General features: G+C 39.2%; 2 protein-coding genes across 5 annotated transcripts; one reads left to right on the top strand and one right to left on the bottom strand.

The window, feature by feature from the left end:
* Positions 1-13,669: 13,669 nt before the first annotated feature.
* On the bottom strand, positions 13,670-23,137 carry TIMM21 (translocase of inner mitochondrial membrane 21). The gene is made up of 6 exons (XM_054060182.1): positions 22,757-23,137; positions 19,587-19,649; positions 19,383-19,480; positions 17,945-18,018; positions 15,847-15,952; positions 13,670-15,753 (listed from the first exon to the last, which is right to left on the bottom strand). The coding sequence occupies exons 1-6, from the start codon at positions 22,995-22,997 to the stop codon at positions 15,661-15,663; spliced, it is 675 nt and encodes a 224-aa protein (XP_053916157.1). The 5' UTR covers positions 22,998-23,137; the 3' UTR covers positions 13,670-15,660.
* A 188-nt stretch (positions 23,138-23,325) lies between these two features.
* FBXO15 (F-box protein 15) lies at positions 23,326-50,513 on the top strand. 4 transcript variants are annotated; one of them, XM_054060356.1, is made up of 10 exons: positions 23,326-23,346; positions 26,970-27,089; positions 28,945-29,049; positions 33,093-33,335; positions 33,618-33,827; positions 35,710-35,839; positions 38,213-38,295; positions 40,314-40,459; positions 46,906-47,030; positions 49,265-50,512. In XM_054060356.1, the coding sequence occupies exons 2-10, from the start codon at positions 27,058-27,060 to the stop codon at positions 49,532-49,534; spliced, it is 1,344 nt and encodes a 447-aa protein (XP_053916331.1). In that variant the 5' UTR covers positions 23,326-23,346; positions 26,970-27,057; the 3' UTR covers positions 49,535-50,512. The 4 variants fall into 4 exon arrangements, with proteins under 4 accessions (XP_053916331.1, XP_053916328.1, XP_053916329.1 ...); XM_054060353.1 differs by lacking the exon at positions 23,326-23,346 and adding an exon at positions 24,531-24,633; XM_054060354.1 differs by lacking the exon at positions 23,326-23,346 and adding an exon at positions 25,015-25,155.
* Positions 50,514-72,089: the final 21,576 nt, after the last annotated feature.

Here is a 72,089-nt window from a genome sequence, read left to right as displayed (position 1 = left end):
GACCGAGGAGAAGTAGAAACGTTTTCTGTTCAGCCTTGATCCCGAAAACAGGCAAAGTATCTTGGCTGAAGCTGATGGTGGAGTGTAGGGGAAAATCAGCTGGTAACAGATGCTCATTGTGTAAAATTTAGTTTTAAGTTGTTGAACAACAGTATGCAGGACTTTTCTGGCTTTCATAGTTGGTGCTATCATTTTGTATTCATCAAACAGCAATTGCTAATATTGTGTGCCCTCTGTTCTCTCTGTATGCCCTTCATTCTGTTCAAATTTCTACCACCACCACAATGCAGTCAGATTTGAGATGCCTAGCTGGACGACAAAGAGAGCATCCTTAATGGCATGATTTTCATGCAAATACCATGCTCAAGGAGCTACTTGTGAAGTTCACTTACTTGAAAGACTGAAAACTGCTTGGCAAACATACATCTTCACCAGGCCAGTATATTTGAGGTAGAAATCTCTTACTGCCCACGGTACTTCAACTTACTTATCAGTCGTTCATAAGGGAAGATGGATTACACTGAAGAAAAGCATTAAATCAAAGTGATTGAATCCATAACTCCTGCTCACCCACAGACCCTTCTCCAGCCCCCAGTTTCACACGGCTCAAAAGTCCCTTGGTGCCACTGTCCCAGTTGTGTGGACAGCCAGACAGTGGCCTCTGCCAGCAATGCCAAGGCTGGTGGAAAGGAAGACAGAGAATTACTGCCAGCCCAGGGCAGGTGCCTCTTCTGCAGGCTGCATTTTCCAGGGCCAAGGCTTTTGATGGACTAGAGCCGAAAAGGGCTTACTAGGCAGTATTGAGTTCTCTGACATACCTGCTGGCTCAACTACAGTGCTAATGTTTTACAAAGAGAAGTCAGAACCCTCCCATGTCAACTTAATGAACTGGGGATATTAACATTATAACTGGAAAATGCCATAGTGCTTGAATCTTCCCTGTGGCTTTCCTGACTGAGGTACCTGGAATACACTGTGGCTGGTCTAGATCTAATGCTGAGAAATCTGAGAGGGGTTTTAGAGATAATGATTGGTGTCTGAGAAGGTCTGGAGCTCCAAGGGAAGCACAGACATCTAAAAATAGCTTTCTTGCTAAGTAGGGGTTAATCTGTTTACACTGGGCATGTCTGTCTGAAAAACAGTCATTTCTACAAGTGTAAATGTCATATACAGTTGAAAGAACTCTCTGATATAATACTTTTTCTGTGCAAAATCCAAGTGCAGTTAAAGTGAAATTTAAATTTTAACGTAAGCCTCAAAAATATGTGCCATTTCAGCATGCAGATCTGTTTATGCAGTTCCCTCTATTGAATAACGGTGACTATGAAAATATTTATGTGCTCCATTACCTGGGACAAGAAAATAATATATATCTGTTTAGCACTGCACACTATCATGACGTTCTTTAAACAGTAATGCATTTGGTGTTTGCCTTCTCAGGGCCACACTGGAAATGCAGTCCAAACAAACTAAAGGTGTAAACTGAAATGGCAAGAATTAGACTGCGTTACACAGTATTATGAGACACTGCTAGCTAGAATTATCATGTCCTTAATTCAGCCTCCTTTAGTTTTCCTTGGAAATTAAGTAAATGAATTTAAGGCCACTTCAGATTTTTTTTTTTTTTTTTATTTCTGAATGAGAATATCCACACAAAAGTGTAAAGAAATTAAACTAAATCTCCTTCAAAGACTTATTCACATGCATTTCCTTGAGGCTGTCTCCAGAAACCATACCTGATTCACATGCGGGGTTTGGGGAAGATTTTAAAGGCTGACACCTACTGCTCCTCTCCTCTAATTTATCATCTTCTTTCTATGTTGTTGCCCAGAGCCAGCAGACATAAATATGAGACGGTTCCTTAGCTCACTGCTATAACTAAAACCACTGCTGGTTGCCCTGGGGGTCTGATTTTGGGAAACGAATGTACGTGATAGAAGGTTGGATACCTGGCTAGGAAAGTGCAATTATGCTTTATATACAGTATCAGTATTTTTTTCTTTCCTAAAAGAGACAAAAATGAGCATTCACTTTATATTCTCAGGCAGATTAAGCTTGAATAATTACATGGGCAAAGAAACTAAGACACAAAATGCCTAAGAGGTTTTCCCCACATTAAAAGTGTTTTCTAGGTGAAGAATAATTTTACAAGCAGTGAGGGAAGCAAAGGCTTAAGAGGGGCTGCAGCTTCAGCATCCAACATGGCAGTGAGCGGCTTAGCCATCCGACTGTCCTGAGAAGCACAGGCAGGACAGCCACAACATGTCACAGAGAATTTTGTGACCACATCGTGGGGAGCACCTTCTGTGAATCTCTTGATAGAGTCCTGAAGTGAAACACCGAGCCAAGCAAAAGTACACAGAGTTCTGTAGTTTTTTGAACTACCAACATGAGAGACTTGTATAAAACAAGTCATGTCGGGTAGATGCAGCTCTGGGTCACAAGATAAAGAGATCAGCCTTGGAGAGGGTTTTGCAGAGAGTGACTGTAAGGCAATTTTGTGATTAAGCTTATTCTTGGTTAGCTGATCCCCATGCAAGTCAGGACATGCCGGGGAACATGAAAGAGGAAAAAACTGAAAAGTCTGTTAAAAAAAATAATCTAGATGCTTGGCTTGAACTTTCTTTGAGGTATGGGCTTGTCTTTGATGCTAATAAAGGTCAGTTACCTTTACGTCTGTCAACTTTACTTTTTTTCTTATTATCTCCTTGGATGGAAGAAAATACTTATACAGAGGACTGTGAGGTTGCCAATGAAATACATTTTTTAATTCTGCTTGTTTTTCAAGGAATAACTGAAACACTTCTTCAATATTTGTTTATGACGAAATGTAGAAAATAGGTTGAAACTTATTGCCTGGAATGTTGAGCAAATACACCGTGTTCAGATCAAGCGTTCGCATTCTTCTTTTTAATATTCAAATGCGCCATATTCAGCATAAACTACAGTTTTCATCAGAAACTTCAGCTTTCATGACAAGAAATCATAAGCTGCAGAACCTGAAATGATGGCAGCACAGAACAACAGCTATCAATAACCTATCATATCTGAAGCACTACAGGAAGCAGTAGTCTGTGGGACAGTTTCTGAAAACTACTGAAGACTAAAAATTGCTGAGGATGGCGAACTCATCTCGTTATTAAAATCATCCAATAATTAAAACAGATGAGAAAATAACCACCCTTCTTTGTACTTTCCTTTTTCTTTGCTTTTTTTACAAAGGCTTCAAGGCAAAAGATCTGGAAGTGCAAAGCTGTCATTCTTTCATGTCTAGGAAGGTGGTGCTAAAGTACAAATTATGGCAAATGCCGAGGGAGTGTGCATTCTTTGCAAATAAAGAAGGACTTAGTGACGGTAGTTACTGTTTCTTGAAATCCAGAAAAATTGTAGGAATGCTGTAGGGAGTCAGAAAAAAAGGTGAATGGGCTAAGGGTCATGTTACCTTCTCCTAATAAAGTTCCAAGTTCAGGAAAGCTCAGTCTTTTCTGCAACATCTGTTACTTTTATCAGGTGAGAAGAATCAATCTCAGAATTGAGAGCTGCTCTCAACTTCAGGGCTTTTTTCCATGATCAGTGAGAATCTATTATGAAAACTCCTAGAAAGCTTAATTAATGTGCATGGGTATGAATTAATGTAAAACTTTCAAGAGCTGACTAACAAATTATCTGAAGTCGTAAGTATTCCCACTTACTTTCACCAAATTTTAAGCAAATATTCAATGAGAGCCATGTATGATGCAGCTGGATCTGCTATTTACAGTGAAGAGAGATTAATAAAGTATTGCTGTCCTTTTTGCTTGTGAACTACAGATGGGCAGATAATTGCTTTTCTGTTCCCATATATTTGTTCACTCTTACAAATAATTTGCTCATTGCCAATACACTTGAGTGTGTGGTTTTTCCCTGGCTGCTTGCTGTGATGTGCTGGTTAGTTTGGAGGCACAGGATGTCAGGAGACACAGGAGCTCCTGAACAGGGATCATCTGCATAATCCTGGAGCCGAAATGGCTGTAGATTAAGGTCTATGAAATGCATGTCCGAGACAAAAACCTGCAAATTTCTCTTTGCAAACATTTCACAATATCCACTAAAAGTCATCTGAGGAAGCTAAATCTTGACTGTCTACCTGTTAGACCACTTGCAGTATAAGATAATATACCTATGTTTAGCTGGATCTTGTTTCCAGATCTGCTTTTGCTTCCTTCCTCTCCCATAGGGCAGCTGTGCTTGTAATGGACTCGTGCTCACCGGCTCAGCACCGTGTCCCTGGAGATGAGGAGCTGTGCTCCAGCCTCACCTGCTCCTCCCCAGCCACATCCATGTGCTTAATGGAAGAAAACCTTCTCATGGGTTAAGCTTCAAAGAGGCAAAAAGAAAACCCTGCAGTACCACGTGATGGTTAGGCTTATAATGATCTTCCAGATCACATTTTATAAATTACAGCATTGTCATTTACAGTAGGTGGCAGTTTAATGGCTTTTAATTGCTATTAGTCATGCAGCCCATTATATTGTGGAGCGATGTGTATGCTCCCACTCACGGCGTGAATGCTATGGCTCCTGTTTGCGTGACAAGAAAGCCACATCCAGCTCAGAGAAATGTATTTTATTCTTTATAAGGATACATATTGTCCTCTGGTGATGGGTTTAGTTCTGTTATGCATGAAACTCTTCAGTTTGCTCTGTTTCTTAATCTGAGTTTAAAAGTGTGCTTAATCTTATTGCATTCTTTTTCAAATCTGAACAGCTTTCCACTAAAAACAGGTGAATCACAGCACAGGAAGGTAGGATGTCCAGGAATACCAGGCTTGGGCAACTGGACACTTTGGCCCTTCATTATCAACACTAATATTATCAGTTTCCTATGAAACTTCCTGCATAATCACAGAATTTCTTCAGGTATGGCCTGAGAGCAAGGTTGATATTGTGTTTTTTTTTCCCTATGTCATGACATATTGCGTAATGATGTTTCTACTCATCTCTTTAGTAGACAGAAATGATAAGATCTTCCTCCTGGAAAAAATGCTTTTGAGTACCTGACTTGAAATGAGTATAAGAAATGTGCTCAAGAGTTTCTGTAAATCTGTCCCTCTGGGTTTCTCAGGAAACTCATGGTTTTGTTCTCAGGATTCCTGCCTACCTGCCCAGGCTTTCTGCAGCTTAGTTTGTTAGCTGATTCTCACAACACTCATTTGGGACAGGTGATTATTATAGCAGGCGGAAACACAAAAATACTTATTCCAGGCCCACAGAAGGGATGAATGACAGAATTTAGTTTAGAATCAGTATTTCCCAAGTCCCAGCTCTGTTCTCATTACTGGTTCATGCGAGGCAGAAAAAACAGTATCATTACTGACAAGTCCCTAGTTCTACTAAGTAAATTATTTCTGTGTGCTTCTCATATAACCCCATTCATTGCAGCAGTGATACACAAGCATTTCCAAAAATATCCACATTATTTCTGGTCTTTAAAATCCCAGTGAGATCTGCATGGAGTCACACAGTGCAAGGCTGTAGAAAGCATGGCCTGAAGAATGTGCATGGTATGCAAAGGTCTGAAAGACTGGCCTGCAGCTGGCTTCCAGCAAACCACCTCTGATTCCCAGAGAAGACATGAATTATCCATGAATTAGAGACAGGAAACTACATTGTGTCTCCAAGACTCAATAAAATACGTTTTTTAGAAAGCTATCAAATGTCTGCGGCTTGAAAGGTGGTGACTCTCGGAAGTGTTACACTGGAGGGCACAACAGCAAAACTCTTTCTAAGTTATCACAATGACCTCAAAAGCAATAGTTGTGTGCTGGTTGCTCCTGACCTCTATCACAAGATTCATAAATGTAACCACATCATATTTGATTTACAGCAAAAGTAGCTAATGCTCTCACACAGCAAGATTCCTCACTGATTGTAGTGTTCATAGAAGTGTCTTAAATCTAGAAACATAGATGTCACTCTGTGGAATATATACTAATTTTCTTGATATTATGGTATTTTCATTTTTGAGTATATTAGCCTTTCTTTGATCTTGTGTGTGCATGTGTTGATATTTATGCTGCGGCTGATGATTATTTTGGAGATGTCACGTAGGAACACTTCAGAGCCAGTTCTTCATTAAAAAGGGAGTCGCTACGTCACATCCTTCTTGTGGATCGTACAGCACGATGGCTAGCCTGCATGTTAACACGGCTGACTGTGACATCATGAGACGGTTTAGAATTAATACTTTCAACATGAAAAATACGTGTTTTTACAAAATGACAAAATCCAAATCTGTATAGTTTCCTTTTGGTATTCCATCCCAAAGGCCAATGGACATGAGCTAATGCAACATTATTTTTCTGTCCTTTACCATTACAATGCAGGATGGGGTGAGGGATTATCAAGGAAAAATTGCCATCATGATTCACTCATTGCAGGAGAGATGATTACAGTTGACTTGCTTTAATCTTAGCACATGTCACATCCTTGTGCTTATCTGTTTTCTTCTTTTTAATTCTTCTTGAAGTATTTGCCACTGAGAAAATGTATGGAGCTTTTGTAGATGTCAGTCATCAAAGTTTTCAATGGGGCGCTGGACATCAGTTGAAAAATGAAGGGCTTGATCTGACCCACCACTTGGCTTACGTGAATCACAGTGATCTCATGAACATCCCTGGAGACCTGCTCTCCAATATGACTTGGTCAGTAAGTGCCTGCTTTTCAGTGGCCTCAGAAGCTGGTTTACTTTGATGTTACACAGAAAGCTTATCAAGGTGATATCAAGAATATATATGTATGTAGGTAGGTATTTCTATTATATACAGATAATAAACATTATAGAACATATACACCCTACATTATACACTTACATGTTTATATGTATATGCATATGTATATATTTATGTAGAGACGTGCCACATTAAAACTCAAATAGTTGCAGAATGTAGCAGAGGGCTGGTTTGGCTGACATTGTTTTTTTGTGATTAATTGTTCAATTTTTGGTGAGGCAGGGATTAATTCCTTGACTTTTATTTTGAATATAAACCATCATGTGTCATATGGTACACTGATATAATCATACCTCCATATTTTCATAGGCAAATCATTGAATGTTATACTGCCACTGTTTCGTGTAGAAATCAGACATTCAGTACAATGAAAATTGTTTCCCTGAAACAATTCCACTTTATTTACCTTAACATATGGTAAAATACTTGATAGCTGTAAGATTACTTATCAACCAGATGACACTGAATTACAGGCTGTAGACACTGATTACCTACCCCCTTTTAAGTGAGTCAGCATGATGGAAAAGTTGGAGAAAGCCAGAGGAGAAAAGCCACCAGCTCTAGAAACCTTGGAAACTGAAGATGTAATATCTCTTCCTCAGCTTTCATTCTGCCAAATTAAATATAGGTAAAGAATAGAAATGTAGACATGGAAGTTAGGCATAACATTTTGAATGAAAAGAGAAATATATGTGGAGGCTGGCAGGACTCTCCCAAAAAGTGTTAAAAGAGAAATTCAGGGAAAATAAGTGGGAAAAATACAAAAGAATAGTTAAGTAGGATAGCTTTCACAAATGCTTTCAGGAAAAAAACAGTTGTAGCTTATTCTGAGGCTTTTATGACCAAGAGTGTTGATAGAAAGCTATTTGCTGTTTTAAATCTTAAGATGTCTCAGCTATCTTTCTTTTCTACTTTTATCCTTATCAGTGCCCCCTACTTGAATATGGTTGCTTTGCAGAAACATTGAGGAGGAGAGAGGACCTGGATCTTGCCAGGTATCGCACTGAAAAGCAACTAGTGCCATTCTGCAAATCTGAGCTTTGTCACTGCAATTTGGCTTAATGTTATTAAACATAGGGTAATGCATGGCCCCAACAGAATGCCAAAGAGCAATTCACTTCCAGCTCCTCTATGCGTGTTGTCATGCTTAAAGAAGCAAATCGGATCTCAGGGAATATAGCCATGTATTTAGTACATGTATAAAACAGCTATAATAGGACATTGTCACAGCTGAGATTGTCGTATCTTTAGTGGACAAAAAGAATTAGGAGTGAAATTGCAAAACAACTCCATTCCTATAAAAAGTGAAAACACATTTGGATAAATGAAGGTTAATAGAGTTAATTGTGGAGACTAATACAAGAAATCAACTCATGCTAGAGAACATACCTGTGATTCAGATAAAGGGGAATTGTAATTAAATGGAGGTTGGATAAACGGGATTATCTTGGAAAGGTTTCCCAGCACAGTACTAGGAGGTTTTAAGACAGAGGCAGATGCACGTGTGTGATCTGGAAGTAGAGATGCCACTGCTGTCAGCCCTTCTGTGTGCTCCACCGCTGCAGCAGTTTGCCTATGCTGCCGTGGCATGCAGCAGCCACGGCAATAACCAGCAATAAATGGAGTTAATCTTGAAGTCTATTTTGCCTGTGACTGCAATTGGCAAGTGATCTCCCTGTCTTCACCCCAAACCCCAAGATTCCTCTTTCCTGCTGTTCCCTGTTTTCACCCCCATCCCACCACAGGGGTAGGGGAGGGAGGAGGCAGCCAGATGGGATTCTGGGTGCTGGCCAAGGCTTAACCTGCTGCAGGATGGCTCTGGGTTGGAGAAGCTGTGGGCATCCCGCCTCAAGGAGGATGTGTGCTCTCCCCGCACTGCCACCTCAGGTAAAAGCCTGTGCTGAAGTATAATATATACAGCAAATGTTTAGAGAGACGGGTAAATATTAGTACTTCCTATATATGACAACTAAAACTGATATTTTCTATTAGTTTAAAATCCTGTATACATTCTTTTAGATGTACTGTGTCATCTCGTTTACGTAGATAATTATAAGCTTACTTACTACGTTTTTTTCCCATAACTGGTGTTATTTTATATGTGGACATTTAAAATGAAATCAATAGTTGCATACTGAACACTGACAGTCAAAGAGAGGCTTTCCAAACTGAACTGTTTTACTGAAACAGAGACTTGTGCTCATTTATTTGTACAAATTACAAATATTCCATGATAACCCATATGAGATTAAGGGAATCGCCGATATTCCTCTTAGGACAACCACAAGACTTCCAAACAAACTTTTAAATTTTTTTTCCCTTTTATTTCCTCTTACTTGAAAATACCTTTGCTATGTTTTCACTTTTAACTATACATAATTATTAAGAAAATCTAAATATACTGAATTGGAATACAGCATGGTATTAATTCACATTCTTATACAATTCCAATAGATCATTTTACATAACATATATAATAAAAAATCCCTGAGAACTTACTAAGAAAAACTATCAAATTCTTCTGCTGTTCAATTATTTACAGCACAGTTCGGAATCACTCTTTCAGTCCTTGGTATATTATATCATAATGGTATATATTCCCAGCTACCTAAAGAGAAAGTGCACTGCAGTTTTCTTATTCTGCAGTATTCGGAGCAAGTCAACATCTATCTAGGGGGTAGGCCTTTTTCACCCCCCATAAATAGAGGGGGACATGTTTTTGCTTTCAAATTTCTCTGTTTTTCCAGTGCCAACTGTATTGTAGATTTTCAAGCACGGTTCAAAATTCTACACACAGAGGGCAGTTATGAGCCATTACTATCATCTTTAAGCCTACTCCCTGAATTTTTTTATCCTTTAATATATATATATTTAAAAAATCTTTCCTTATGTATTTCCATGAGTTTACAGGCTGAAATGAATCCTAAAAGTGGGCACTGACTCAAAATGTTCTTCCAACATTTTTGGGGTCTGATCTTTAACATGTTAGGCTGCTGATGATTTATGGATTGGACTAGTCCCATATGTATTAGGATGGGTGGCACCTCTTGTGATTGTAAGATGAAGCTGAGAACAAAGCAAATTGAAATGAATTGTGAAACCCCCCATCATATGTTCTTTGTCTTTCTATTTCTGCAACTGGCATGTGATACAATAATCGTCTTATTCACATTCCTGTCTTCTCAGCTTCTTAAGTGAGTCTGTTGAAATGTCGTGTATCAGACCTGTATTTATTTGCAACCATTCCCAAGATAATGACTCCACTGACTAAATCAGTTGTTCAAACTAAATTTCCACGTTGGAATTACTTATGTATCATCAAGGTTATTTTTAAACTCAACCTGTCACACACAACATTTTTGTTTTCTGGTCTAAAATCCCATTTTCTTTGCATGACCTTCTGTTTACTGAAGCTTAGTAAAAGAGCAGTCAGTTTTTGATATTTTAAAGTTTTCACAAAATTAATTTCCTGAAGGTATATTTCTTTTTGTCACAATACAGCAAGTATACACAGGACCTAGACTCAAATACAGGTCACGCAGGTTAAAATTATTATCCCCACAAACCAGCTCTAAAGATGTTAGCTGCTTATATGATATACATGAGTTTTGGTGTCCAAAAAAAAAGAAGGTAGAGATGGGAAAGTTAAGACCACGTTGCAGACCTACCTAAAATACATTTTGACCAGTCTGTCATACAATGCTCCTGGAAAAACAGCGTTTCACTGATGAGTGACATATTTTCAATTCCTAAAGGACAACGGGGTTTTGAGTATGTAGATATTCATATTTATTAATTCTGCAATGAACAAAATTTAATTCTGGAAATTTGTATAATTTCCATGAAATACCATTGTTTTGGCTCCGACTTCCTGGTGGTTACTTCTTTCCACAGCTTTAGTAACGCTAACATGACAGTTTTACATCACAAATTTACCAGCATATGCTACAGTTTTAAGCCTTCCCAGAGAAAAAGAAAAAGCACAAAGTGAAAACCAAACCTTCCAGTTACTTTGCTTTCTCCCCAGCCAAGCACCATCCAGCACGATGATGGAGCACGCTGAGCTGTTTGCCATGCAGAAGGAGCTCTGCACGATTTACTGGTAGTCAGTGAAGGGGGGATGACTTTTTAAGGGATGATCTAGGCTAGCAGTGTTCAAAATTACACCTGGGCACTCTAAAACATTGTGTTTAAACTCAGAGAATGCACTGTTCTCCTCCAGTGCAAAACTACACCATGTAAAGTACTACTGCATAAGTGACCAATGCTCTCTAAACCACACACCTTGCTAGACTAATCTTCTTGATCTAATTTTGATATGCTTGCATTAAACAGGATTTGAGAAAACATTTTTTTAAATATGGGTCCTAGCTTGATCCATAAGGATCAACAGAACTTCAGCCTCACAAGGAATACGGAAAGAGGTAACTAGTTCCCACAAGACTTCCATGCTAGCAAGAGCTGTTTAACTTATTTTTCTGCAACCGAATTATATACATATAAACCTTTAATACCCTTGAAATCGCACGAGGCTCAAATAATCTCCCTGGTGATAGCTATCTAGCGAGGAGGGGGAAGATAAATCAAACTATGAAGTTTCTTTTTTTTTTCTTCACTGGAGAGATTTTACTATAAAAAATATTCCCAAAAGCTTTCCTCCACTGAGATTTCAAAGCATTTGAGCCTTGTATTTATCATTTTTGTCCAATTTAAGAACACTAATATATGTAAGCTCAGGTAAAGGTGGATTTTTTCCATTATTTCTTTTATTTTGACTTCATTTTATCAAGTACATTGCCAGCTTTTTCCTCTAGAGTTGTGCCTGTCTATTCAAGAAATATAAAGAAAAATACTCTTGTATATCCATTTAGCTAGTGAGGCAATGCAGGCAGTAAAACAAAAATAAAGACAAGCACTTTATGGACTGAGCAAACATCCTGACACTTCTAGACACAGACAAGATGGGAAGAAGTTTAAATGGAATATTGCATTTTTCAGAACATTTTGAAGGTAATGATATGTAAGGCTGGATAGTTTTCTTAGAGACACCAGTGCCTCTTTAATTTTCCAGAACATTTTGTATAAGCCCATGGCTCTTACTGTTGCATTTAGCTAGCGCTTTGGTAATAGGGCTTGAAAGCAAAGTTTACTGATGGAGTACACTGCTTACTTGGCAATTCAGCTACTCTACAGCAAAGGCAGCTTTAAAGGAAATAACCAAATGTTCTCCTGAAATTACAGGAAAATGTTTCAAGAGCTAAAATCCCCTCCATTTATGTGACCTTTTGCTACATAAATGCCTTTACCATGGAGTGCATGGTAAAAAGACCACCTGTGATACACAGTTCATCTGGTGGCAAAGGCCGCGTCCCCCATTGTAAACATGCTAATGTCAGAAGCTAATTAGAGATACTGAAGTCTTTATCCCTTTTGCGTCTGTGGGTGATGATGCCAAGGGAGATGGCCAAGAGGAAAGGCGGTGTCAGATATAGGGCTACAAGTATCATAGCTCCCCTAGTCTGTGAACAACTTTTAGACCTAACTATGATAGGCTGTGCAATGCAACTTCAGCAAAAATGATGACTGAAAACATAGCTGAAAGGACCCTGTACCCCTTCTCACAAGAGCAGAGATGTCTGACTTGCTACGTTTCTTGAATTCCAACAAAATGTAATCAGGTTAAGCTTCATTTCGGAAAGAGCAATTAGCAGTTTCCAAAGATTATTATAATTTTATAACGGCAAGTTTATTTTTTCACTTTTTAGAAGAAAAGTATTCTCCTGCCTCTCTAGTATTCTGCTATTTACAAAACAGGAAGATATGCAAAGATGATTTATAGATGATATAATCTTGCACTGCAGCTTCTTTCCAGCCTGTGAGACGTTTTGTTTGTTATGAAGTGTACGGAGGGTGCCACTACGGCTGTGTATCCTGCTACTTTGGGTACGTGTACTCACACACCTGCTTTCTTGCAACTCCACAGGAGAAAGATGAGTTGTGAAAATTACAACAGTGCACTCTATGTAAGTACAGAATGAGAAACATTTTATTTATAACCCTGTCATACTGTGGCTACCCTAACCAAAAATAAGCTTGAAAGTAATCCCCTCTTTTCTCTAGGTTCTTCAGTTTCTTGCAATGTAGTGCATAAACCAGAGGTTTGTACTTTGCTTTAAGACGCCCATAGCAGTATGGCGAGATCGTGAAGGTCAGTTACACTGTGGTCCACTCCACATCCATTCGTGTCTTTTAAATTATACTCCTGTCTCTTCCTTATTGCCACTTATGGTCTGTCTCCATTTTTCTCATACAAGTCTGGACTGGTTACCAAAGGGCCAGACAGAATTATTGTGTTGACTTTGCTAAGACTTTTTCTGACACTTGGAATTATAGCATTTATTCACAGCTAGGGAGCATATTGAGGCCTGACACAAATGCCAAAATATGACAAGGGTGTTTAGAACTATGGTACTGACAGCTTTACAGACAACTTTAAAAACTTCCGTTCTGTTATCTCAAAGGGACCAAAAAAACAGGGATCTCATTTCCAAACAGACAGTTCTTTCATAGAACCCTGAAGTACATTCTATTTCTGTATATATTAGGAAGTCCATGCAACTGGGAAAAACCCTGTAAATAAATCTGGTTGCAAGTAAACAAAATCTTAGTCTGCTTTCTCAAGCTGAAGCCAAACATGCACATTAATCTCAATGGCCAGTTCTTGTTGTTTCACTTGTTGAATTTCATGTACCTGCACTGTTGCAGAAACATCATTATATGAGGCTTCTACTTTAAACAGGTGAGATTCTGAGAGGTGACTAAAGAGACCTTTCCATCAAGACACGAGGTTCAAAATGGACCCCTTTGTTTTCTAAGCATCCCCTCAGAGAGGAAGACTCTCTTTGCCACGCGGGGAGCTCAGTATGTCATTTCAAGGGTGTTTTTGCTCTTAATTGAAGCAACACCAGGCTATGAGGCTTCCGTCTCACCCCAAGTGTCACTTAGCTGATACAAGTGTTTGACAGCCACCTAATCTACCTGTTTCAACAGATGCAGCTGCACGTTGCCAGTTGCTCCCTTGCCAACCACTCTCTTTCGCAAATACAAGTTGTTTGCCATCCACAGGGCCTAGCAAGTCTATTATACCACAGACGTCAGCATCATTACTTAAAGACGCCTTTCCAATGAGCATGAACTATGTCAACAACTGTAGGTAAAAATAAATTTATCAAACTTGCTTCATGGCTATGTATCAAATATCACAATTATTTGTCATACTTACAATAGGGAGCCACCGATACACTTTTCATAGCTTTTAAAGATGTGTAAAATTATGGGCTCACTAGTCTTGACAAGCATCCACTGAAGGATGTAAGAAAGCAGACAAATCTATAACTCTGCTGAAACAAATGGCTATGAAATCACCTCAGTCAGTTTCAACTACAATTCAAGTTTCGTAAAAACTCCTTTGGCTTGCACAGCAGAAATCAGTTATGCAGTGTAGAAATTCCAAAATGCCTACCAGTCTAATATGGATCAGCATCTGCCACTGCTCTGCTGTCATGTGTGGTTACTCTGCTCTGCTCACAAACTGGATGAATGCATGATAGCTCTTCATTGAATACTTTCAAACAACATGAAGATCTGGCTGAAGTCAAGGTTGTAGTGATTAATACAAAGCAAAATTACCCAGGTCTATCAAGGTATTATGTTTAGTTGTTATTATGTGAATGAGATTACTGGGAGACATGAACATGATGGCTACAGTCCAGTAAAGTATTACTAAAGATCTAGGTACGATATTTGTGGCATTTTATGAGAGAATATTGTGTGAATTTTAGAACAGTCCAAATGTACCATTAAATGAACTTGCAATAAGGGTTGATAACTGAATATCCCTGTATGCTCAATGTAGGGATAATTCATTACGTATGATAGCTAAGAACAGAAAAATGCATTAGTTGGTGTTCAAGAAAGCTGTCAAAAGTAAATAGTTAAAGCTTGAAATTTTTTGGTTGGTGATGCTTGACAGACGGGCATGACTTGAGTCTGATTACTAACAGAGCTCTGCTTGCTATCTGCAATACTGCACTAAGGAGGAAACCCAGCTGAGAAATTTGGTCATAAGCTGAGCTTTTCAGTTTGGCTAAACCTGTATGAATCAGATTCCCAGAAAATTTAAATTAGTTCAGTTAAGGGAAAAAACTGTGGGCAGTGCTGAGCAGCTACAACACTGTCATGAGGTAGCAGAGCGGCATGGCAAACATTGGAAAGAGCAGACAGTACCGCTGTTCTGTGTGCTGCCAATCTATTTAGAAGATACCAATACTTAAGTCTTTTATCTCCAGACATTTGCCAAGGATGTGTGCCTCTACAATCCACATTCTTACATGTCTTTGGGCTAGACTGCTTTTGCATCACTAACATATATTCTTATTTCACCTTCTTACCTATACAACGGCATCCAGAACGAAAACAGTGAGTTCTCCTACATTTAAAAAAACACTTTGTTTATTGCAGTGCTAGTAGGAAATCCAAGCAAAGGAAGACAAAAGAAGTTCCCCATCCAAACCCAAAATCTTAGAAGACTTAGTTTTTGGCTGTGCGAAAGTATGATTCAGCATTAAACTGTTTATTATGAGCCATTATTTTTCTATGTCAAAAGTATTTGCCATAAGTGATGGCTCTATTATTTTTTCTTATTGGCTTCACTTCAAATTCTGTACCTGTTATTATGAAAGACCTTAACGGAAGCCCTGAGAAGGTACGTCCTGTTACACAATCCCAAAGCTGCAAGATACAATTGAGAACACCAAACAATTCACGTGTAGACTGGTTACACCCACATCACTCAATACTCAATGAGAAGAGGTGGCAATTTTGATCATTTGCTATCTGTTGTCTTCTATGACAATGGTTCTTCTAGGATAGGTGTCAATGTCCACAAAGATGTAGCGGACCTCAAATCTTCCTTTCTCAGGATTCTGTAAGGAAAACAATTTCAGTCACTGTTTTCTCTCTTCAGTACTTCACATTCAAGATTAAGCTTGCTAGCTCTATCAAGCAACTGTACGTACCTCTTTAACTTCCACATGAACTGTTCCTCGCTTCCCCGATTCAGAGCCTTCAATATAGAACTTCAAACGCATATGCTTCAGTCCCTCCTTTACAAACTCAATGTGACTAAATCCAGCAAAACAAGAAAAAAAATTATCCACTCAGCAAAGATATAGATTACATGCTAGTTGAACTTTAACTTTAAACTTCTTATTTAGAAGAGCTGCTTAACTGTTTTGTGAGGAGAAAGCGTATTCTGATGCAGTCTTTATGCTACCATGGGTTCCTTCTCTACTGCTCTTCCTAAGCTTTACTGTGAGGGTATAAGGAGTAGCAGCATTAGAAGAACTAACAGCAGTTGATAATTAACATATTAAATGCTTAAACGTCCTCAGCCCAGTCCTTCCCTCAAAACTCAACATCAATCCAAGATTCCAGAATTTCTTTATAGTTATTCTAAAGTACCCTCAGATTCAGAGCCTGACATCTAAAAAGGAATGCCCACATCACCAAGACTGCCAAGGTTTTTTTAGGCACTTGGAATCTAAGTTACCAAGCCAAATAACACAAAGAATGTGTTATCAACTCAATTATCAGGTTGGTTAAATCACATCAAAGCAAACAATTTACCATATGCTTTACTTATTTTGGCAAGAATTTTATTCTACTGAAGTTGTGTAACTTTGGCACTGACAGAAGATCTCCCACCTAGATCCTGATACTTAGACTGGAGTTAGGTTGTGCTCAAGTATTAGATAAACAGAACGGTCACATCACTTTCAAGGCAACCTCTTCCAGAAACTAATGGCCAAACTACATGGCCAAACTACAAACTATAGTCCTGGTGCCAGTTTGTTCCCTACCGAAATTACTAACTGCTGCACACTACCAAGCTCTTATTTCCATCAGTCATGCCCAGATACACACAGTGAATTGAACCTGCAATACAGTTTAAGATGACACAGTGGGTTACAGTGAAAAAAAGATGAATGAAGAGCCTTACTGCAGTAAATTCACATACAAAAAAACCTGTATATTTTTGAGACATTCAAGGTCATCCTTATACTGTAGACACAAACACTACAATCCTAAAAAGTCCTCAGCTCAAAATTTTATTTAAAATATCAGAATTTCAAAATGATGGAAATTAAATACTGGAAAGCTGATAGAATATTTACTTATTTACATGGTTTGTTTTATAAACAGATGCTTAAAACATTTGTACTTATCCATTTTGTTTACCAGCTCCACTTTAAACATTTTTTCACAATCTGGTGAAAAGACAAACTTCGACCAGTAAAAATCAAATTCCTCTAGAAAAAAACTTCTTGATTTCATGGTTCAAGTTCTATTTCTGGGCTTATGTGTCCCATCTTATACAAAATCTCGAATAAATTCAAGTTAAAGAACTCAAGAAAGTCTCTACTGGGTTACAGAGCAGTGAGAACTTACATTTTGTAAGCATTTGTTCTGTGTCTCCCTCAAAACCAGGATAATAAAACAGACATACTCATAAAAGGTTTAGGTGAGAGATGTTCTGTTAAATACACAGGATGTGGCCTCAGTTACCAAAGAGCAACACAAGCCATTGGCACTCCATACTGCGTATCAGCTCAGGACAATGTAGTTACTGCAGTCAAACCCAGTCTAGCTTTAAACAGAGCAAGCTGGATTCTTGAAAGTCTGAAAGTTAGTACCTCCTGCTTTTACTGGCACGATACAGACTACTGCTTTCAAAGGAGAAAATCTCTCAAAAAATAATTATTCAAAGAACAATTTTGCCCTATTTGGCCTTCAGACTGTAAGTTTCAGTCACATCCCTACTCCACCAATGCATGCTTAAACCTCTACTACTCTCCTCAGACTTGTCCTGCTTTTTGGAGAGACCAGCTCTATGTTTACCCTGCTGACAACTGTTTTGAGGCACTTGGAACTGGCATTTTACATTCTAAGTGCTCTGTATTTAGAGGCATGTGCCACATTAGTGGTACTGCAAAAAAAATGGTTTCATTTATCACACACTGTTCATTAATCCAGATCTGACTTGCTATGGCGTGATCCAAAATATCTTTGCTGTATAAAAACTAGTGACTGTATGAGGCAAACACCAAAGGTCACCTGACAAGCTGTCGTCTTCCTCTTCTTGTTGCCTCTCCATAACCTTTAATAGATTCACCAAAAACACCAATTACCTACAAGAGAAAAGAGAACTGAGTTGTCAGAAGGTATCACATTCAAACAAATATTCCAGTTACCAGCTCACGTCCCTGCTGTGAATAAGTTTTCTTTCAACAAAATGCTCACAAGTTTGATGTGTCGAGAACAGAACAGTTTATGAATAAAAGCAGTGTAAGGAACATTGCTCTGTATTTTAGTGATTTGCTTTACAGTCACATACTAAATGTCTGAAGTAAATCCCACTAGTATTTTCCATTTGCGCTATCCTCTAAGATTATGACATTTTAATCTCTCTTCTTACTGTACTTTACTGACATTTGGTGTAACTAGGAAAAAAAAAGCAGGAAATATTTGCTAATGTCTCCTCAAAAAGGATATGTTTCAAAGTTTAAAATCCGAATGCTTTCCAGTTCATATAATCTAGAAAACGCTACCATTTAAGAAATTCAATGGCTTTTCTTTCTTTTGTTTTTTTTTGAGATCTATAAAGCCAGACTGAATTAACCCAGCTTTAAACTTACTTTAAATTTGGTTAGGGAGGGTGAATTTCCTGAAAAAGTATGAGAGAGAAGTTTTAATCCTACAAACTTTTTCCAAAGCAGTCTTCATTTTTATTCCAGTGACAACTTGTCACTTCAGTTTTAGGTTATCTTCAGTGGCACCTGTGGCAACCTTGTTTGAAAGCTATTTCATGCATTTCTCGCTTTGTCTCTAGTAGTGTATTTTATAATCTAGTTCTAGATTAATTTTTGTTACATCTAGCTGTCTTACATGATGGTGTGATCACTCAACTGCTCTCTTTTCCTTCTCCTTTTCCTGCTAGCCACAAGACTGCTACTTGCTGTTTCAAATGAAGGTTTTCAATACCCAGACACTTATGCAGTGCTTCGCAGAATGACAGAACCCTAATAAACTGTCAAAGCAGAATAACTGTGCTAAAGAAAGGTAGCACACCAGACCCACAAAACTTAAGAGGGCCTAGTTCCTTCCCTGACCTGCAGAAGTCCTTAAGTACTACATTTAGTAGGCACTACGGCATGCCTGTAAGACTTTCTGTGTGGGAGACACACACTCTGAAAGAGCAGACACTGTAGCTGTATCAACTGTTGTGGTGTGGTACACTCACTTAACTCAGCTTTTAGCAGGCTAATTCATGCAGGCTCAGTGCTCGCATTCACTTCTATTACATGCTCCAATTTGAAGCTGACCCACCTCTGGTCAACTAAAAGCAGAGGCAGATCTGTGGTGTTTGCCTGCTAAGCACCACACCGGTCTTCCAGTAGCTTTGCTTGTGAGATTACCTGTGCAAACTTTTGAGTCAAAGAGAGACAGTAATTACTGAGAAATGTAAATTTATGACGAAAGTCCAAAAACTAACCTCAGGGTGAGATCTGCATTTCTCCAAGGCATCTCCATAGATCTTACTTGGACTAGAAGAAGAGAACAGCTCTTTAAAAATCACATAGAACAAACCACCTGTAACAGAAACAACAGTAAATGGAATGAAAACTAATCAGATCAGACCAGATGGAATTAATTAAAAAAGTGTCTTCTGACAAAGAATATAATTTTAAAAAATAACCTGTAACACCAATTCCAGCAAGCACCACGATAAAATAGGTAAAGTCTCTTCCAGCTTCTTTCACTGAAACAGACAGAAAACAATACAGCAGTTACAATCTTGGATAGTAATACTTGAATAGCTTTCTTATATAAACACTCTTGTATTAGTTTACAGCTCGAATAACATTTTGGTAGAAGACAAAAATCCAATAACAGCTTCTATAATGCCTCATCACTTAAAAAGAGGACATGGAATGTCTCTTACATTGTGTAGGGAGTATTTGTGTCTCTGTATTAAGCCTTGTTATTTTCTCTTTTCCTACTAGGTGTTTTCAAGACCCAAAATAACTCGTATTAGTTTTCCTGTAGCATGAAATTTAGTTTGTTTAAGAACTAGTGAGGTGCTTAGCACTGCGATAGTCAAGCTACAATATAAAACCACTATCACTGCAATCCCTATGCAAAGAAAGGGAGAAGTAAAAATAAAGCACAAGCTTATAAATTGCACAGGCCAAAAATAACTGATTTCAGGAATTCTCAATCAAGTGAACAATAAAAGGGAGGAATATTAGAGCAAAATACCTATTTTAGTTATTCAGACAGACAACTGCAATTTATCTGATTAGTTTTTATCTATCAGTTTTGATATAATGTACTAGTGTCAGTTCCACTGCAAAAAACTTGTATGAGATTCTCTGTTACAGAATATTTTTGAGAACTTGGAAAGAGGTTACTGATTTGTTTAAGTGATAAGGTATGGCTTTCAGTGAAGTACCGTTTACCATGGAAACTTTAACAAACATTGTTCCTGCAGCCTTCTAATCAATTGAGGATGCTCTTCATAAACCTTTCCAAAGCACTTAAATTTTTTAAGGCCAGTTATGTAATAATCATTTTTCACTGGAATGAATGGGACCGACCAAAGTGACAGACATCCTATAAAGAAACTAGTAACACATGTAGAGCTTTGACAACTTTGCTGAAAGTAAACCTGTTTAAACAGCAAAAGGACAGGTTGTGTGTGACAGGTTTTCCTTTTGAAAAGGGAAATCACAGAATCATAGAATAGTTGGGTTGGAAGGGACCTTAAAGATTATCCAGCTCCAACCTCCCCGCAATGGGCAGGGACACCTCCCAGTAGATCAGGCTGCCCAAGGCCCCATCCAACCTGGCCTTGAACACCTCCAGGGATGGGGCAGCCACAGCCTCCCTGGGAAACCTGTGCCAGTGCCTCAACACTCTCACAGTGAGGAAATTCCTTCTTATGTCTAGACTAAATCCGCCTCTCTCCACTTTATACCCACTGCCCCTCGTCCTATCACTACAAGCCTTTGTGAACAGTCCCCCCACAGCTTTCTTGCAGCCCCTTCAGGTACTGGAAGATCCCTATAAGATCTCCTCTGAGCCTTCTCTTCTCCAGGCTGAACAAGCCTAACACAGCCTGTCCTCACAGCAGAAGTGCTCCAGCACTCTGATCATCCTCGTAGCCCTCCTCTGGACCCGTTCCAAAAGTTCCATATCCTTCTTATATTGAGAACTCTAGAACTGGACACAATACTCCAAATGAGGTCTCAGAAGAGCAGAATAGAGGGGCAGAATCACTTCCCAGTTCCTGCTGGCAATGCTTCTTTTGATGCAGCCACGATACAGTTGGCCTTCTGGGCTGCAAGCACACAATGCCGGCTCATGTCGAGCTTCTCATCGACCAGCACCCCCAAGTCCTTCTCAGCAGGGCCGCTCTCAATATCATCCCCCATCGTATACTGAAACTGGGGATTGCCCTGACCCAGGTGTATGACAAAATCACTGCTGCAGCTGAGACTTCAGAGCCCCAAAAGTCAGGAACTCAAAAAAAATCCCACAACTCTCAGAAAACCAACAAGCTGGTTTCTTTTCAGATGATATAATTTGCAGTAGTTTGTACATTTCAGTCTATGTAATGCACAAGCAGAACACAAATTATATGGCTTCTTCCAAAAAGCTTGCTGATGTAGTGTAGAAGTAGCATCAGGGTCAAGACATAGTAGCCTGTCTCTAAATTGGAGGGATATGGATTGATGGGTGGACTGTTCGGTGGATAAGGAATTGATTGGATGGTGGTATTCAGAGAGCAGTGCTCAATGACTTGATGACTGGATGGAGATCTGTGACAAGTGGTGTCCCTCAGGGGTCCATACTTGGACCAGTGCTGTTTAATATCTTCATCAATGATATAGACAGCAAAATCGAGTGCACTGTCAGCAACCTTGCAGATGACACTACGCTGAGTGGTGCAGTTGCCACCGTGGAAGGACAGAATGTCATACAGAGGAACCTGGGCAGGCTGGAGAAGTGGGGCTGCGCGAACCTCATGAGGTTCAACAAGGCCAAGTGCAAGCTCCTACACCTGGGTCAGGGCAATCCCCAATTTCAGTACACGATGGGGGATGATGTGATTGAGAGCAGTCCTGCAGAGAAGGACTTGGGGGTGCTGGTCGATGAGAAACTCGACATGAGCCGGCAGTGTGCGCTCGCAGCCCAGAAGGCCAACTGTATCCTGGGCTGCATCAAAAGAAGCGTGGCCAGCAGGAACTGAGAAGTGATTCTGCCCCTCTATTCTGCTCTTCTGAGACCTCGTTTGGAGTATTGTGTCCTGTTCTGGAATCCTCAGTATAAGAAGGATATGGAACTTTTGGAACGGGTGCAGAGGAGGGCTACAAAGATGATCAAAGCACTGGAGCATCTCCCATACGAGGACAGGCTGCAAGAACTGGGGTTGTTTAGCCTGGAGAAAAGAAGGCTCAGAGAAGATCTTATAGCGACCTTCCAGTACCTGAAAGGGGCCTACAAGAAAGCTGTGGAGGGACTGTTTACAAAGGCTTGTAGTGACAGGACTGGGGGCAACGAGTATTAACTGGAGACAGGAAGATTTAGAGCAGACATAAGGAGGAATTTCTTCACTGTGAGAGTGGTGACACACTGGCACAGGTTGCCCAGGGAAGCTGTGGCTGCCCCATCCCTGGAGGTGTTCAAGGACAGATCGGATGGGGCCTTGGGCAGCCTGATCTAGCGGGAGGTGTCCCCGCCCATGGCAGGGGGGTTGGAACTGGATGATCTTTAAGCTCCCTTCCAACCCAAACTATCCTATGATTTTCTCAGTGCCAGTATCTCCGAGTGCTCCCACTCGCGGGCGGCTACAGCCTGCCTTACCTCTTTGTGCAGCCGACAGCACGGTTTCTCCTCTCTGATCGCTTTGCACCGACACCTGCTTGCCCCCACCGGCAGGTCTCTCGGCCCTGATGCCCCTGGCCTGCGGGGGGGGCTCCCTGCCGAGGGGCTGCAGCCTCCACCCCGCGCAGGGTCGCACCCGCGTCCCCGAGCCCCGCAGCGCCCACCCCGGGGCTGCCAGCAGCGCCCACCGACCCCGCGGCGCCAGGCGGGCGGGCAGCATGCTCGGCGGAGCCGCGGGAGGCTTCGCCTCGTCCTCCCGGGGGAGGCAGGGGGAGGGCAGCGCCTCGGTCAGCAGTCCCCGCGGGAGTCCCCGCCGCCGCTCGCCATCGCCCCAGCGGAAAGCTGGGAGGGGAGGAGGGGAGAGCTGGGAGCCGTAGTTTGAGGAGCTCCCTCCTGCGCCCGCCGCTGGCAGCGGCTCCCGGCGGCCAAACTACAGCGACCGCCGAGCCGCGCGGGGCACCGACAGCGCCGCTGCCCGGGCCGGGGCACCGCTCCCCGCCGGCCCCAGCGCACCGGTGTACGCTGTGTTCTTTCAATTTGCTCTTTTTTTCCCGATCTCACACACATAGGTGCGTGCTCCCCTGCGGGAAACAATCAGGGGTGAAATAGTGCAAAATACAAAGTCTTCGAAACAAAGGCAATAGTATCAATAGAATACTTTGCGTTGGGGGGGACCTGAGCCGGCAACGTGCGCTCGCAGCCCAGAAGGCCAACTGTATTCTGGACGCTCATTCGGAAAAATTCGTTCTTGGGAAGGATTGTTAAGCCCTGGTGCAGGCTGCCCAGGGAGGCGGTGGAGTTGGCATCGCTGGAGGTGTTTCAGAGTTGTGCAGATGCAGTGCTTGGGGACATGGTTTAATCATAGAATCATAAAATGGGGAACTTAAAGATCATCTAGTTCCAACCCCCTTCCCATGGGCAGGGACATCTGCCACTAGATCAGGCTGCCCAAGGTCCCATCCAGGCTGGCCTTGAACACCTCCAGGGATGGGGCAGCCACAGCTTCCCTGGGCAACCTGTGCCAGTGCCTCACTATCCTCACTGTGAAGAATTACCTCCTTATGCCTATCTAAATCTGCCCCTCTGCAGTTTATACCCATTGCCCCATGTCCTATCACTACAAGCCTTTATGAACAGTCCCTCCTCAGCTTTCTTGCAGCCCCTTCAGGTACTGGAAGGTCCCTATAAGGTCTCCCCAGATCCTTCTCTTCTCCAGGCTGAACAACTCTCGCAGCCTGTCCTTGTAGGGAAAGTGCTCCAGTGCTCTGATCATCTTTGTAGCCCTCCTCTGAACCCTTTCCAAAAGTTCCATATCCTTCTTATACCATATCCTTCTTATATTGAGGATTCCAGAACCGGACACAATACTCCAAATGAGGTCTCAGAAGAGCAGAATAGAGGGACAGAATCACTTCTCAGTTCCTGCTGGCCATGCTTCTTTTGAAGCAGCCCAGGATACAGTTGGCCTTCTGGGCTGCGAGCACACATTGCCGGCTCACGTTGAGCTTCTCATCGACCAGCACCCCCAAGTCCTTCTCTGCAGGACTGCTCTCAATCACATCATCCCCCATCGTGTACTGAAATCGGGGATTGCCCTGACCCAGGTGTAGGAGCTTGCACTTGGTCTTGTTGAACCTCATGAGGTTCGCACAGCCCCGCTTCTCCAGCCTGCCCAGGTCCATCAGGCTGTGACCTAGCGTGAGGGTGGGCCTGGCAGCGCTAGCTTTACGGCCGGATGATGCTCAAGGTCCCTCCCCAGCCATGGCGCTCCCCGCCCGCAGAGGCCGCGGGGCGATGGCGGTGGGGCGCGGGCGGGCGCTGCGTGGCGGGGGCGGCGCGAGTTCCCCCGGCGACAGGTAACGAGCGGCCGCCCCGCAGCCGCCTGAGCAACTGCTGCGCGGGGAGGGATGGTCGGTTCCCCGCAACTCCCATCGCTCTGCCGGGAAAACCCTTCCACCCGCTCCTTCCCTCCCTCCCTCACTTCCTTTGTCCCTTCCTTCCTCCCCTTCTCCCTTTTTCCCTCCCTTCCTCCTTTCACTCCTCCCTCCACTCCCTCCCTACTCTCCTTCCTCTCCCTCCTTCCTTCCCTTCCTCTTTTAGCCCCTTCCCTCCTTCTCTTACTCCTTCCCTACCTTCCCTCCCTCCTGTCCCTCCCTCTCTTCACCTCTTCCCTTCTTTCCTTCTCTCCCTTCTTTCCCTCTCACCCCTCTTTCCCCTTTCCTTCCCCTCTTTCCCTTTCCCTATTTCCCAATTCCTTTCTTTCTTTCCCTCTTCCTTCTCCTCTTTCTCAATTCCTTCCCCTCTTTCCCTCTTCCATCCCCTCTTTCCCTCTTCCTTCCTCTCCTCCCTCATCTCCCTCCTGCTGGCCCTATGGAGAGGTATGTCGTGGTAGAGGTGATGCGCCTTGCAATGTGGAATACAGCCATTTCCAGGTGTATGGAAGGGCTATGTTGAACACACTGTTTTCTGCCTAGGTAGTGAGGCTTAAACTTGTGTGTGTTCTTGAGCTTAGAGGCAGAAGTGTAAGAGACCTTATTACTCTCTACAACTACCTGAAAGGAGGTTGTGGAGAGGAGGGAGCTGAGGACAGGACAAGTGACTGAGGACAGGACAAGGGGGAATGGCCTGAAGCTCCGCCAGGGGAGGTTCAGGCTGAATATCAGAAAAAAATTCTTCGTGGAAAGAGTCATTGGGTACTGGAACAGGCTGTCCAGGGAGGTGGTCGAGTCACCTTCCCTGGGGATGTTTAAGGAAGGGGTGGATGAAGTGCTTAGGGACATGATTTAAGGGAGTGTTAGGAATGGTTGGACTCGATGATCCAGTGGGTCCTTTCCAACCTGGTGATTCTAAGGGGCAGTAGCCTGACTACAGAGTACTAGCTAGCTCACTGACTAAGGTATACCTGTTCAGGGTGCTTAGGCCTTTGTAATAAAAGGGAAGATTTCAGTGTGGAAGGTGTCATCAGCTTAATTCTTATGGTATAGGTTCAGCTTCCAAGAGTTTAAAGCACCAGTCTTGGAAGCACAGTTGAGAAAGTGTTTTTTGGCTGATCTATTTGTACAGCCTTGGTTTTCATAGTTGTTTCATCCCCCCTGTTTTTTAGCCTTTAATAATACCATTTGGCCTTTAAAAATACTTTAAAAAAGTCTTTAGAATTATTAGCTGAGAAAAAAACCCAACAACACCCCCCAACGTTGACTGGTTGCTTAGAAACCTGGAGTGAAACCCAGAGAGAAGACCAGGTGTCAACAAGTCAGCTGGCATTACAAACCATGGCTAATAGACTGTATGGGGAGCTCTGCCTGCTGTGTAGCATCAATGATTATGAGGTGTAAGGATTTGATTAGGACTGAAACTCCATCTGAATATTTCTGTGTGGTTTAAAGATTTTATTTGTAATTACATCTTATAAAGTTCTTACTATCAGAAAACTTTGAAAAAATGTGTGGCCAGTTGGACTGTAAGAATTTGTGTTAAAAATATGCAAAGTGGCATTCTTTAGTAAGAGAAAGTAATTTGTGTCCAAATTGTTATTTGTTAATGAACAATACAATCATTGATACCCATCCTGCCTGTTAAACTAACAGTTGTCTGCAGAGTTGCTGTTATTTTAGTAGGGAAAATCTGAAATGAGGAAAAAAAAAAAAAGAAAAAATACTTGTTTCACATATGATTCTGTTGCATAGTCAAGGAAATTATTTGTAAGTCTTGTCAGTTTTTGAGAAAGTTTTGAAGTATTGCTTTATTTGAGATCTTTTAATACCTTAGCAAAGCTGGGTGGCTCAAAACCATCTCTGGAGCGATGTTGCAAAATGGAGGATTAATCAGTGAGTTTGACTTAATACAGAGGTCTGCTTGGAGCTTGATTATGGTGGTCACAGTGGTCCAGCTGTCTGACGTTAATAAATCTACCAGATTCGAACTGATTTGGTGATGTGATACTGTAGTCTTCTAATGGCTATGAGAGATGAATCATAGAATAGACACCTGTGAATTTAAATCTGACATCTTCCTGATGTCAGATATTTTAACTTGGTGATAACTGTTCATATTTGTGAGCTGATAACAATGAGTTACCACGTGATGTATTCCCTGAACCCTGTCTCAATTGAGATGTGGTGCCTAGGTGTGCACAATATGCAGATATCTTCATTTCGTGGTGATGTGAGTCCTAACAGCTTTTCCTTTCTAGAAATAGGTCAAGGAGCTTTGCTGCCAGGCCCAGGGAACATTTTGAAGCTGTAAATGCTGGAATTAAAAGTTTGTATTTGACACCTCCCATGAAACCAAAATGTTGTTTGCGCCTTGAGAGGTGAGTACGTATAGTTTAGGGGTTGGAGGACACACTGTAAACCATCTTTTGATTACTTATCATTATTATGTTCATATCTTGGAGCTTTCAGTGTCAGATGTTTTGGGTTGAAAAGAAGAGATTTGCTTTCCTGGCCTACTTTGTGATCCTGCGTTGACCTTGTAATGTTTTCAAGCATGGTTTTCCCTTGCCTCCTTTTCTAAGTTCCTGTGAAGTATGTAGGATTTCCAAGTTATACAAACCCTTCAGCAACTCCTTTGCAAATCATAGGCAGTGATGTTCCCTGAGAATAAAAATTGCTGCAGTATTACTTCAGTAAAACCCTGTTTTGAATTAAACTTATAATGTTTATCTTGATGCTTATTGCTTTGTATAGAGAGACTTAGGATGGTGGAGTGGGATGAGGTGGGGAGAGATAAAGTGGCTACTACACATTTGCTGCAAGTAATGTTTCCCTCCCTGTTTGAGAGTGAAAGAACACTTTCAATATAATAATAACACTTTCAATAATATAATTAATCTTCTTTGGGTTTTTTTTTAACATTTTGTAGCTTCCTGTGTAGCTGTTTCTCTGTTTTCCATTGGATGGCCAGTTCAATCCCTTATGTTGGTAGTTTGGTGTGAAAGATGAGAAAAAAATTTCCTTTCTATCACCTTCCTTCAAAGAAAAAAATAATATGGTTGTAAAAACTACATGGTTGAGAATTCTAAATCAAACATATTATTTTAGCTAATTTACAGCTTTTTGAAGGATCGTTTCTAAATTCTCTTTGGAATAAATGCCCTAACTGCTTTGGGCTTAGACTGTGAGTTATTTCATATAAGAGCTGCAAGTTTTGGCACAGTTGCCTCTGTTAGTGCAACTAAGATTCTGAGTTTTAATACGAAGCTTAGAGTATTGGCATTGTTGTCATTCTATGCTTGAAAGGTATACACTTTTGGAGTAAAGTATTATAAATTGGCTAGTGTTGTAAGTGACATAGTGGCACATTGACAAGAGATGTAGCTGAGGTGTTGACTTTCGCAGCTTGTATTTTCAGTGGTGATTTTGATGCTACCATACTATCATGCTGTAAAAATATAGAGTATAAAATACGCTGTTTTTTAAACTCTGCAGTTACCAGATGCTACTCAAAAGGAGATGAGATTTATGTCAAAACAGAAATTATTGTAGCTTGTCTCCAGGTTATGTTGTGCTGCTGTGTTTAGGCCGGCACCTCCATTTCAGGCAGTCTTACAGATGCACAGAAACGTTAATGTTGGTAATTATTAATGTTGCTAATTCTGATTTTGAATTTCACGTCTTTCTGTTGACATGAATGAAAACTGTATGAAACCCCTGAGCACATGTTGCTTGAAGATTTTGATGAGATAGAGCATGATCTTACTGTTTAACTAGGACACTTGTGTCCTGGTACATCCTGAGGCCTGACACCACAGTCAGGAGAAGAGTGAGTACACACAGTTCTAGCAGTGTTGGTGGTTGTGGACTGAGTATTAAAATCATGGTGCAAGCAGTGAGAAACTGATGTTGATTGAGATAGCTTCATGTCAAACACGTTAAAGTTAAAGTTTAGTGAACATGCAAGCCCATAACTTTTCGCATAATTGTGCTGTGCTACTTGAATTGGTTGTAGCGAATTGTTTTGAGCAAATGTTCTAGAGCAGAGGGACAAATCAGAACCCAGATGCTGCAGATTAAGTCTTCAGATGAGTTTTAATTTATGTATTTATAAGCTGTTAGTTTCTACCTTTTTTTGTTTTGCTCTGGTTTGGGGTTAAATTTTTTTTGCAATTGTCCTTTCTGGAGTTTGGAGGCAAGTCTAACAGTATTTCTTTTTCTCTTGTTTTCCAGCATGCCACCAGAAATGCTGCTGAAGATATTTTCCTATTTGGATGCTGTGTCCTTGTTGTGTGTTGGTTGTGTGAATAAGCACTTCTATCATCTGGCCAATGACAAGTAAGGAAAAGGGAAGCATAAGTGCTGGTCTTAATTGTGCAGCAGTTGAGTTTACCTCAGCTATAAGTCTTCCTAATTTAGTTCCACTGATGCCAGAGCACTGATGCATATACCTACTGGCAATTACGCTGCTGAAAATATGCTGCATAGCTCACAGTACAATGTGTTGTATGGAATTCTAGCTGTGCAAGCCCTATTAAGTTTAATGGGAGTTATGAGGCAAAAACTGAGGACAGTGTTTTGAAATGTTTTGATTAGCATTTATTTTGTTGTAAAATTTGCATATATCTGTATTTGCATGCACCTGCACAGGCGCTTTGATTCAGGCAACCCTTTGTGGTGTGCAGCCAGCAGCTTTGTAAAATTGTGATTGCTTACACAGAGTTCACAAATTGCTTCTACCACTTTTGTGAACGGATCTAGAGGAGAGACTCTAGTTGGCATGCAAGAACTAGGATGTCTGGGTATATATATTTTTTTTTTCCTAGGGTTTTGCTGCTTTACTGTTGTCTAATTGAGAAAATGTCTTTCTATATGGGAAGTTCCTCCATCTGGTATTCATCCATTTCTCACTTATTTGCCAAGACCTGTACAGTGAATCAGTTAACATTGGCACTGACACCTTTAGAACTGACAAATTTAAAGAGAAGGCCATAATCCAGATTTATTTTTTGAGGCTGTCAGCAGGTGCATGTAGATAAAAATGGCGTAGTTGACACAAATTACATATCTTAATATGAGTTTTCCACTTCAGCATAGTAAGGTAGGATAAAATCATTGTGGCTGTTCAGGGAGAGCTGATTCATCTGTCTTCATCTCAGCAATGTCTGTTTCCATTTTCTAATCTTGACAGATTGCTGTATGTGCACAAATGAGGTTTGAGTAGGAGATACTTTCCCTTACCTAGGAGACTGACTGGTTCGGTGGGACCAGGTCACTTCTTCCGACTAGATTTTTATGGACCTTCTTGAGTTCCCTGAACCTTTTGATGGCTTTACAGAAGTTTTAATTGAAGTCTCTGCATATCTCTGTGGCAGATCTTGGATTTTTTGGCAGGGTATCTTTTTCGGGATATTTCTGCTGTCCTGGATGTGTGGGATGCTGTCCTTCGTGCAGCAGGACCATCAATCTTTTATCATGATATATATGTGCTGCCTAATGCTTTGCTTTTTCTTTGGGCTCTTTTGAGTAACGTCTGCGCTTGAACAGTACCCTGGCATTGATATCTTCAACATAACTGTTGAAGGCAGGGAAATATTTCTGACCCCACATTCTGCACCAGCCCTGTCCCAGCACGTGGCATTTCTCCAGCCTTCCTGTCATGCAGTGAGAGAAGCTCACATTGATGGTCTGTCTGAAAGCCTGAGGGTTTTGACCACCAGTTGAAAGGGCTTGTATGAGCGGAAGGGAGAAGCCGGAGCACAGGACACTATCTTTTGTGCCTTGCCCAGATGTTTGTGGTGTTGTGGTCAGGTGATGACGGACAATGCTGTGTGTCTGATTCTGGCATTTGAGTTAGCAGAAAGAGGCTGGGTTGGCTGCTTATAACAGTCTCCAATAAGAGGCCTTAAGATGGGTATTATACTTTTGAGGCATAAGTGGCACATATTCTATTGTGAAAGAGGCATATTGATGGTTCTCTGTTGAATGCCTTTTTGATTTGTTTACCCTGAATTCTTCAGAAATTGAGGGTGAAGGGGCAGTGATACCTTCCTAAACACTTGTGATTCCAAGTACTGCCTTTTCTTTCTTCTGCCTCCCTGCCCTGACTGAAATTTTGGGTTTCTCGAACTGTTTTCTCATATGCTTGCACAATGCTCTTTGGGAAAAGGAAGGAGTAATATGTAACTGAGAGTGAGAAGGGTGGAGGGTATTGGTGGCAAGTCTGTCTTTGTTCAACTCGCATTGTCAGAGACTGTACCTTCAAAATGCAGAAAATGCCTAGTACTAATCCCTGTCCTTTCAGCATCATGCAGCCAGATACTGAATATCTCTCCTCATGAAAGAAAGGATGTCTCTCTTTGTAGGCGGGTTCTAGTTAACAGTAGAGGGTTATAGGAGAACATCTCACTGGGCTTTTTAGGCTGAATTAGTTTCCCCTGATGATGGTCTGTCAAGGACATCTCTCTGCTGTTTTCATCATCCTGCAATTCTTAGCTGTCTTGGAGTTAAGATTTTCCTCCCTTCATCAGAAATGTTTTATACTGTCTGATAAATGTGTTACCTTTTAGTTTTTGATCTCAGAATTGAAGTATCTTAGATTTTTTTTTTACTTATGAGATTGTACTTATGGCCCCTCCCTGGCCCCAATTCTGAGAAAGGAAAGTCGGAAACCCCCCTTTACCAGTCATAGCAGCTTATAGGTCTGTGTGCTTTAAACAGCTTTGACTCAAAAAATGGCCGTGGGAGATTGTACATATATCAGCGGAGCAGCAGGCTGGAAGGTTTGTGCAAAATTCCTGAGTACGTTTGCATCAATAACAAAGAGTCTGGCTCTCAGCTTGTGGGGACTTGCTCTCAGCAGCTGATATACTCAGAGTGGTTTTCGTGGGTAGGAGGCATTGTGGGATGGATTCCGTCTTTTAATGCTTTAAGGAGGGGAAAAATGCATTACAAAGCATGTTAGTGTAAGTTTGCCCGAGGATAAGTGTGGACTGGTAAAGGTAATCTTGCTCATAAATGGTAGAGAATTTCTCTTGAATTTGTGTCTGTTGCTATTCATTTTCTTTAATGTGGTTATGTAGGCTGTGTGGCTAGCACTTTAAAATTAGAAAGCTTATTGGAAACCTTTATTCACAGATTGTTGTTTGAATTTTTCTAACTTCTGGTATTCAGTATTCCCTGTTCTCTCCCAGAGATACTAGGGTGTGGGGGTGGAAATGTGAGCTCATATTTTGCCTAACAGAAAGAGGTGAATCCATCATTTCTGTTGCATATTTCTTTGATCTCTTCAAAAAGACATCTTTTGTCTGAGCTTTTCAAAATAGAGTGCAAAACAGATTTACATGACAGTGGTACCACCACCAAACATAGGTGATTCGTCTGTGTCTGTGTGAGAAAATTGAGGTGTTCAGATTATCTTTGTTGAGTAAAAGGTATTAAAACACTTTTTGTTGCACTAGCTAATTTTTCGTAAGAGTGACACATGATTATTTTGGGGTGGAATTTTCAAAAGTAATTGCTTAACCTTTTACTAGCTTCATCCTGGGTCCTATATTTTCAGGAAGACAGGTAAGTCTTACCTTGTCTTTGTTTTCTCAGGATAAGTTTGTCTCAGATATGCAGTGGTGTGGGTTGTGCTTTGTTTTTTTTTTTTGGCTTTCTGTTTTCTAATCTGCTTCGATGAGTTTAAGGGAGAAACTGTGAAGGAAGTAGCAGCATAAAAGCAAGGAAGGCAATTTAAAAACCACATTCTGTGATGTGCTACTGAGAGGTATAAAACAGTGGGAAGTTCCCAGTAGCTAATGATTCTACATTCTAGAGCACTAGTCAAATATTTTCACGTTTTCTGCATATGTAGTGGAGAAGTTTAGCAACCTCATTGGCATATTGTAAGAATTAAGTAAATAACTTATCTTTTTAATTTTGGGTTTTTTTTTTTTTCCTGTTGTAGAGCCGAAAGTCATAAGTGGCTATCACCTGGTGTGCGTGATATAATCCAGAACAAGGAATGTGCTCAGATATTCCACATTCTTTGACTTAGCCTAGTAAGCCCATGAGAAATGCTGACGTCTAGCATCTTTTGGTTCCTAAGCCCTCCTGTTTGCACCATGGGAACTAATGTGATACGAGCTGTTGAAAGGTCAAAATAGGGAAAAGTGTACAATTCTGCCTTTGCATTTTCTTGACTAGTACCTGGGAGGCTAGAGTTTCTGGTCTTCTAAAAACTTAGATCTACATAAAATCCAGTTTGCTGATAATCTAGGACTTTATGTTTTTCTGCTAATATGCTCTGTGGTAGCCGAGATCTGCATATAAGAATAATTAAGTAACTCTTCTTGAAATTTATGTGGTTTTCCTCTTTATTCTGTTTTTATTTTCAGTGGAATCTGGCTGAAAATCTATTCCAATTGTTTTCAACCAAAAAAGACAATTTGGGCAACAAACTCTGAACAAACAGAAACTGTTTCCTTGGGCTATGCAGCTTTACATAATAGAAAGCCTGGGTACTGGAAGAAAGAATACATCTTCAAGCAAATAGCTGCTGTCAAAACTAGAGTAATGCAACTTGTTAAACCTGTAGATCCTTATACAGGTCTTCCATGTAGAAACAGAGAAGCTATAAAGTAAGCAATGCCTTATCATAGAAGATGTTTACTCATGAACAGTGTACAGAATATTAATGGATTTGGAAATGCAGAGGGAATATGGAAATAGAGCTATAAAGTGCATTCCGTAACTGGAAGATATGGTGGTAGCCTGTAAACGATCTAGCCTGAGAAACATAAGTAGCAGTAGAATTTTCAGTAGAAATTTAAAAATTCTGTTGGAAGCATAGTTTGTTTTGTCACTTTGAGAATCTTTTTTTTGTTTTTTAAAACACTCTCCTCTCAATTCCTAAATAACAGAGCCTTTGGCTTGAGCTGGATAATTGTTCTGAAAGACAAAAATGGAAAGGAATATGTAATAAAAAAGGCAAAGCTATCATTTAAGGACACATCTGTGACTATACGTTGGCATAGTATGAATTGGCCATGCTTGGACATCCTGTCAACCCTAAAACTATTTGGAGTTACACCATTGTTTCCTGACCAAAGCAGACCTTCCAGCAAGGATGGGTGAGTTTTAACACAGAATATTTTAGCGAGTTTTGGTCTTACTGATTGGTCATGTGTCTGTAGGAGCTATCTAACCTTGGTTTGACTTAACAATTCTTTCTCAGAAAGCCTCTCTGTAGTATTCCAAAACTTATGTCCTTCTGTTCATTGGTAGAGCTTTTTAGCAAGAAATAGATATAATCCAGCAAGTTATGACATTAATTAGTAGGTTCATGTAGCTATGTAGTTGCTGGCATGCAAGATACGGACTGATGGGTCCTACCTGGGAAAGCTGAATGTAAGACATACATATAAATGAGCATGAAACAAACATGTAAATCTAGGAGAATTTAGTGTCACACATTTAGATTGGAATAGTTCATCAACATGGCTAAAATTAGGTAATGTATTCTGCCAACATTTATTTTTTTCTGTCTGATAGGTGTGTATGTCAGTTTAGGGAACTTGGTGTCCATGTGTACATGCATAGAAATAAAAATAGTCTGCAGCACAAGTGGGGTAGCTGTTGTTTTGTAACTTAAATGTGCACAGTCTCGTGTTTATTCAGAGAAAAGGTGCTCAAATTATGTGTTTGAGGTATGTATTTAATTGCTGTCAAGGAGTTTTCCACGTGTATGTGTCTTATGTGTGGTTTTTGTTTATGCGGTATCAGCTACGTACTTCTTACACAAAACTCCTAGCAGTAGAGTGCTGAAAAGAGAGTATTGTTTACCTATGCAAAAGATGGTTCGACAAGAAGAAGCAAAGTGTTTGCCTGTAAAAAATTAAGAAAGAGCACCTTTTAGTATGAATCATCTGAACAGCTCAGACGAGAAGTCTTGCAGTCAAATTATGTGGGGAATGTAGTTGCTTGTACCAAGATGATGATCCATATGTAGAAAATGGTAAAATAAAACTTTCAGGCATTAGTGTATTTATTTCACAGAATCGTAAGTTCCTAGAGCTTGTGTGTATTCGTGAAGGTAATGATTTCACAAATGTCAGAATGTTACTCAGAATGTTAAGACTGTAATGAGTTAGGGCAGGGACTTTGGGGAAGTCCCTGTATTTGTACCAGCCTGATTGACTAAAAGATGGAAAGGGTTAGTGTTCGGTTGCAGCCGCAAATCATACAGTTCAAGGTAATGTGATCAAGTTCCTCTCCGTTGCTATTTTCCTAGCAGTGTGCAGTGGTAGGTGACGCTACTGGGGTACCACTGGGAAGTCTAGAAACAGTTTTGAATGTAGTAGCCTAAGTCTGTGAAGTGTTTTAGAAAGAGTTACTTCTCCTTTCTTGATAGGTAATGAAGACTCCGCTTTCTGCTCTTTGTTATGCATCATTAGTCAATAAGAACATCTGTGAAATACAGACTTTAGTTAAAGGGTGTTAGTGAGCTAGATCACTTTAATTACAGGCAAAAATCTATAAATAGTTTTCTGAAAAAGGAAAGCTTCCTCTAAAAACAGATTTTCATTTATTATGAGTACAGATCCGGTCTTTCCTTAGAATGTTGATCCTGTGGAGGAAGAATTTACATTCTTGGTAGCTTGCTTCATAATGACAAATATTCAGTGATTCCATCTAGTATGAACATAGTATTATGAAGTAATTCTGTGGCTATTTTGAAATATTGATCAAGCGTATAATTTTTTTTGTCTTTTAAGTAGTATGTAAGGCCATCCTGTGGTGGCGTTTGCTTCTTTCCCTGGTAGATGTGGAGATCCTGCTATTATGCTCTATTTGTTCAGAAGTAAAATTTATGGCTGTGGCTGCTGACTGTTTTCAAAACCATTTTCATCATGTACTGTTGGTCAGACTTCAGAGTTAAAAATTAAATTAGGCTGAACTTTTACATAATAATGAGAGAGTCTTGCTGCTACATTCTGTATGTTTTTTTCAAAGACCTCATCGACGTTCCTTAATTGCTGAATACCATCTTGCTAACCTGACTGAAAGTAGTGTAGCACTTGGTGCTGATAAGCTTGTCCAGCTCTTTAATCTGAATCCAGGACTCTTAATAGGACTTTGGAAGGTAAGAAAACATTTTGTTTCAATACTTCATTGTGACTTGAAGAAACAGATTCTTTTGCCTTGTACCTTCTATTTGGGTTTTTTTCAGTTGTTATTTTGGGGGAGATGGGAGAGCTGTTTTTTTTTTTTTTTCATAACCTTTGGGTCTTTTCTTTGAAAGAGCTTGTTTAGACTAACAACAAGAAAATACAAGTAGGGACAGCTAGATGATGATTTATTGTATTCTGGAGAGCTGCGGGAGGAGTATCTGTACTTTTCAAAAAAAACCCACCTTTAATTAAGAGAACAGTTATGTATCAAAGTATATTGGATACTGTTTTGATCTTATTTCTGTGTTCAATTGTATTTATTTTGCAATCTTCACATGCCAAAGTTTGATATCCTAAAGACATTTAAAATAGAACAGTTTGAGAAGAGATATGCTTCTTCCCTGGCTTACACCTTGCCCTATCCCCATCACTCAAAGTGATGAATTCTCACGAGGTATCTTTGCTAGTTGTTTCCTTTAATCTACATCACCGGGTAGTTGCATTCTGCTTCAGCAGCGGGAACATTGTAAATTGTGCTCTTTTGGGGATATTCAATTCTTGGTTAAGGAGTGAGTGTCTGTAGGCTATATGTGGAAACGGATGTTCTTAGAGAACAGTGCAGAACATCTAGACTTCTACTCTAAAGGAACATGCATCTTTGCACTGGGGCCTAGGTGTCTGCCTGAAGTTGCACATGGTCAGGTGCTATGGAAGTCTGTCTGCTCTTGGACTCAATTTGGAGGTGCCAGCCCTTTCTTCCGCCTCCTGCCATGTTAATGAAGTAGACATATTATTTGGCACTGGCAAGGAACTTCCCTCATGAAGCCTCTGAACAGCTGCTCTGAGCTGTATGTCACTTCCAGCTGGAAACTTACTCCCTCAGATGTGCACAATCAGCAGAGTAATTCTTAAAAACACAGAAGGAATGTGGAACTCTTGCTTTAAGGTGTCCATCTCATAGAAAAACTGAGACTAGCTGATCTGCATGACCCTATTATGTATGGGTTATCTCAGTCCATGAAAAGCTCCAATAAGTGAGCAGCTGATTTTTTTTGTGTTTTCAGAAGTTTAGTAGATTGGTGCCTCTGTGGTGTTGTCCCTGTGGTCTTGTAAGTGCATAACCCCTTCCCATGCTTGGAAGGAGAACTCTTTCAGCACCTGGAAATTATTCAATCATAACTAATTTCCACAAAATTGTTAAGCATCAAGTGCTTCACTCTGGTATATCTTTTTCCTGCTTACTTTTCTAAACAGCTGTTCTTATTCTCTATGTTGGCAGAGTAACATTAGGCAGGTGACTGTAGATGGGTGTGATAATTGTAAATGCCACACATCTTATTTTTTTATGCATAGCTTAGCCAGGTAACAGAAATTATTGATGCTAATAGTTTTGACAAGTGAGGACAGCTTAGGTGGGCTTTCTGGTATTTGGATGGAGAAAGAGTGAGAGTCTCTATGTCATTGGTAAATCTCTGTCATTATATTTTTTTATAGCTGTAATTTCCACTACAAAAGTAGCTAAGAAAAAAAAAAAAGTTTGAGTAGGGGATGTCATTTTCTGTTTGGTAACCCAGAGAGATGAAAACAATAGTTGCTCACTTTTCAAGACAGTAGTAGACTGCCAGCAGTGAATAATTTTGCCATTGACTTATGTATTTGCAACTGTGGGACTTAAAAATTCATTTTGATTCAGGAAAAAAAAAAAAAGAAGGGCTGAAATCCTAGCATTCTGTGCTCTTGAAATAAGTATATACCTTTTGGCTCTATTTAGTTCTCACATTGAGCTCTGAAGTTTTCTTTGAGCTATATAGGCCTATAGAAGGTTTGTTTTATCTTTTCCCAGGAGCATGTAATCTGAAGACATCTGGGGTTTTACTTTGAAATTCAATAGTTCTTTTTAATAGCTCTGTATTCTTTGCTGATGTTAGTCCTTTCTGAAAACAATTCCTTACATATGAAAATGAACTTGATGTTTAGGTATTTAATAGCTTCCAATAAGGCCTGTTTCATTCTTTTTAGGTATTCGGTTTAAAGTGGTAAGTATAAGCTAGGAAAATACAATTCATGGCTTGCTGCTGATAGCTTTTGCCCTTGCATAGCTTCTTCCCCTCCCTTTCCCCGTAATAAAGAAATGCTATGATCTTTTGTATATATTCTAAACTCTTGTGAAAAGATAGTAGCAGTTCTAGGAGTTCAAGTGTTAAAGCAAGCCATTATTAATGTTATTACAGTAACTGGCAGAGTAATAAGCAGCAGCATTTATCTATGAATTTTAATGCTCAGGAAGACCTTGTGAAACAAAGTGTTTCCAGCTGAAAATACATCTACTTTAATTAACTTTTTAGGAGAAAAATGAAATTGCTTTTGTTACGGCAAGTCTTCATTATTATCAACTTCTTGAGAGAAGCATTTTGGGTTCTGCTACTGTGTAAGTTTTGATTTCTTTGTAAGTAATAAAGATAACCTTTTGAATAAAGCTTTGGGTTTTACAGTTAAAATTGGCTGCTGGTTAGAGGGTTATATTTAGGCAGTAATTAACTATTGTTTAATGTAAACAACAGGTATGGTAACTATGTACAAAGCTGTAGAAGTGTTTTCACAGTAAAATGTTGCCATTGTTATGCTATTAAGGATATAATCATACAAGTGTATTGGTACTTGCTGTTTTGTGAAAGTTAGAAATACACTGCCCATACTTTCTCCCCTCTCACAAGCTGCCTTTCTAGTTCCTCTTCCTATCTGAAAGATGTGGAAAAAAAGGAGACATTTTAGGGAGTAGGAAGATAATCTTCAGCTGTGTAAGAAGGGAGAAAAAAATTTGAGTAAACTGATAAGGTTCTTGCATTTAACTGTCAGTCCTATTGAAAAAATAGCTGGATTTCCTATGTCGTTTTTGTGCATATGTGTATATTGCAGTGTATAATACAGTATCTGTTTATACACTGTAAACTGTTTTAAGAAGATGGAGTTATTTAGCTTTAGAGGATGTTTGGGGGGATTTATTTTTCTCCCAGCCTACACCCTCAGCTTTCTGCTTAAACACTGTTGTACCTACCAGTAGTTTTATGTTTCTGCTATAACTTCATATGGCCCTTTTCATACAGAAAGTAAGACCTGACACCTTTTCCTTTACTACCAAATGGTATCCTATGTAGGAGCTGCTGAGATGCCTCTGGGATTTGGGCTCTTCTGATCTTTTGTGTGCAGTAGTTTCTCTTTTAGGTTAGGCACAGTGAAAATTCTTTAATAACCACGATTCCAGAGGAGTCTGTAGCTAGCTGGCTTTTAGATTTGTAGTTAAGCTGATGCATTTTTTTTTTTTTTTTTTTTGCATAAAAAAGTCCATATTTTGGAGCTTTAAAGTTAACTGCCATATTTTCTGCCTTTAGCTGGAATAGACAGCTGATGAGAAATATTAGACAATATATTCAGCAGCTTAAAAGAAATACAGTGAACTAGAGCTATTTGATTTTCAAAAGCATTAATAAAGGTACAGAAGATACATTGCTGAATAACATCTTTGCTTCAGTCTTTGCTGCTAAAGCGAGCCTTCAGGAATCGCAGACCAGGGAGAATGTCTGGAGAAAGGAAGACTGTCCCTTAGTTGAGGGGGACTGTGTTAGACATCATTTGGGCAAACAGGACCCCCACAAATCCATGGGTCTATGGGATGCACCCATGAGTGCTGAGAGAACTGGCAGATGTTATTGCTAAGCCACCCTCCATTATCTTTGAAAGGTTGTGGAGAACAGGAGAGGCACCTGAAAACTGGAGACAAGCCAGTGCCACTCCAGTCTTCAAAAAGGGCAAAAAATAGGACCCAGGAAACTACAGGCCAGTTAGCCTTACCTCCATCACTGGAAAGGTGGTGGAACAGCTCATTCTGGATGTCATCTTCAAGCATCTGGAGGAAAAGAAGGTTATTGGGAGTGGTCAACATGATTCACCAAGGGAAGATCATGCTTGACTAATCTGATAGACTTCTGTGATGGCACAGCTGTCTGAGTAGATGGGGGAGAGCAGTGGATGTCATCTACCTTGACTTCAACAAGGCTTGCACACTGTCTCCCACAACATCCTCATAGATAAGTTTAGGAAATGTGGAGTAGATGAGTGGACAGTGTGATGAATTGAGAACTGGCCAGATGACAGAGTTTAGAGGATTGCGACTGTCAGCACAGGGTCTAATTGGAAGCCTGTGGCCAGCGGCATCCCCAGGGGTCAGTACGCAGCTCAGTATTGTTCAACATATTCATCAATGACCTGGATGAGGGAGTACCCTCAGCAAGTTTGGATGTTCTGTGAAAGAAGAAAAGTTGTATCTCCTAATAGCTTTCCCCTCCTCTTATAACCTCTCCTAAGGTGATAGTCTCAGTGTAGGGCTGTTTAACTTTTCCTATGAGGTCATTCCTCCTCGCTTAATTCTATTATTATTATTTTTTAAAGTGAATATACCCTTCCACCTAATAAACCTGTATTGGATGATATTGATCCAGAATATGGGCTGCATAACTATGATCTGCACCTTGATATGCATGGCGGAAGCTGGACCTTCCTGTGTGGAACATTCAAGAATCTCTTCTGCAGAAAAGGTAGAGTTGACAGAACAATAATGTCTGTTTTTAAAATGATCCCTGCTGCTGTTATGTTTTGCCTTTTATAATCAGTATCTCTATTTTAAGGGAGAAACTGAAATGGATTTTTGAGAGTAAGCTCTAGTTTTGTTCATTGTGTGACTTCTTTATATCTGTATCGTGTGTTGTGTGGTAGTGTAAGATTGCTCTGTATCAAGTCTGCGTGCTGTTACATTGACATAGTGCTAGGCCTGAGATATAAGTTCTGCAGATTGTCAGGATATTTTATTCTGGTTCAGTGCTGAGTTAATAATGCAGTAGTACAGCTTTTAGTGAAGGCTGATGTTCCTTCCACATGTAAGGTAGAGTGAGTTTGATGTCGCAAATTTTAGAGACCTGTTTCTGTACCGTTCTTCTCAAGTATACTTTAGGTGCATTGACAGATTAAATAATTGTAATCTTAGAATCATTAAAGTTGGAAAAGACCTCTAAGATTGTTAAGTCCAACTGTCAGCCCAACACCACCATGCCTACTAAATTGTTGATTTTCATCCTGAAGTGCCATGCCTGTGTTGAATGCCTGCAGGGGTGGAGACTCCACCACTTCCCAGGGCAGCCCATGCCAATGCTTCACCACTCCTTTAGTAAAGAATTTTTCCTAATACCCAATCTAAACTTTACCTGGTGCAACTTGAGGCCATTGCCTCTTGTCCTGTCACTTGCTACCTGGGAGAAGAGATGAGCACCCGCCTTGCCACAGCCTCCTTTCATGCAGTTGCAGAGGTCGATAAGGTCTTCCCTCAGTCTCCTCCAGACTAAACACCAGCAGTTCCCTCACCCACTCCTCGTGTTCTCCAGCCCCTTCACCAGCTTCATTGCCCTTCTGTGGACACACTTCAGCATCTCGATGACTTTCTTGCAGTGAGAGGCCCAACACTGAACACAGTATTTGACATGTGGCCTCACCAGTGCTGAGTAGAGGGGTGCAATCGCTTCCATACTACTGCTGGCCACACCTTTTCTGATACAAGTCAGGATGCTGGGCACCTGGGCACAGTGCTGGCTTCTGTTCAGCTGGTTATCAACCAGCACTCCCAGGTGCTAGAATACAGATCTCTTTCTGTCAGCAGAGGCAGATTAAAATATTAAACAAAAAAACCACAGTAAATTAATTATTACTTCCCACTTTTTCTGGTAATTGCTAATGAGCTTTCTGTTTCAGAAAATACTGTTTTTGTTGAAGACAGTAGAGGGCACTGTTGTCAGGCTTCAATGTTTCTACAGTGTTGGAACAAATTTCCTCATTGCTTTGTTTTGTGTTTCAATTTCTGTTTGATGACTCCAAGAGCTGTCATTTAGACTGTGGGCTTGTGCACAGTGTGGAGTGTTGTAGGGCTTTGAATATGAAACATACACATTTTCAGATTCCTGAAAAGCTCCAAGCTTGAAATAGAGGAATGAAATAGAGGAAAACTTCAGTGGAATTCTATCCGTGCAGCAATAAAAATCTCTCCTGAGGTGTTGTTCAACACAGGAGTCCTCTTTATACCCTAAAAAATATTCTTATGTGAATTGGCCAGAGAGTTGCATTTTGGGGTTTTTTTTTTTTTTTAAGGGAATATCATACTTTGTTTTCAAAAATGAAAATTTTATGCTCCTAGCAATACAGCTGTACAAGAGAAAGCAATGTGTAGTACACTTATCTTTGTTGGTATCACTTTTTTTGCTGCTTAGAAGCTACTTCTGTTAAAGATTAAGCTGATGTTTATGGAAATCATAGTAAATGTCCAGCAGCTACAGTTGTGAAGCCATCTCACTTTAATAGTTAGAGAATCTGTTTTATGATCACAAGTGTTTTCTGATTTTTTTCAGTTTTGTGTCTTTTAGCTGTGAGACAGCCACTAGATTCTGTGCTCTTGGGACATCAGCCAGCTGAAGCCATGGTTCTACAGACAATAAGCTCATTTGTCTTCTAGTCCTGTGAGAAGGACATGTACTTCCATGTACTTGCACAGTAATTCCTTTTGGAAAATGCTTGATTTCCTCCATAATTTGTGTTCAAAAATGATATAGTGAGGCAGCTTATGGCTGTCTGCTCTCACATATCTTCAAAATACGTTGTTCACTTTGCTCTTCCTGGTAAAAATGATGTTTCTGAATGTGGCCAACAGTATAGGTTTATCCAAGCTGGTTGTATTTCAGCCTTTGTTTTTAGGCTCCATACTGATGACCCATTGTCCCGTTCTCTGACCTCTTGGTAGAGGTCTCCAAGATAGTGCGAGAGTTAGGCTACTTGCATTTTTACGAAATGGAAGTTTTATCATTAAGATGGAGGGCCTCGCTGAGTAGAACTTATAACAGTGTTGCAAAAGACCATCGTATAGACTGTTTTTTAGTAAGAAATGGCTGAACAAGTAGTTTGGAGAATAGAAATGTTATCTTCTGGTATCTTTCTGGTGTGGCAGAAGATATGCTTAAGAATGTAAGTGTGGGGTCCACAGCGGGCTGAGGACCCCTGATTAATGCACCCGGAAGGAGATCATGGGACGGGAAGTGGCAGACAATATAGGACTATGCATGAAAGTAGCACTATCCATTCACAGATTGTTTATGTATAAGCTAATCCAATCATGCGGAGACGCGTGTGTTAATCAAGGGTATAAGAGGCGCGCGTAAGATCAAGCACCGGCCGGTCAGCCCTGTAACCTCAATAAAGAAACTTGCTTCCACATCACCGTGTCGTGTCTCAACAGCGACATGTAAGTACTTATAAACAACGGATTGGGTAAAGACATCTAATATGTAAAAAGTAGCCTAGTAACTGCCTTGTAATAGCTTTGTGATAGGTTTTAAATTTGGGGAGAGGGTGGTCTTGCCTCAAAATAAACAGTATAAAAGCTATGTTTTTCAACAAAGGCTGAACACTTCCCTTCTTGTCAGAAGGAGATGCTCCAGTGACTGCAATCCTGAATAATAAATAAATAATGCCGCTTCACAAGATATGTGCCTCAGTTTACCTATTTGACTCGTGAGCGTTTCTCACGGTAGTGGGAATACTTTCTGTTTCTTAAAATACTCTACCCAATCCAGATTTATTTTAAATTATGAATGTGTCATACCAATTCCCATAACTTGAGACACAGATTAGTTGTCAACTATTATACTGGGGTTTTAATTTTTTATTTGTTTCCATTAGGAAGCTGTCAGCACCCTAGGTTAGCAGAGAATTTATTTGTTCATGTTTAGGTTTTTTTATTCTGTCTGCTTTTTGTTAGTATTCATTAATGTTGTGCTTCATTTTGCTGGTCTATTTTCAATGCTTTCTGCAGAATTCTTAACATTAAATAAAACAAGTTATATCACACTTAATTGAACGAAGTGGTTGGAGTAAACATGGCTTTAGAACTGTTTTTTGTGTTTTTAATACCTGCACTGCAGTAACTAGCTGTATTTTGGCTGATTTTTAGCATTTTATTTTGTGCTTCCTTCCATTTAAACAGAATTGATAATATGGTGTTATTGACAGATAGTGTAGGGTGAATATGATAAATACTTTGGTATTAAGTTGAAGATGTTAGGAAACTTCTCTTGTTTTCAGGAAGCTGTGACAGGCTTTTCATGTGACTCCTAGAAGCCATGAATACTACATCTAGCTTTCCAATAAACAGTCTTGAAATCTATTTGCCTAGACTTTGTAGTCAGATGATAGTCTAAGCTTTGGCTCTTCAGTGTAATTCCTTGTTGATGTAAGTTGATGTGTTGTGCTTACAAAATGTAATGGGGTGATTTTTGTGAGTTTAGCTTTTAGGATTTGTTACTAGAATATCACATCATGTATTTTAAATGTTTCAGCTTGACCTTGAGGATTGATATGCAAGTTTAAATGACCATTTCAGTGTGATAAGGCTGCTTGTTGCCACCAGAATTAGCATTAAGCACAGCTTTACCTGTGAAAATAACAATTGAATTATAGCTTGAAACAAAGACTTGGTTAGCAAAACTTGCTTGGCTTTTAGCTAAAATAAGTGCCTTTGAACTACAGGGCTGTGTGTTCTACATGATATATTTTCTCTGTATTGGTATTTCCTTTGTTTAGAAATATTTGTTCCGTGTATCCTTTACTGATGAAAGGGCTGCTTTGCTGCTATATGTGTCTTCTGTAAACTCTGGACTGTAGGTATTATAAAAGGACAATGAAACAAATACTGGATTCTAGGCTGAAGAAAGCTCTGTCTTATTTGCTTCCTCTGTGTTTCCTTTGATATGTTTAACATAACTTTCTGTGCCCTTTAATTTCCTTTTCTGTTTTTTGACTGGGATGAGGAAGGGGAGATTTCAGTATTTAGCACTTCAGCTTCTTGCAAATTTCTAGGCACACTTTTTTTTTTCTTCTGGATATGAGGACTGCCATGGAGATTTTCTATTTGAAATTATAAAGATTAGAATAAGTAACCCATGAATAATTAGCTTTCGGAGTCCTGATCTGTGTCAACTATTTCTTTTCTGGCTTAAAGTTAAGAAGTAACTTCAGTAGGGGATTTATAATTTACACTTTAGGCAGGTGACCCATCTAGCAGTGCACCAGTTCATGTTATTAATGACGTGCAATAGCAGTGAAGTCCTGGGCTTCGTTACTATATTAACCGCGTGCTTTTTTTGATCTGTAGATACTCTATTAAAATTTTCATTTGTTTTGAGTGAAGGAGAGGGATAGCTGCTTCCATTCAAGCCTGAACTGCAGGTAACTGGAGAGTCCTTTGGGAAAAATATTTGTTGACATACATGGTTTTAAGTCCCTTGTATAAGAGCTGAACTAATTACTTTTTCCTCACTGATTTCTTCACTGCAAGGACAGTGGGTCTCACTGTTTGAAGTAATGCGTTTTCCTTCAACCATACAAAATATTTTATGGTCACAGTCATGTTAGTTCCACTGTATTCATGGTCCTATTCCAGTCAGTGTCTGTACTGAAAGACCTGCTGCTTCCCTCCCTTGTTGTGTGTTGGGCTGTGTTCTCCACACAATAAGTATTCTTTGGACTCCCCACTTGTGAGTGGTGTCTTTCCAGCACTGGTTTGGGGCCAGGCATCTCTTGGGAACTGCTTGGCCCTGCAGTACCGATTGAGAGAATTTTCTGGGCTTCTGTGGTAAACTGTGGGCTCTCTTTCTCTGTCACTTTGCCTCCAGCTGTCTGTCTGCAGCAGCCAAATGGCAAAGGCTGGTGCTGCTCCTTCACACATGCTTTAGATTTTTAACTCAAAGCCGGTCTTTGCTAAGCTGCTTCTTCTATCTTCATCCCCATGCTGCTAGTTGGGCTTGATTAAAGGAGAACGACAGGCAAAATGCTTCTATCTTTCTTTTCACTTTTGCCACTTGCATATTAAACCTCTACAAATGCCTTTATTTGTCATCTTATCATTCAGAGCCTGCTACTGATTCCTAACAAGCTGTATTTTCCTAGGAACTCCTTTTCTCCTTTCCTATCTGTCTCCAGCAAGTGCTAGATAATTAGTTCTGGACCTTTTTTTTTTTTTTTTCCTTTGAGAACTCTGGTGCTTTTGTTTGCTCTTTTAAGAGGGTTTCTCTTCTTCGAGGATATTTATTTAAGGTGTGTCCTACTAACAAATCTGCTTGTGTCATGATGCAATATATCTCTTTTTCTTTTTTTTATTACTTTTAGAGTTGGACATCTTGGTGTACCCCAAAAATTGTAATTAGTCCTTTGGACTCCCTGGATAACTTTCGTCCTCCAATAACAAGGGAGAAAGGAACTGAAAAAATTCAGTCTCTTCTTGGGGGAGAGGAGGACATACCAAAGAAATATGTTTCCTTGTAGTAATAAAGAGAATAACTAAGTGATCTTAATAATTCTGTCAAAAAGTGAAAGTGGGCCTCTGGAAAGCTACTTAAAAAATGAACAAATCGATAATTTAAAAACTCGCTTCAAGTCAAGGTATACTGCTTGTCAGTTTAAGTGATGCAATATTTCCCAGGGGTACTGATAGTTATTCTTAAACCCCGTTATAGAGGGTTATTTGAGATACCAGACAGACTAGAGAAATTTTTTTTTAAAAACCCCTCATAATATGTTTCATTTGTAACATGTTCAGCTTGACTTTTGGGGAGTGGGCAGTAATTTGAGGCATCAGTGGCATGACATTGAAATATTGAACATGGAGTTTAATCCTTGCATCCTTGCATAAATCCTTTAGGTGGCATTCAGATTTTTATACTGAAACATACCATTTTTTTTTTCTAATGTGGATCATGGAATCAAAGCCATGAACTATGACTTAAATTATCTATAATGTGCTGGATATCCAGCTGTTGGTGTATGTTGGAGTTCCTTATTGGTGACCGTGAGGAAACTAAGACATGGAAAGAAGCAGAAAGAAAATTTACGGTGTACTTGGGATTAGTTTGATTTGTAGTAGTGTAATGTTGTGTATTATTAATATTTTCAGATGACATTGAAAATGGATATTTGAGGCTCACAGTTATAAGCTTAAAGGATAATACGAAGCACTTGCCTCTTATTGGGACAGTTGGCTTTTCCTGGGAAACAGATGTGTTTAAAGGCAATGTAAAGGTCAGTCAAATATTTTTTGTTTCTGGAAATGCTTATCTCAAAACAGAATGTTATTTATGCATCTTAGATGTGCTATTTTTAAAAAAAAAAAAAAGCTTTTGTTTGTGGAAGGTAGGTAGGAAAAAAAACCCCTCAATTCAAATATTGCAAACATGATGCAAATTTGGGGGAAAAATGGTTTTATCCTTTCTGTCTTAGACCCATGTGTGATAAACCCAGTGCTTTGTATTAGCAAAGATGCTGTGACTGACCAATAGTGCCTGGAAATCCTGACAGAAAATGTAATGCAGATGTGCATACCACAACCTTGGAGTTATTTGAATTTTGTCCAATGACATTTCTGTGTATGTTTTATAAAAAAAAATGGTTTCTGGAGTACAAATTTAAATACACAGGAAGAAAAAAGCCTCCAGTACTCAAGGTCACTCTGCTTTACTTTTCACAGTTGGGCTTTAATATGCAAGACATCAGATGACAAAACAGTAATTCTTTCATGTTTCAAGTAAATTTCTGTTGTGTAGGTGTGGTCCTACACCTGGGTAGGAGCAATCCCCATTTTCAGTACATGATGGGAGATGATGTGATTGAGAGCAGCCCTGCAGAGAAGGACTTGGGGGTCCTGGTTGATGAGAAGCTCGACATGAGGTGGCAGTATGCGCTTGCAGCCCAGAGGGCCAACCGTATCCTGGGCTGCATCAAAAGAAGCGTGGCCAGCAGGTTGAGGGAGGTGATTCTGCTCCTCTATTCCTCTCTTGTGAGACCTCATCTGGAATACTGTGTCCAGTTCTGGAATCCTCAACATAAGAAGGATATGGAGCTGTTGGAGTTGGTCCAGAGGAGGGCTACAAGGATGATCAGAGGTCTGGGACACCTTCCCTACGACGACAGGCTGCGAGAGTTGGGGTTGTTCAGCCTGGAGAAGAGAAGGCCCAGAGTAGATCTTATAGCGACCTTCCAGTACCTGAAGGGGCTACAGGAAAGCTGGGGAGAGGGCTAGTCATAAAGGCTTGTAGTGACAGGATGGGGGAAAATGGGTACAAACTGGAGAGGGGCAGATTTAGGCTAAACATTAGGAAGAATTTCTTCACCATGAGAATGGTGAGACACTGGCACAGGTTGCCAAGTGAAGTTGTGGATGATCTATCCCTGGAGGTGTTCAAGTCCAGGTTGGATGTAGCCTTGGGCGGCCTGATCTAGTGGGATGTCCCTGCCCATGGCGGTGGGGTTGCAACTAGATAATGTTTAAGGACCCTTCCAACCCTAACTATTCTATGATTCTATGATTGATTCTAAATCTATAGCTTGTATAGTTATTAAATGATCATCAGATTTGGGTTGAATTTTCTATTTTCAGCATAGTCTACAGTAACAAACTTTGGAAAACTGTATGCATCACATCATTACCTCTTATGTTTGTGCCATCTGCTCTGTATTGTTTGATTGAAGCACAGTAGTAGTGAAAGAAATGTTAAAGCAACAGAAGCACAACTATGCAGTATAGTGAAATAAAGCATTCCAGGTTAATATTTTGGCATGCAGTATGTATTGTTGGTTTGCTTATGCTTTTGGAGCATATGATACTCCTGGAAGTAAGGCATATACACAGCATAATTAAGATAATCTGATTCATGTAATGAGTCAGAACTCATGAGAATAGGTAACAGCTGATACTAGCAGTAACACAGAATCCATATGCTTTTAAGGCACATGTGTGAAATCATTGGTTTGCAAGTGCACAAGAACTGGCATCCTGGCTTTAGCTTTATAAAATGATGTAGTTGTGTAGTGTAAAAAAATATTTTCAAGAATTTTTAAGAGGAAGAATAATATGGATGATAGAAAGATATTCCCAACATTACTTGTTGGGAACTGAAGCTTGTAGCCATTCAAAAAGTGCTGTATACCTTTCATTTATAGCTGATGTATAAGGGTAATTGTTGTATGTGTCCGCTGCCCTGGGGGTGGTCTCTTGGAGTATCTTTGCAAACATTGCTGCATTCACTAAATTGAGTTTAAATTTGCAAGGTTGCAATTTTGGCTTCTGTAGGAAAACTGAATAAGTATTTGTTGCTTTGCAGTAGTCAGTGGAGAACTATCAATTATGTTTTGATATTTTAGCCTTCTTACCAAAATTTACTGTCTGTTGAAGTCTTGGTATTTCTCCTAAAATCAGGGATGGATATACCTACTGTGCCATGACATAGAGAATTACTCCCTTCTGCTTGTGTTTGTAGGACTGCTATGTGATGGATGTCTCTCTCTTGGATGAAAATGAAAAGCCCTTCTGGTGTTTCAGTGCCCCAGCCTACATCAGACCATCTTCCAGGGCATGCAGCCTCTTTGACTACATGGGTCATATGTATACCACAGACTATGCAGACTCGGAGGGTAAAGTCTGTTTTGAGTTGGTATGGTTGGAAGAAACAAAGGAGTATTTTATAGTCAATCTGGTGCTTTATATAAGCATCAAAAAGGTAAATAAGTGGTATGGAACAAATTACTGACTAATTTCCTTGCTTTAAGGACAAACAAACGAAAAACCCCACATTAAACTTTTGATGCTTAAAATTGATAGCAACAAGCAAGACTGTTCCTGAAAGTTTTGTTACTGAAAAAAACCTGAAAGGCATGATTGCAATTACGTAATTGTTTTTTAATTGGCATTGAAGGGATTGAAGAGACATGTTGATATAAATTAATGTTTTTATTCTTTGTTGAACGTCCCATGGATAGTCTGTTTCTGGTACTGAGTATATTGAAATTCTTTTTAGGAATATTTTTCTTTATAGGTTTTTGTTGCTATAGTTAATGAATTGCTTCTTGTGAGAGTTATACTGTGAAGATACCTTTCCTTACATAAGCTACACGTTTTTTTGAGAACATTGACTTTTATGCCTAGTAGTAAAACAGCATGTGTGCTGTTCCCTTCAGATTCGTTAGAGTATTATTGGTAAATAACAGGTTTTGACAGGTTTTGTTAAATGCAGAAACACTCTTTTTCAGAAAATACTTCACTTATATGTGTTGTAGTAGAGGATCTAAAAGGCAGACAGAGAGTCACAGATATCAACAATAAGTCAGTTAAGGCATTTCTCAAGAAAATCACATACTAATTGCTTATGAAATTTCTTCACATTTTGGGTTGTACTGTTTTCCCATGTTCTAACCTTCAGGTTTGAGCCTAGATACTTGCCTCATGTATTGCCTTATGACTAAGTGTCTTAATTATTAACACAGCTGAGCTCATGTCTGCTCTTACTGAATGTACATAACATTGAGATTTTTTGGAAACAATGCTTCTCTGACACCATTTATCTACCAATAAATATTCATATAAAAATTGAATGTCTGTGTCTGATGGTTCAGTTCCCTGAAGAAACTTCAGGACCAAATCTTCTACTCCATGTATAAAAAAAAAATGAATTACATGATACTGGGGCTCCATTGTCAATACGTAGTGTGTTACAAACCACAGAAAATTTGTGTAGTTTCACAGTACTCTGTGAAGAAAAAAAGCACAACTATATTGTTGACTTCTGTGACTTTGTTACAGTAGTGACTTCCTTAAAAATAATTTCTCTCTTTATTGGTTTAAGTGCATTAATTGGTTCATACAAATGATGTTTATGCGTAAGCACTTATGCTGTATGCTACAGAGACAATAGGAGATTGATGCTACAGCAGTAGGGTCGTTTCTTAATGTAACTTTCAAAGATAATAAAGGTAAGGCTGACTCAGTTCTGGTTTCACTTGTATAACCTTGCTTAATGAAGAAACAGAAATATTTCTGTAATTGTGGTCAGCCAGTTAAACAAACAAGTTCAGCTGCATTCTGTCTCCTTTCTTATTTACTGCTGATGGTAACTGGGATCCTTTAAAGCGATATAAATATTCTAAGAAGTGGACTGGGAGTGATGAATGCCAGAACAACAGATGCTGAAATTTACGTTGCATAGACAAGTGGCTAGTCAAGATTTTCTTTTGCCTGGAGTTAGGCTTTGAGGCATCCCCTTTAGCAAGGAACTGGTAGCCCAGTCCCGAAGTCCTCTCAGTCGCTGGTCTCGCTGCTAAGCCTGTAAATTAAGAGTTTACAGGAAGAGTGAGGAAGAGGGTAAGTCTTCAGCAGCACTGTTAGCCTAAGCAGAGATGCAAGGCGTAGGAGAGTTTCCTCAGACTATTGCTAATATATTTCTGCTGTGATAAACAAGAGCGTGTATATGCAGGAGGCACAAGCAAATGGTGATTCTGAAGTCTTAAAAAATGGACGTAACTGTTGCAGAGCTGTTCTTGCTTATCTTCTCTGAAGTAATAGAACCATAATCTTGTCCTTTCTGAAGATATGAAGACCAAAAAGACCTGTTCAAATAGATCTGAGATTGACTTAAACCTGCTGTAGTATTCTTCTGTATATACATTGCTCTAATTTCAGCTGACTGTTGTTTTGTGTGTCCAGACTTGGAAAGTTACATGTGGCTTCACTCAAGCTTTCTTTTCAACTCCCATTTTCTTTTCTTTGTATAAATGGAGACATACACTGAACCTCCACAGAGAAGAAGGATAATATTAAATAGCTGCACTGGCCCTTTTCATGGAAGAAAATATCATCTGTTCCCTAAAACCTATGTGATTTGATAAAATCTTTTGCTAATCTTCTTTTAAGGCCCTTTTTATATACCTGGTGCAAAAGGAAGTAGGATGAGTTGCATGTCCAACTCTGCAATAAAATATTCTTGCTGTATAAAAGACAACTGTGAGAACAAACAGGAAAAATAGAGGCACCAGTTTAAATCTGATCATCAAAATACACAAGTGATTGTGATAATTAAGCCTCGCATCACATTTTTCTTCCAATGCCTCAGAATTCCTTGCAGCTGTTTTTAATGATTTTCTTAGTGTTCTGTACTGAAGACAGCACAATATCTTTGTCATAATTGCATCATTTATCCAAGTATTAATAGTAGTACAACTTCAGTGAGGGAGTGTATAAGCACTTGTAAGTGGGAAAAAAATTGACGATTTTACTTGTATTTTTGTGCACTTCAGGGACTAACTCAGTCAAGTAAAAAGAGAGTAACCATCACCAACTTTTAAATGTGCGTGTTTAAGTACTCTGCAACAAATAGAATGGTAGTATTTTTTAGGTGGTGATTTACGTGATAGACAAGCATAAAAAACAGTACTTATGTTAATTTTATTGCAAATGTAGTAGTGCTCATTTAACATAATGAGTTTAAATTTCATTGAAAAGGAATCAGTTAGTATGAAAGAGTGATTTAATGAAAGGACTTTTATGAGATTATTCCAACAATGGAGGAGTTGTCTTTTTAACAGAACTACATCTAAATGTTAATCCTGCCATTTGTCATTGTTTTGCCAGATGTCTGCTGTACCTAAATGACTCCATGTTCTGTGTGCTTGATTTTTTTTGAAAGAGGTACTTGTAAATAGAAAATGTCATCAGTGAACAATTCATTAATATTCTTGGGCACTTAATGTGTTTTTCTGTTGATACAAACTGGAACTTGCATCACTGCTGCTCTGGAATCATTGCTCTTTACTACGGTTGGTTTACTTTAGTGGGGAACTAATAACAGCTATATATTTTGAAGTCTTTGTAGAGCAGGGTAGTAATCACAGTATTTTTCTTCAAACTGGCCTTTCAGTTGCTTTGGCTTTTCTTCCCATCTTTTTGCAATTGCTATTAGAGAACCAACTCTGCTTTCATAATATGTTTCTGTTTCAATGTGGTTTTGATACACGTGATTGAAATACAGAAAGCAGTAGTATCGTGGGTAGCCTCATCATAGATACATTTTTTTCCTGCCTGGCCCCTCTCTCTCCCTTATTTAGCAGGCATCTTTTGATTTGCGTTTGACCATTAGATATGTTGGTATGGTTTCGATCTCATTGAAACTCTTCTCATTCTTGTATGCTTGCCTTTTTTTCTTTCTGTATTCAGCTATGTGGCTGTCTGATGCTAGTGATTGACCACTTAGCAACAATATATGTATAGTATAATAAGGATACTGTAAGCTGAAATGGATTAATACTGTTTCAGACAAAGAATCTAGACAAGGGATTAAGTTGTATATCTTAAGTATATCTTCATGAATTACTGTCCAGCAACAGTCATATGGTAGCCTACCTTGTATTTACCAGGGCTTCCAACACATTCAAACAATTAGACATAGATTTAGGTAAAACCATTTGCTCTTCTGCCCACCTGACATATTCATACAGCGTAACTGATACAAATTGGCTCACTAAGTTGTGATAACTGAATCTGAGCACATCTATAACTTGGTTAGAAACTGAGCAGGTAAAAAAGTACTCGGAGAAATTAAAATCAGAACATACATTGTGTTTTCATGTATGCTTGTATGTAATGGATTGGAAGGACATTAATATGAAAAGTTCAATCCTGCCATTTTTTCCTGTCTTTTACTTCCAACATAAATCAGGATGGAAAATGGTAGCAACAACGATAACTAGTGAGTTGTGTGTGGTGAGGAAAGGTTTATTGCACTGAGTGTCAAAGCATTGCTTATTTTATATATATACATATATACACACACACACTTCAAATTTTAAACCATTTAGGAGTCTTTCTCATGCTGTGCCTCCTTTGAAATGTCTGTGAGAAAGGAGTAATGTTACTTTTTGTTAACATTACTTCAGTTGTAGAAGTAGCTATAATAAACTTGAAAACTGTAGGGCTTTCAAATACACCAAAGAAAACTGAATTGGGAGTTAGTCTTTCTAGATTTAACTTTTTATCTCCTTTGGAAGAGAGTTGAACCTTTTGAAGGGAAATGCACTTATAAGTCAGATACTCCAACTACAAATGTAAGAATGAGTTAGTTTTGTCCTGCATACAGACCACTTGGAATGCATGTTTCTTAAATCAGTAATGCACAAAGCTAAATTCATCTGTCTTGATGAAATCTTATGAAAAAAATGCAAGGTAGGAAAGAGTGTGTAATAGCTAGGTCATGTCCTGCTATTCACTCAAATACCATAAATCAGTTTAGTCTGCAGGGATTGGAAAGTATTTAACTATTAAACAAAAACCCACCACCACTAAACCTCTCAAAATAAGGCAAATGCTTATCTTATCAGAGTTCAGCAACATCAAGATTTCTTCCGTACCAAAGATAAAAAATACCTTTTTACAAATGTGCTGGGGGAAAACCTCATTGTTCACAAAAACCTGGAAATAATGTATAAAGTCAGTAGTATTATTTGTGATTATCAGTGGGCTTTTTTTTTGTTTATTGCTATTTCATTTGTTTTGTAACAACTTGATTTACAAATTTCCCTTTTTTTCCTTACTAAAAATGTTGAAAGAGAGGTGCCTGTGTGTACCTAGTGAAAACATTTAACAAAACTCTTAGAAGATAGTAAGGTACTCTGAAACTAAATCATTCTATTCCAAGTTTGCTACCTGTATGATATAGCAATTAAAAAAAATGTTTTTGAGACACCCCCCCCCGTCATAGTAATATACCACATGTCCGCCATGTTTTGTTCTAATTTTTACGCAGATATAGAAGGATCTTAAAATATCAGTTTTAATTCTTTTGTAGAGTGGATTTGTAGGAGTTGAATAGTTGTGCATGAGGAAAGACAGAATTTTGTCCTGGAAAGGCTTTTAATGAATAAGTAATGGAGTAATACAATTACTTACTAATTTTTTTATTTCAAGTTTTGCATCTGCTTTCACATATTGTAGGACATATGGTGAAGGTTTAATTGGAAATATGCTGTCTTTAGCAAGTAGTAGAAGCAACTGACATCCTACTCCTTCTTTTAATTTCAGCATTTCAATTTTACAGCTTATATACATTCTTAACAAAAAAGATGGCATAAATGTGCTTCTGTGGACAAGTCATTATGTTACTGAACATAATCTCGGTTCTGCTCTGGGATCAGCAGATTTATGCCTGAATCCTACCTCCTGTTGTGTCTTGAGCAGGTAATAGTCTGGTGTTAGTGCATTTTTTGCTTTACTTCTCCCTCCATGGTATCCTGAAGAAATCAGTTATATACATATTTTGAAAGTCCCAAGCCCAATTAAAGATTTGCAACACTTGGCAGTAAATTCATCTGATGTGAAATGATTGGTTCAGCAAACTGGAAATCCGGCATGTGACCAGTCTGAGACTGCTGTAATTGAATTGAAGCTTGAGCTCAGGACAGTATAACAAATCTAGCAAAGTGTGGCATTGGAGGCAGTTATTTCGGCCTTTAATTTTCTCTAATTTTTGTGTCTGTGTACAAATCTGTGGATCACAAGGATTCTTGCCCAATTTACTCTGTATTCCTGCAGGATCAAAACTCTAGTATTGTACTCTGCTTTTATGTAGCTGCAGACCTCTACAAGTGATTTGGTTTAGGATACTCTTTAGAATTGAAGCGCTAGTTAGCCTCACTGTTGTTGAACTGAAAACGTTGGCATTGTTTTATGCAGCTCTATTCCACTAAAAGCGAGCTGCAACACTGAGTTCTTTCTCAAAACATGAATTCAAAAATGTATCCATTACTGATGAGTACATTCATACATTGCCTCATTCTCATTAGCCAGCAAACAAAACTAGAAAAAAAACTGATGCCACCAAGTTTATCGCTTTTGAGAAACAGGGGCATTTTACTGTCATCTCTCCACAATGACTGTTTGCAAATACAGTGAAAGCTCTAATGGGCACGTGGAGCCTTCTGTTTGAGTTACTAGATACACTCATATGTGGAATTTTAACTTACTGTCACAGAGCATTCTCTGAGATTCTTCTGCCGTGCTCTGGTCCCTCATTGTGCACTAGCAGTAATTTTGTGCAAATAGTGTACAGTAATATTTCAGTGCAAAGAGGAAGATATCTGCAAGTTTTAAATTCTAGAGAGAGGTCCATCTGCAAGTCAGACTGCACATCCATTTGCGTTTTATGGGACATTTATTCCAGGATTTATTAAATTTGAGTTTTGGTCAATGCTGTGGCTCAGCTCTTTATGTTTATTCCTACTAATTCAGCAGTAAAGATTTCCAGTGTAGATGCCCTTTATAATCTCATAGCTCTATGAGAGCTGAAATAAATTATCTAGCAGTGAAACTAGGCAGAATTATATCCAGTAAGAGGAAGGTGATTTAAATTTTCTTATTTGTTTTGATTGTTTTGCCTTGACTATTAAAAATCTGATTTAAGCAAATTACCTATTTCCAACTAATACTTGAGTATGAGCATAAACCTAGTCTTAATTCTTGCTTTTTTTGCCAGAACTGAAACTAATTCTCAAATGTTAGTAGATTGCTCCAAATTTATGACTGCTTGATCCAACTGAAAATAATGCACACCATTTGACTATTGTCCTCTGAGATTGTTCTCTGAAAAAGTAATTTCTTCTCTTTTAAAGGCAAGAATAATGGAAGTTGATTTACCCCTTTTATCCTTCATTAATAATTTTTGCCAAGCATCCATTACATTTATGCGTTCATGGTATAGACACACTTAAACATGTACTCTCTTACCTAACTTTCTGTGTGTGAAAACTTATTTATAGCTCCAGGTAGTCATAATACATTTTCTAACTGTGAATAACTTGCTGCCTCTTTTAAATCTGTAATTTGAATCTTTTTCAAAGGACTGAGTTTTTGGAAAGTTGCTTTTCAAAACCCAGAAATGGGTCTTTTAAGATGCTGGAGATGTGTCTTGTCCTGCTCTCTTGCACCCATCCCCCACCTTTCCCCCTCCCCTCAACAGTGGGTATCTTTTTTCCTCAAGATGCCTACGAAGCATCATTGCGGCAAATTTCAGGCACTTTCAGGGCACTTTCTCATTTTACTCCTTTTGCTCATTTTTTTGTTTTCTAGCACTGTGGAAGCACCCATCACCTTTTACTAACCTTGTTGTGCATTTGGCATTCCAGGGAGCACCTGTGTAGACCAATCTCATTCCTTTGATTTCCTTTTCTTGTTTCATTGTGATATATAAAAATATTGTTCATAGAGGATGGCCCATGAGAGTTCTCTTATTTATCACATGGGCAGCAGCTGGCATGTGTGCAAGGTCACCTGCTGTTAAGCATTCATTTTTTCTACTGTTAAACGGTGCTTCTTCTCAAGGTGCCAAAATAGCTGGTAGTCTGGCTGCCCTTGTAATCTATTTTCATTGAATGAGTCTGTCTTGCACATGCTTACTTACTCTCTCCTTCCCTCTCCTACTGCATGTATTTCATGTAAAGGTGTTTGTATGCGGTAGCAAAGAACTGCTTTACTACTAAATGGTCTTAGGATAGGCAACAACTGGTAACTTTTAGGCACTGATCACTAACAGTGTTTCCTGCGTAGCAGGCTAAGACTTGAACTAGGGAGCATCACCGAGTTCTGCTGTCTTAGAGGAAAGTAAATGCTTCACCTCCTTGGCTTCCCTGATGTAACTCTTTCTTTGCTGTGAAGGTAGTGGAAGGCTGTAGTAACAGGACTTCTACTCTAGGTAACTCACTAAGGTGTATAGAGGCAGGTGAGATAACTCAAAGGCTTTAGAGTCCATGACCTTTCTTCCACCAAGGAAGAACAAAAAGCTTGTCATGAGTCCCAAATGGGAGAAAGAGTTCGGTTGGAAGCAGAGATTCAGTGTGCATGGGCCATGGAACCCACTGGTTTGTATTAATCATCATGGAGAGATGAGTTTCTCTTATTTCCAGGATGTCTCTCGGAATGCAAAGTTTACCCTCGAGCTGGGCAATTTACTGAGCAGTAATTTAATGGAGTTTTGGACTAGCCTTTCTGTGATTTAATTGTGTTACTGGTAATACCGATGTCCTGTGCTATGGACCGCTGTTGAGGGTTCAGGCAGTGCAATGTAAGGCTAGTACAACAAATGTAGCCAACAAATTGTAAGCTTTATAGCTCCTCCTTGGAAACTGCAGCAGGGGACTGCAGGAAAAGCACCCTGTATGTCATGGCATGTAGAAGGGTTGCAGCTAAAGGTGGGGAAAAGTTCAGGCTTCAACCTCTATCTCTTTTTCCCTTTTTTTTTTTTTTTCTATTGCTTTTCCTTCTTTACCTGTTTCTCACCCCTATTTTACATCAGATACTGCCTCTATCTTATCTTAATGCAAGTAGGGGATGGGGGGGGATGTTCTTTGTTCATTTACCTGCTGAATATTTGTCAAGTTTGCTGCAGGGAGCTGCCAGAACATTTTTTTTTAGCTTCATCAGTGTCAGGCAAATGTGTCTAGCCAAATAGTGACAACAATAAATCTAGACTGATCTCTTCCCACAAGTATGGAACTGATAATTTGTAAAGATGTGCGGTGATTCATGATGTCCTTGATGAAAACAACAGTAGCTGCCCAGTGGATTAAAGCAACTGAGAGTCTGAAGATTCCAGTAGAATATAAACTTGTGAAACAGCAAAGTTTATACAGAATATGTCACACTGATAGCATCTGCTTACTACTGGCAGAATTGGACAGTTTATAAAACAGATTTCAGCCATTTGTAAGGAAAATGTGAACTGAAGCGTGAATTTAATATGTGTAGTAGCTGCAATCTGGCAACAGGGCTTAGTGAACTTCATAGCCATCTATTCTGTAAAGGGCATAAATCATAAATCAGCACTTTTCCTTTCACTAATGCTTATTTTCGCATTACACTCCTGTAACTTTGTGACAGACAGTGAGAAAGGTTACAAGGGTGTGTGAGTTTTGTCTCAGCTAATAGAATTTTCAGGCTGTAAAATAAGGAGTGGGGAAAAGAGAGGGTCCTTTTGTGAAAATCTTTAGCTTAACTTCTGTTGTAGCTTACTGATTAAGTAGAAGTTGTGTACTAATCATTTAGCCTTAAGAATGTTATCACATAAGGGAGTTTAATGAGTTAGTTTAAACTGAAAGGAATTTTGTAATTTGCAGTGAAATTGGTTAATCTCATTAATTGGGTTTAAAAAACTTGTGTTGATAATATAGGTGACTCTTTTCCGAGTTTGCATTTTAAGTGAATTTAAGGCTGTGAAAATTGCATCCTTCAGGCAGGGGTATTCTAAGTAGATCAAGAATGGTGCAGCATGAATAGCACTAAGGTTCGTCAGCAATTGCAGCCTGAGAATATCACCTCCGGACACAGACAAGTAGCTCAGCACTCATGTCCTTTCAGCTTTGCTACCTCTAGAGATACTAAAGGTGATGCAGCAAGTTGGCACCATCGTGATACAAAAGTTCCATCCTGCAGTAACATAAACTTGTGGTTTGGTTACAGTCTTCAGTTAACCGTGGGGAGAGATAGATTTTGATGTGCAAGCAGTTTATGTCTGTTACTTGCTTTTCAGTTATGTGGCTGATCTTATCTTACTGTATTGAAATAACTATAAGGTAGAATATCTTATCTGGTAATGAAAGAAGGCTATGTTGAATTTCTTTGACTGGATTTTAACTGGTGACTTGAAAGGTGCCATCTACTGCAAAATCTGAGTTTCAGTATCTATGCATACATCTCGTTTGGCTTTCTCGGAATAAAATCACAGCCTGTTTCTCCCATAGTCTCAGATTTTTTTTCAGTGAGAATATTGACAGAAGCATATCTGTGGGAAAGGGACTGATCCCAGCAGGACTTATGTGATAAGCATAGCTAAACATGTGAGCGTATATTTGGAAAGTCTAAGGTTCTCTCAATACATAATTTGCCTTTCGTATTCACATTTCCCTCGTTGCCTTATTGCCTTTGTGAGAAGGTTTGTTCCTGTACTTACTGGAAAATTTCTTTCTCTGTCTTTCCAGCATTGCATAGGAAGCATTGTTCTTGCATTGAAGCACTTGCAGTCATGTAGTGTAAAGGTAAAATGCATCTTCTTGTAATGGTTCCTGATCAGGTTGCTGTGAGGAAGGTAATTTTGTAAGGTCTCTGTTAAAAAAATGTATTTTTTTCTGAGAAGTGGAGATTGACAATTGGAAATGGATGCTTGAAAAGAATTCTAAAAGTAGCTGGGATGGTTTTGCTGGCCTGAGAATAATGAAGTTCATGTCCTTTCCCTTTCCCTCCTTCCAGCCAATGTATCTTGAAAATGCAGCAATAAATTTAGGGGTAGTCACGCAAATATCCTTTCCTAGTAACTGCTCTCCCCATGTGGTCACACTGATTAGCAATCTTTAGATTGCAGGTCAGGATTCGTTTGATTTTATGTGCTTGTTAATCACTGCCCTAGAGTTACTCATTGAAGAACTAGTTACTGAATCTGCAGTTCTAGTTCATACTCATTGTGACCTTTTGGCTTCTGCACATTTTGTCTTGAATTATGTTTCTTCAGTAGCAATCTAGCTACCATCTAGCAGTTCCTGTCTCCTCACTGAATTCTGTTCCAGGGTTCTTGTTTTCATTATGCCCGGGTCAATCCCAGTGTTTCTATATCCTGCTGCATTAATTTCTATAGTATATATGAAGTTGCTTTCTTTGGGTGGAAGAGTCAAGTTGGTTCCACTGTAATGTGTGCAAGTGGGGTCAGAGTTGGACTTTGCTGCTAAGATTTGCATAAAAAAATGGGTTATACTTCACTTCTCTTAGTTAATTTGTATGGTTGAAACATAATTGTTCATCTAAGCTGAAGCAGGAGATTGCTTTGAAATGTTTTTTGTGCCAGCAGATCTTCGATCGATGTGCCCAGAATCACCAGCTTGTATAGATTTTAAAACTCTTCACTGCCCATGCTCTGCAAATGACTTCTGTATTTGTTTTTGATATCGTAACAACATTTTTGTCGTTAGTCCCTTAGAACTTCTCATTTTTCTCACAGCATGAAGTTGAATAGATTCAGAAAATGTTCCATTTTACCTAAAATCCTCAAAAAGCAAAATTTCTACAGAGTAATCCTAAGTATTGTTTTTACTATAGGGTTTGGAAAATCTAATAATTTGCGTTATGCCTTTGGCAGTGCAGCATTTGCCAATGTGGCCCCTTACTGTTCCGCTACCCTGGTCAGGTGTCTGATTGCATGGTGGTAAAAGCAGGCATGAGAGTATGACTTAAATGAATCCTGAAGACTTGCAAGTCTGAAATACATTATGTGAGACCTGTTATACTTAGCTTGTGGTTTATGCTGAATTGCCCATTCCTGGGTAGCAAAAATGTGTTTGGATCTATAGCTAGCACCCACCACACAAGCAACATTCCACCCCGTCCTAAGCTCTCACATGGAAAGAAGTTACAGTGTATATTTGAGGAAACTTTGGGGTGTTCATCTTTTAAGTGTAAAGAACATAATGAAGTTGCAAATCTTATTACTGTCAGTGCTGTTAAAACAGATATGTGATCCCATTTAAAAGTGGCTATAGGATTTTTGTTCTGGTTTGTGTTTTTCACTGTTAGTTTCCAAACCTGCTGCACCTTATTGAGATACCAAAATATGGTTCTAGCAGGTGGTAGAAAGTGCATACTATTCTGAGACAAGAAACCAGATGTGCATTGTGAAGCAAACTTCTAAGGAGGTGGAAACGAAGTTTAATTTGTTATGGTGCAACAGAAAATGCTGTGGTTGCTGAACATCATCATCATCATCATTATTAACATAATTAATATTATTATTACATTATGGTAATTCTTTGACTGCAATGCTTCCCTATAACACGACACATTAGATGTTCTAGTGTTAGGGACCCATTGCATGCTGTATGCTACACTCAGTGGAGATGGCTTTAATCGGGCTTTTGAATGACATGATTTGTTTCATGTTCTCCATTGCACATATAAGAGTAATTTGTTTTAGCAGCTGGAAAATGCACTTAAGTCTGTGGTATACATTGATATGTAATTTTCCGTTTTCTTGCATGCTGATTGCATTTAAAGGCTTTGAATTGTTCGCAGCAGTAGATGTTCTTTCTAGGGGAGGTAAACTAGCATTCTTCTGTAGACTCAGTTGGATCTATTTAAAGCACCCTACTGATTTTAGTATGTATTTGATTAAATGACTGGATATGGACAATGCAGTCTCATGCAAACTCATAATTATTTGCACTACATGAGACTTTGTAAACAATATTGTCTCAGAACCCCATTGTCAAGCATTGTAGCACAAGGGAATGAAGATAAAACTGCAGCACAAAGCAGTCTGTCTTTAGCCAACAGGGAAAAGCTGTATTTGCAGAGAACAAAAAATTGTATCAGAGATAGGGGATAACTCAATGGAAATATAATCACTTGTCAATCAAAATGACTATTATAAGGGGGTTAATCTAATAGTATAAGTCTCTTATGCAGTCTTTGTATTTCTTTAGTATGTGACTGCATAGTGTATCTTCCTTTGTAGTCTTTTCCTCACCTGTCAAAAAAGGGAGAAGGGAAGAAGAACAACTTTCTTATTTAAGATTAAAAATGTGCAATTGCCACTTATTGGAAGGCTTTATTTCTATAAGTAGCTGTGTTTACTAATGTTTACCTTTAAGAGAATATTGGATGTGCTGTTATCTCACGCATTGATTACAAGCAATACCTCATTTTTCCCTTTGCCTGCAATCCATTTCTGTTCTGGGACTCATAGGAGGAAAGGATCCCTTTGAGAGGAATGATGAAACCTGAGGTGGCTGGAAATTGTTTTATAAAAGCTGATCTGTAGTAAACTCCTAACAAGGTAGAAATGCATGCTTATGATAGTGACTGATTCATGTCTCTGATAACTGCAGTACTTAGATCTGAATGCTGTATCAAGTGGCCAAGCTCTCTTGCAGGCAAACTCCTTCTACGTTACAACACTTATGGTGGTGGTGTCTTCAAGAAGTTCTGGTGACCTTGCATAAAATAGTCAGTTATTGTAAATTTTTCACGTGGTTGGCTTTGTAAAGAGTAGGCAGTGGTGGTGGTGGTTTTTCAACCCTGCCTTTTTGGTTTTGTGAGGTGCTTTACAATAAAATTACTATAATAATTGCTCCCTCTCCCATCCAAACAAAGAAAGCCATTGTCAAGCTGGTACTTTTTGACGTTTTGAAAATATGTAGCATATAGAGCCATAAAATGTGGGTGGCTAGAATAGAAAAATACCTAACTATAAGTAGATTAACTTAATTAAGGCTCTCAAATGGTTCAGCTGTTAAAAACTGCCACAGTAAGATGAATTGGTTCTAAGGAATCTGACTTGGAGGGGAAAAAATATCTATTACATCATCCATGTCTAGTACAACTTACACGACACCAATGCAACTAGTCTTTTCTTACTGCTTGTATTTGTTACCCTCTGTTTGCGCTGTCAGTGTTTCTCTTCAATTAAAATGAGTATTTTAGCAGAGGCAGGGAGTGAAGTCTTTGTGTTGAGATAGATTCTCTTAGTGATTAATACCTTGCGGTATTAGAACCCAATTGCAGGAGTGGCAGGTGGCAGGTGTATGCTTCTATTTGTCATTCTCATGTCATAATAGTTGAGAGGATGTTCTTGTGGAAATGCTTATTGCTAAGGGTTAGATGTTTAAGTCCATTTTTTTGTGTGAAGCTTTTTAGAATTCAAATATATTACAAGTAACTGTAGTGATTAAAGATTGTTGTGCAAATCCTATTTCCCTTTATGGCAATTATTTGCCTTCTCATAATGACTTCCGCTACTTTCACCTGAGCATTAATACTTTAGCTGAGGGATGTTTTATACTACATTTCCCAGAATGCTTATGGAGCTGACATCTGAATATTCTCAAAATAAATCACAATCTGTTGTTTTGATGCCAGACTGGTGGCTTTTGACTTTCTTATATAGCAAGATTGATTATGACACTACAAAGTACCTTATTGTACAAAACTACAAAATAAAGCATAAAACTGTGTATTATTTCCATCTAAGGTCTTATTATTTCATTAACTCTGTGATGTTATTGTTTCAGGAGAATCTTCCTTTAGAATTAGAAGTGTGTTCTCAACACTGAAATGTGTCCTTCCATTATCTTATTATATGCAGCTGGAGTTCCGTTCATTATTTTCAGTAGAGACTGGAGTGTTTTTTTGCATTTCTTTCAGTTTATGATAATATTACCCTGCTTACTTACAACACTGAGACCTGAAGAAGCTTTAATGTTTAACAAACAAAACTTCTTGCTAAGTATCAGCAAGAGGTAAAAGTCTGCTTGAAGTTACCTCTTTAACAATGTGAACAAATTAAAATAAAATTGTTGTACTTTAGGACTCAAATTCTTCCAGCGTAAAGTAGAATTTTAGTCTCAAAATGTGCCGTTCTAATTCTAGAAGTTATGATTTCTGAGCAAGTTCATTATTTATGCAACATGACTTTTCTCATTATTAGATTATACTAATTAACAGAATATTATGATTATTAGCAGAATTAACAGGATATTGTAATTAACAGAATATTAACAGAATATTATATTTTCATATTAACAGAATTAATTAAGAGAGTATTATAATTTGCATATAAAAGATCTAAGGTGGCACTGATATATCATTACTTAGGGCAATGTAAATCATACTGATGAAAAGTGTAAAATAGTCTTACGTCTCAGTGCATCAAGAGAATGAATTCTTGAATTTATGCACTGCACAAAGGTACTGATGTTACCTGTGATAAATCTTCCTTCAGATTTAAATTACAGCTATGATCTGCACTGTTCATAGCATGAGCACTTCATGTTGTATTCTTGTTACGGTCACTTCTGGAAGTCTTGAAGAATTTTAGCTGGATTCGAAGTTCACTGGAGCCACAGTCTGTGTAAAATTACAACATGTGTTTATAATGGACCTACAGAATGAAGAAAAATGCTATGATGATCCTTGTATTGTGCTTCCTGTTCCCCTCTTTTTCCCTCTTTTCCCTCAACCTTCTGTATGTCTCTCTCCTGGTAGTTGTTTCCCACAGTTTTATAGCTCTCAGGTGTAACAGCTTGTCCCATCTTGGTTACTTTCTTGCATGCAAATAGAGATTTGCATCGGCACTGCTGCAATTTCCGTGAAGAAATGTGAGAGCTAAAGGAAGGCTTTATCATATTTTTGATCCTTCTAGTTTGATGTCATGTTTTCTGTCCCTTGTTTGGTCCGTTCTCCCATCCTTCCTTCTTGGTTTCCTTCTCTGTTGCTATTCCAGCACTGATAGGATGTCTTTATCCCATTTCTTAATGAGAGGACTGATTTGTTCTGATTTCAGATCTTTCACAGACACTTATTTTCACTGAACGTTTGAGCAATTTTTCTCCTCGACTGTGACCTACCTTCACAATGTTCTCTCTTCCTCAAATTTCCCTATGTTTTTTCTTATTCAGAATTCAAATGTTTATAAATAATTGGGCAAAATTTTACTAAACTGGAATATATCTCAGTTGTGTATGTTTGTTCTAGGCCCCTTTTGGGCTAAGAAATATTTATTTTGCTGCTTCCCAGCCCTTCGTGTTTTAGAGGTACTTCTCTATTTGAGAAGGTAGCTCAATTTCTCAATTTTTGAGAGGAATAGAGAATCACCTTCCTCACCCTGCTGGTAGTGCTTCTTTTGATGCAGCCCAGGATACAGTTGGCCTTCTGGGCTGCGAGTGCACATTGCCGGCTCATGTTGAGCTTCTCATTGCCCAGCACCCCCAAGTCCTTCTCTGCAGGGCTGCTCTCAAGCATGTTATCCCCCATTGTGTACTGAAAACGGGGATTGCCCTGACCCAGATGCAGGACCTTACACTTGGCCTTGTTGAACCTCATGAGGTTCTCACAGGCCCACTTCTCCAGCCTGTCCAGGTCCCTCTGGAGGACATCCCATCCTTCCGATGTGGCAACTTTACCACTCAGCTTGGTGTCGTCTGCAAACTTGCTGAGGGTGCACTCAATCTCACTGTCAATATAATTGATAAAGATATTAAACAGCACTGGTCCCAGTACGGACCCCTGAGGGACACCACTCGTCACGGATCTCCATCTGGACTTTTAGCCATTGACCGCTACTCTTTGAATACGACCATCCAACCATACCATCCACCGTACCATCCACCCATCAAATCCATATCTCTCCAATTTAGAGAGAAGGATGTTGTGGGGGACCGTGTCAAAGGCTTTACAGAAGTCCGGATAGATCACATCCATTGATTTACCCATGTCCACTGCTGCGGTTGTCTCATCATAGAAATCTACTAAGTTCGTCATACAGAACTTGCCCCTGGAGAAGCCATTCTGATTAATTAATCTGCCATTAATCACCTTCCTGTCCTCCCTGTGCTTTAGCATAGCTTCTAGGAGGATCTGTTCCATGATCTTCCCAGGCACAGAGGATGAGGCTGACAGGTCGGTAGTTCTCAGGATCATCTTTTCTACCCTTTTTAAAAATGGGCACAATGTTACCCTTCTTCCAATCACCAGGGACTAGTGGGAATACTTTTTGCCAAGCAGTCTTCTAAGTTCCAGTGATTGTCTTATGGGTACCTTGAGACAAATCTGTGTGTCTCTGTATTTAGTAGTCCAACCTGAATATGTGTTTTCCCCTTCACCATTTTGTCTGCTCTGGTTTTGCCTGCAAATTTTTAGCTTTCACAATAGCTTGGGGCAAGAAGCTCCAGAGCTGAATCACACAACATGCTACTGACATCAGTAGCACGGTGTGTGGTATCTTCTTTATTTGTTTTTGCACTTAGCTTCTGCTAGTTTCATTTAATGCCCGTAACTGCAGTGAAGGAGAGTGTGTGTCCATTCTACTTGCAATTTTACACATGTATCTTAGATCTCCCTCAGAAGCTAGGAAACATTTGGCTCTTTTTTTTTTTTTTTTTTAGTTTTTTTTGTTTTGACTGACTAAAAGAAATGGGCTGGTATTTTCATAGAAAACACACACTCTACTATTTTTGAGTGATAATTGATTCACGACTAATAACTGTGTATAAAACCAGACATTGGTCTATTAAAACAAGCCCAGTAAAGACTGTGAAGATGGTTGGAGACTGGAGCATATGATGCTATGAGGAAGGGCACTAAGAGACCTGGACTACTTCAGCTGGAAAAAGAGAAAGCTTATTTGCTGTCTTTAGCTATCTAATAGGAGGATGCAGAGAAGATAGAGACAGAACTGTTCCTTGGTGCACAGTGCTTGTCAGGGGAAACAACAGCCACAAACTGAAACACAGGAATTCTCATATAAAACATTTTCTTTTTTTCCCTCAGAATAAGTATTGTCAAACTGTGAAAAGGTTGCCCAGAGTAGTTGTGAAATTGCAGCTCTTCAAGATACTCCAAATAAAACTGAGCAAGTCCCTGACCATCCTGATCTAGTTGACCTTGCTTTAAGTGTGGAGTTGGCTTGGATGATCTCCAGAGATTCCTTCCAATCTAAATGATTGTTTCATTGTGTTAGTTCATACCAGCTGATTTACTGCTTGTGCACATAATAACATGAGTCCTTTTGGAACTATCTCCTATTGGCACTTCCCTTTACTTTCTCAATTTAAGTTAATACTTCTATCAAACCTTGTTGTACCAATTCTTCTGACTTTTCTTAGATTGCTTGTGAATGTACGGAACTGCAAGGTACTTTCCTTCTACAGAGGTATTAGGAAAAGGAGACAAATGGCTACTTTTCTGTCTTTCAATATTTAATGATTATTTATTACTAGCTTTTTAAACCATGTGAAGTTTTTCCCAAGGATGTTTATTTTATTTACAAATCTCTCTGAAGGGCCTTCAGCAATCTTAGCAGACTGTATCAACTATATCTTCTTTGTCTGCCTGCTTCCTGATTCTTTCCCCAACTGCAGAAATTCGGGAGAAGTGACTCACCTTGACAAAGGCTGTGCTGATTCTTCTTTGACAGGTCACGCTGACTGGTGTGTCCACTAACACTGTTCTGAAGAACTGTGGATGTCAGGTTTATTTGTCTGTAGTTCCCGAATCTTGCTTGGAAGACTTTAAAATGTAGAGCATGATTTCCATCTTCTTTTCTTCTGGTACAGAGGCAGTTTGACAAGGATTGAGAGTTTGAGGACTGTACACTGTGTTTATTGCCTCTCATGTGCCATTTATGTTGTTGTGATTGAAATGACAGACTTAGTACAGAAAGAGAAGAAAACTTCCCATTCTCATGAACAAATAGAAAATTCGCTCTTTAAAAATCTGATGAATTCATGGTATTGACTCAGTGACTCATTGAAGCAACACGAAAATACCTCCTGAAATTTCAGGTAAACCTTTTAGGTGTAAGCCTACCACTTTTGGTATTTCTCAGCTACAGACTCAATTAAAAGCTTGAATGTTGAAAACAATATCCCCTCCTTCCCTAATTAAAACACTAGAATAGGAAAGAAGATTTCTGCCCTTCCTAATTTATTGTTCATTGTTTCTAATCTGTCGTTCTAGCACATTTCAGTCTTCTGTGTGGAAAGCTGCTTGTTCATGTGCTTGCTTTTATTCTTGGTTCTTATCACGATATTGTAGCACATATTTCATCTGATGTGAAGGATATTTTGTAGTTTGCAGAAGAACTGATGTGAAATCTCACAAATAATGCTTGTATGGGATTTTTTTTTAAACACAACCACCCCCTACCCTGCCCCGTATACTGAAACCAGACTCTGCAATGTCATGGTACTCGCAACTTTTCTGCTGAATTCAGTTCTGTAAACAGATCCTGTCACGGCTGATACTATACAAGCTACAGTTGCTTCCTTTTGCCTAACTAGGTAAGGTTAATTCGCCAAGTGGGGCTGGGAGGTAAACGCAATTTTCCCTCAAGAAAATACTAAGCTTTACTCATAGGAAAGTGGAAAGAACTTTGGGTTTTAAATGGGAGAAAACCCCCAGATCTAGGTTTCTTACTGACTTCCTATTTTATATAAAGTTTTCTTCAAAATAATGTACTGGACTTGCCATTTAAATATTTATTACTTTGCTTGTATGTCTCATACTTTTTAATGATAGCATGGTAAACTTTATTTTTTTTTCCCCAGTGACTGGGAAGATCCATATTTTTAAGTGTTAAGAAACGGCAAAACTTTCCAGATCTGTTTGAAAAGCTTAATTGGTAGAATAACTGTGAAAATTCTGTATTCTGTTATTTTCTTTATCAGGTAAAGGCCTGTGTTGCAAGAGTTTATTTGAAACTTCTCAAGCTTAGAAATATTCTATATGCTGAGCAATATGCTGGCTGCTCAGACATGCATGTTTTTCTCTTCCCTGAACTTGATCAGTTGAGTTTCTGTTGGCTTGGCTTCCTTTTTTTTCAGAGTAAAATGAATTAAACAAAATGGATGGGATTCATTTCCTTTGTTAATTCAAAGTTTCAAAAGGCAAAGTTGTCACCTACTGTGACAAATGATAGGTCAGTTATGGAATTTCTTGGGGAGATACTTCCAAAATTGTCAAAGCTGGATTTAAAAAATGAAAGCCAAAATAATAGATTATGGAATGTGTTGGGTTTTTTTTTTTTGATGAAAACTTTGTCTATATTGATCTACTGTTTTTCTTGCAGGAATGTAGTATTACAATTCTTGTAAGTTAAAAGTACTTAGAAAAATCCTGGCTTGCTCCAGCATGGTCTTACTGAATTCAGAGAGAAGGCTTAACTTAGACTTACAAGCAAGGTGAAGTTTTCTCATAGCACAAAATATTTGTCTCGTGAATTTGTTTTAGTGTTAGAAAACAGGGGAGCAGGCAGTAAGTTGGAAGGCACCTACAGAGCGGGTGGTAATAGAAATTTTGAAACATAAATGGAAAGAATGTATATGGGATGGTTTGTGTGCTGTACCGGTGAAATTACAATTCTTGTCAAATCCTCACAGCTGGAAGTAGTTCTTGAAAGAAGAAACAATTTTCTGCAGGATATGGGGAGTTTTGATGTTTCTTTGTTTTGTTTTGTTTTTCTTTTAAAAGATTATTAAAAAAGCAAGGCTGTTTTGAAAGTACAGGAGCATTCACTTGAGAAAGTATTTGCTTAGAAAGTAACTGCCATGTCTCAGCATGCAGCTAAGATTGCCTACTGGAGCTAAATGTAAAATAATCAATTAATGGACTTGCGTATCCTGAATCATTACCTCCTGCAGCCCTTGTAAAGTACTGACTGTGATGATAGCATTCCTGCTGTGTTTGGAGTCCTCAAGCACTGCTCAAATGCAAGAGAACCATGTGAGTGAAAGACATATGGAAGCAGACAGACAGATAGCTCTGAAGTTTGTTTGACAGTGTGGTAGCACTTCCATCAGTGGTGGAAAAGGATTGCAGAATTGCAGATTGCAGAATAAAGCTGTAGGTGAGGTTCTGTCAGCTGCTTTCATCAATAAAACCTGGCTTTGGAAGTGCAGAACTTGGCTGCAAGACCTTACTTTGGACTGAATTTTAATCTGAGTCTGACCAGATCTTAGAGAATGTAAATACTTATTGCAGAGCCTATAAATACTTATTTTAGAGCCTGTAATACTTAGAAAGCATAAATACATATTTTCGGCTGGTTTCTTTCAGACCTGTTTTTAATTTACATTGCTGCTTCTTGATTTTATTCCTTTCCTGATCAGTTTGTTTTTTCCATCAGCTGGCATAAACTTGAACTAAGCAGTCTAGTATTTTTTAAATAGTTTAAGGCAAAAATCCTTTTTCCAGTACCTAGTATTTGTGATCTTATAACTGATGTCTTGTTCATGCATCTCAATATTATATTATGCAGAACCTATATACCCTGTGCTAGTGCAACTTGTTTATTCAGATTTTACTATAATACCTGTTATATTGTAGTAGCAAACTCTTTGAGCTAACTTACCTCTCTCTTTTAATAAACTTATGCCATGATACTTAAGGCACAAGTCTAATGTATTAGAAAGTGGCAGCAAAAAGGCAGAATTTGTGTACCTGCGCAGCATTTGTTCTAGGAAACAAATAGTAAGTTCTGGTAATAAGAAAATGAAAATAATTAGATATGAATTGAAAGACGTTAGGGTGGTGTCATGAGGGAAATTGTTTGACCACAGTCAGTCTTTTCCAGCAGGCTGTCTTTGAGAAGGCTTTTTTTCTTCCTCAACGGTGTCTAAAAGAAAGCTACGGGGATAGCAGAAGGCTAATGCAAACCTGTAATGACTGTTCGACAGAATGTTCTCCCACCTACTAACCATTTTCACTCTAGGACTTCTAAAGCTAAATTTGGTTTCTATTAATTTAATAAAGCATGTGATTGTCACGAAGGTGTCTGTGGAGGATCTGCTATCATTGTGCCTTCTGCTACAGGTTTCTTTGAGTTTCTTGCTTCAGTGCAACCTGGGAGTAATTGATCAAGCAGCACTTCCTACCACATCTGCTTTCAGGGCTTCTCTGAGGAAAAGACACTGACCTGATTTCGTTTGATATTTAAACCCTCTCTTGTAAGTGCTCCGATACCAGTCCATACTTGAATGGATGAAAAGAAAGAGAAAATAAACATCTCAAAAGCATCTTTCTGATGAATGAACAGTGAAGCAATAGATTATGCCATTTATACAACACACTGGAGCACCCTGTTCATGTTCTGTTATTCCTTATTGTAGTAGATACTTGCGTTGGTGTGCAAGGTTAAAATACTAGGTGTACCTTATGTGTTAATTTTCAAGGAGAATGAACCCTGTGTTGGGTTGCTGAACTTAATCCTGTTTCTTGAGAAAGAAGAACGACAAGAATGCTTTACTTTAGGAAGGTGAACAGGTATGTGAATTTCTTTGGTACTGAAGTCTACCATTTTTTTCTAAGATCTACGTGCCATTAATAGGTTCCATACTGCAGGTTTTTTTCCTGGGCTTTTTTTTTGTTGTTTTTGTATGTTTGGTTGGTATTTTTACTCTTTGCCTTATGATGATGCTTATGAACTTTTAAATGATAGTAGTAAACTAGTGATATGATTTTACAACATGTGCATGCCTGTGTCTTAGCATGCAAGCTACTTGTTGCAGTTGATGGCACCAGTCATTTCCTGAAGTTACATATGTGCTCTTTACTGGATGATTGGATGGTAGTTTAAATCTTTCTGCCTCGTGGAAGCAGGGAAATGTTGTGGGGTAAGAGGGACAGCCACAATCTGGCATCTGTGAAGCACCAGATGTGAGCTCTACGTATCATTAGGGTTAAACAACAAAATGGAAATCGTCCCTGCAAAAAGTTTCAAGTAGAAAGAGAGAGAA

The sequence above is a fragment of the Cuculus canorus genome, chromosome 2 (genome assembly GCF_017976375.1).
Source record: "Cuculus canorus isolate bCucCan1 chromosome 2, bCucCan1.pri, whole genome shotgun sequence".
NCBI classification, from domain to species: domain Eukaryota; kingdom Metazoa; phylum Chordata; class Aves; order Cuculiformes; family Cuculidae; genus Cuculus; species Cuculus canorus.
Note: the sequence above shows the minus strand (reverse complement) of the source record. Positions and strands in the feature narration are given on the sequence as shown.

Coding starts and splice junctions, on each gene's coding strand:
- TIMM21 (XM_054060182.1), bottom strand. CDS start 22,997: ATGCTGCCCGCCCGCCTGGCGCCGCGGGGTCGGTGGGCGCTGCTGGCA. Junction 19,650..22,756: donor GCTGTCGGCTGCACAAAGAG/GTAAGGCAGGCT, acceptor TGTCTGTTTCAG/TGAAAGAAGCTGGAAGAGAC. Junction 19,481..19,586: donor TGCTGGAATTGGTGTTACAG/GTTATTTTTTAA, acceptor TTTCTGTTACAG/GTGGTTTGTTCTATGTGATT.
- FBXO15 (XM_054060353.1), top strand. CDS start 24,539: ATGGCGCTCCCCGCCCGCAGAGGCCGCGGGGCGATGGCGGTGGGGCGC. Junction 29,050..33,092: donor TATCATCTGGCCAATGACAA/GTAAGGAAAAGG, acceptor TTTTATTTTCAG/TGGAATCTGGCTGAAAATCT. Junction 33,828..35,709: donor AGACCTTCCAGCAAGGATGG/GTGAGTTTTAAC, acceptor TTTTTTTCAAAG/ACCTCATCGACGTTCCTTAA.